Source organism: Drosophila subpulchrella, chromosome 3L (genome assembly GCF_014743375.2).
Source record: "Drosophila subpulchrella strain 33 F10 #4 breed RU33 chromosome 3L, RU_Dsub_v1.1 Primary Assembly, whole genome shotgun sequence".
Taxonomy (NCBI): domain Eukaryota; kingdom Metazoa; phylum Arthropoda; class Insecta; order Diptera; family Drosophilidae; genus Drosophila; species Drosophila subpulchrella.
The window spans coordinates 20,259,368-20,312,371 of NC_050612.1; the positions used below are offsets into that span (position 1 = coordinate 20,259,368).

The window sequence follows — 53,004 nt, forward strand, 5'->3', positions numbered from 1 at the left end:
AAAACGTAGTAACTCATTCCTGTGGCTTTTCCTGCCTGTGACAACTTGTACATTTGAGATTTTCCATAACTTTATGTGCCACCACGCCTCCGTTTTGCTGTTTTTTCATTGGTTTTCCGGGTACTTTTCCCATGTTTGAATTAGCAAGTGGCAAGTGTCCTTGTGACCGTAAACACCAACGCATCGAATAAAATGCAAATCGAAATCGCCACGACTTATTGCTGCCTGTTATTGTAAATTATTTTGGCTTCGCCTGTCGGATATGGATATTGTCAGGGGGCGGCAATTCTGTTTTATACGCTTTATATCGCTTTTTGTTTACAGCTGGGAATTTGGTCCTTTTTTTTTGTAGTTACAAGAGAGGTTGAAAATTCGGTGGGGGTTGGGTCAGTGTGGAAAATGCTGAATAAACCAGTGAAATGATAATATTGCAAAGTGAAAAGTTGTTCACCCTATCTCATCGCCAGAGAACAGAAACACCACGCTGCCCTCCTGGGATTTATTGACTTTCATTGCCAATTCCTGTTTGAAATCGGGGCAAAACATTGGCTGACACATTTCGAATCGTCGATTTTTTTTTGCTCGGAGGAAAATGTTTAGTATTCAGCTGACGGTTTGTTTGTAAACAAGAATGCACTTCTTCCCCTTTCGTGGCAAAATGACAACTTGTTTAAAGCAAACATTATATAAATGGACTGATAAATCCACAACGCCATCTCGTTTATATACATACTGCATCTTTAATATTTTATATATTATATTTTTGTAATTAAAAAAAAAAGGACTAATGAAAAAAATGTATCATTTATAGAAAAATGCGTTTCTAAGCTCCAAAAATGTTTGGCATATTATCATATTAAACGTACAGAATAAAGTTTTGCGGTCTTAGCTTCTGTTTTGGGCCAAGTTGATTGGCATACACATATGTGGGGCCAAATAAATTGTGGCCAAGCTGTCAGCACAATGCACACTCGTTTAGAGCCACCAAACGAAACAGCTAAATAAATATGAGTCGCAAAATTCGAACAGAATGGCACGGCAAATCAATGCACTCTCAAATAAAACTGATTTGAATAAATATACAAATAAATTTGATTGAAGGCTACGGCTTAAAAATTTTACCTAAAATATTTTTACCTCAAATATCACTGATTAAGTTTGTGTATATGTACTTGATAATCATAACCATGATTAAATTACTTAAAAAATCAATTATTTTGGTTTTCTTTATATTTCTTTTTTTTGGCTATCCCTTTTTTTAGTTCGCTGACTTTCTATGCTTTTACATACGTTTTCGCTTCGCTGGCCAAAAATACTTATTTTTTACATTCCGGTTTTTGTTTCATTATTTATGGCTGCAGATATTCGCGAAATATGCGGCGAAAAATTGTTTTATTTAATTGAAAAACATGCCAGGCGATGGAAGTTGTATTCGTGTTTCGTAGAGACCAATAAGTAGAATAAATATTTTATGGGAATTCGGTTAGCTTTTAATTGGCTGCCATGAAGTGTTTATTGCTGAATTATTGAATTAGAAATAGTTTTAGTTATGATACAAGATAAAATTCTTAGTCTGCACTAATTTCAGCTCAAAAACTAAATTTCCCTCGTCTTGAAAGTCGACAAATCTAATCTTTATATTAATATTTCACAGTAATGCATTGCTTTCTCAGCAGCTGCATCTTTCCATGCAAAATCATCATTTTATCCATGATTTGCATTTGACCTAGCATGCTCACTAATTATGCAGTTTTCTGCCGTTTCCACCCACTTCCTGCAGCTGCAAAAACTTTTCGCCTTTATTAGGTTTCTAGAGCAGCACCCAAAAATAAGATGAACAAGAAAGGAAGTTAGCTTCGGCAAACCGAAGCTTATATACCCTTGCAGCTATAATTATTAAATTTAAAAACACAAAAAATGATATTCCCAATAGTATAAGATAATATGTCAAAAAACACCGAAGCTATAATTTGTTTCATATTATTTTCCTACCAATTTTCCGATCGTTCCTATGGCAGCTATATGATATAGTCGTCCGATTTTGATAAAATTAAATTCGAAATTCAGAACTAATTAAAAAATGTTATTTCCAAGCGTAGGAGGTTATATGTTAAAAAACACCGAAGCTATAATTTGTTTCATATTATTTTCCTACCAATTTTGCGATCGTTCCTATGGCATCTATATGACATAGTCGTCCGATTTTGATAAAATTTAATTCGAAATTCAGAACTAATTAAAAAATGTTATTTCCAAGCGTTGGAGGTTATATGTTGAAAAACACCGAAGCTATAATTTTTTTCATATTATTTTTCCACAAATTTTCCGATCGTTCCTATGGCAGCTATATGATATAGTCGTCCGATTTCGATAAAATTTAATTCAAAATTCAAAATTATTTAAAAATTGTTATTTCCAAGCTTAGGAGTTTATATGCTAAAAAACACCAAAGATATAATTTTTTTTCATTTTTTTGTCCGATTATTCCTATGGGAGCTATAAGATATAGTTGTCCGATCCGGCTGGTTCCGACTTATATACTACCTGCAAAAGATATAAGACTTTTGGGAAAGTTTCAGCCCGATAGCTTTAAAACTGAGAGACTAGTTTGCGTAGAAACGGACGGACAGACGGACAGACGGACAGACGGACAGACGGACAGACGGACAGACGGACAGACGGACATGGCTAGATCGACTCGTCTAGTCATGCTGATCAAGAATATATATACTTTATGGGGTCGGAAACGTCTCCTTCACTGCGTTGCAAACTTCTGACTGAAATCAATATACCCTCTGCAAGGGTATAAAAACGTTTGCACATTGTGATATATATTTTTTGGAGGCATTTCTCTCCAAAGCGGAAACACTAACGAGGAAAGTCTGGCACCACATTTTTGCCAAAAACGACTTGATATCTACCAGCTGTGTTCATATAAATGTAATGTTAGATTTCAGAGAATTTATAAAAACGTACTTCGTAATTCCACCGTATAAGTTAATAATGAATTATTTTAGTAAGTATTTTGTATTAGTAAGTACAATTATTTATTTACTATTTTAAAGGCTGCTGAGTATGTATATTTTTCGGCGAACCTTTGTGCCTACATCGCATTTAGGCGTCCTAATTGTCGGAGGCATATAGAGGCGTACCCTTCGCCAGCATTATAAATTCAATTTGGCCAAAATCAACAGCAGTACAAGGCGCAGAAGGACAAAAAGAAAGGACTGCCTGTGGGGCGACAGACAACGTCTTAAAGGATTAAACAAGTAAAAGCAAAAGTGATTGTCATGCGCCTGGAACATGGCAGGCGACACTTTCTACTTTCTCCCTCCATTTGGGCACTTTCTTTTGCCCCATTTGCATAAAGGGAACCGGCCATAAATTCAACACACAGACGCGTCTGAGCCGCCACTAAAATCTACGGGTGTTTGCCTGACAAATGGCCAGCTATTTGGGGCTAGGTAAACGGCTACAATCCTAGCCCACAGATTGGCAGCTGTTTTTGGGTTTAGTTTAACCAGAAGAGACTTTATTTGAGCCACTCTTAATTCAAGCAACGCTAATTTGGGATTTAAGATACTTGAAATGGGAATAGCCAATGTTACGATTCCTTGCATTCAATATAATTTGTTATATAGTGATGAAACGAATCTAATTATGTTTGCAATTTTATGCACTTTCCAAAAATAAGTTAACTAAAATTTGGTAACTTTCTTATAAACAGTACTTTTTCAATAAATACTCGAAAGGATTTAGGGGAACATCAGTCTGAAGCAACGCTATTTTATTCAAAAGTTCACTTTTCTGCAGATCCTTGCAAGGAAAAATTACATCATAAATTTAATTTTGTTTAATCTCCAAACTACTTACTCATTTTGAGATGAAACAATGATATAAATGTAAACGTAAAACGCATAAATAATGAACTTAGGCATCCAAATTAACTTAGGTCAGAGATTATCACATGCTTTCCATGTCTAATATTTTTGCATTGTCTAGGACTAAGAACATAAATTACTTGAGCCATGATTTATTAGTCAAAACTATTTATTTATAGGATTACACATATGCAATGTGCGCTTAGCGACATAAATAAGGATATCCCTTTGAGCCTTGATAATATAAGCCAACCAGCCGCAACTCTTTTAGCCGCTATTCATAAATTATAGTTTGTCTAACCTACGAACTACTCGCACCTTTAACTCAAGCGATGATTTATAACTTACTAGTACTTGGCAGTATTACGCATACGCCACGTGGGCTACAGTGCATAAATTACCCAAAGCCATTACCATTACTACCAGTGCTCCTGAGACCCGTGTCCTTCTACTACTTTTTTGTATCCTTCGCGGCTACAAAGCGCCATCTGTTGTCACAATTTGGCCTGACCTTAACCTCGCCTTAAGAAAAAAATGAAAAGGAAAACCGAAAAGGATACTTCGAAATGAAAGGCAAAAGGAAATGCCATCAAAACATAAACAAAAATGGGGAACAACAGCTGATGGGCTGCAAGGAACAGCTGTTTTCGGTGGGCGCATGCGCAGTAGAAAAGGACCTAAGAGAGGCACTTCCGGTTTAAGAGAGTCCCTTTGCAGAATTCGATTGTGTTTGGCTGGGCATTTTGACTTTGCCGAGTGTCTTTGCGAGTGGATTCCGAAGACAAAGTCCACAGGAAGCAGTTGGCAACGCAGCAGTAACTGCCAGTTAACCGACCCGAAACTGAGGTTTCTGGCGCGCCATTCGCGCACAGTCTTCATCGCCTCTCGGTGGCGTTCGCACCGTCGTCGCTTCGGTCCCTCCACATAAAGAATATATCCCCAGCCGAACCGAACCATCCCAAACTGAACTGAACTGAACCGTTCTGTGTGCACTCGTGTCAGTTGCGTTTTGCGTTCCGTGCGCTGCGGCTGCGTTACTAGCTGATTTCCAGTGATTTATCTGGCTTACAGCAGTTCAAATTATTTTCAAATAAATTAAAAAGTATTAAATATATTAAAAAGTATTCAATCAATTACGGTGTCTTTGAAAACATAAACAAATATATTTTAAAAGAAATAAAGAAGAATCTGTTAAATAAAAGCGATTTGAATTATTTCTCAAATTATTATAAAATAATACAGTTGTGGTCAATAAATTTTTAAAAATACCTTTCAATCATTTTCTTAAAAGACGTTTTTCCTATATTAATGAAAAGTATATTAAAAATACTTTTAAGATGATACCATCAACAAATATGATTTATTTAATATAATAGATAAATTGTTAGGTAAAACAAAACATTTTTTCGAAAGTCAACTTAAAAAATTTAGGTTATCCAAGTCTTACCTTATTTAAGATATGAGAAGCATCTTTAAAAATGCTTTAAAAATAAACCACAGTAATATGTGAGATATTTACAAATAAACAAAGCCATTAATTACAAAAAATCCATCAAAATGTAAATGAAACCAGAATCGTGAAGCCCAACACTGACGAGATTTAACCTATAATAATGCATTAAGTAAAAGCAAATATTTGCGTAACATCTGTTGAATAATTTGCATAAATCAACGTTGGAACAACACTTTGGGCTCTAGTTCTGCAGTAAGTGTCAACCCGTTGAATTATTTGTGTGACAATAAATTACCCAACCTACGTGTGCAGCGCTATAAATATCGCAATCTACTGGGAGCTCTCGAGTGCTCTTTATTTGTAAATAATTAAATCAGATATTGGGATTGGGATTGCTTGTTCGCAGGAACAATACCTGGTCGAGTGAGGCACTCATAAATTTTTGGGAAAACTTAAAGCTACTCCTGGGAGATTTCTACTCGACTCAAGAGCTCTTCGGCATGAGAGTAATTGAACGCTTATCATACAATTGCAGTAAAGTCGAAGCGCAATTTTCAGATATTTTCAGGGAATTTATCCGACTTAATGCCAGTCTAGTCAATTGGGCAACGAGATTAGTTCCTTCTGCTTTCTCCCTCAATTTTTCAGTCGAAAAATTAATGGAGTGCTGAAGCATTTTTCTTCTCAACACTTGCTCTTTAAAGGGAAGTTCAGATTTTCGACAAAGGCCGCCAAGGGTTGAAGTCCTTCAGCCTACACAGCACTCATAGGGAACCTTCAAGGATTTCCTTTGGCCATCCCTTTGGCAGTCCATTGTCCCCTTCGTAGGTTGGTAGTCCAAGACCAAGTGAGTTCTCTATCAACGAAAGATAAAGAAGGACAGCAGGGCTACACAAAAAGTGACTTTGTCCTGGTCCTGAAACAATGCAAACAATCACAAAATGGCACTCGGCAAATACAAGAGCTGAACGCTTGCACGTGACATCGGAGAACATAAAGGAAAATTTGAAAACGAAGGCAAAAAAGTGGCAATAATAGAAAAACAAAGCCTTGGGCCAACAAAAGTCAATAGGCAAGAAATATGTTTGCTTATTTTTAAGTGCAAGAGCTGCTGTTATTTCAGATCTGAAATAATATCTATCATTGTTTTCCAATACCAATTAAAATGGCGTCCTCATTACTTAAATATTTCCATTCTACCCAGCAAATATTTAAAGAGAAAACTTTTAGATCTGTTATCTGGTTTCCTAACACCAATATAAAAATATCTTAGATTAAAGTATATCAACAAAAATATTCTCGTCACTCATACAAAAATATATATGTCTTGCCATGCATAACAAAAAATCCTGCTTTCCCTTCCTATTGTATTTTTTCTGTGAATCTGTGAACAATTTCGAATGCCAAAAAACAAGCTTTTCCGCAAAGTACACACACAATACGAATTTTCTGCAATAGATTTGCTATGCTAAAAATGGCAAGAGTGTGTATCTTTTTTATAAAAAGCACAGAGATTTTCATAGCCGCCATAACCCACAGAAAAACTAATCAAAAACGAAAAACAAAGTCATCTGTCAATTTGGTGAAACAACAAATAAATAAAATTTAATTAAAGGTTCTCCATGACTCTTAATATGCTAGACTTTGCGGATGACTTTGACGGGAAATTCCAGAAAAGTTTCGGCATGGGTTTACTTTAACTTCCTGCCACCCTAATAGGATAATATTTTAATCAAAAATCAGTTAAAACTTTGCCAACTTGGGGGAAACTGCCTCGTCTAACTTGATAAGTCAGTTTGCTTCTTTTTTTCGACCGTGATTTCCTCTATAAATTATAAATTATATCCAGTTCACCAGTGCTGTTTCACCCCAGAAAAACGGAAAATTGTCTGATTTGCATAACGCGGCGTATGCGTAATAATGATCCAAATCAAGTCTGACGATTTGCCTTATTGACTGTATATTACTTTATTTGCGCAGTCATATTTTGTAGAGATTTTCCTCGGCTTTTCCTATTGAATTTCATTTATTTTCGTGTGTGTAGGTGTTGTTGTTTTCGCCTTTGTTTTATGCACGCACAAATATTTCCTTTTCGGCTTTCATTTTTTTTTGCGTGTTTGAGTTCGTAATTTGAGTTGATTTGTGATAAGGGGGCTGCTGATTTCGATTGTTTTCCCATCCCCCATACATATATATGTATATTTTTTTCGCTTGGGGGTTTTTCTCCTTTTTTCCTAAAGTTGACCTGCCTTGACATCATTGTGGGCGCCTAGTTGTAGGCAATGCCTATTTTTTATGCTCGTTCGCTGTGATTGAACGGGGTGGGGGCGGTATTCCCGTTATGGGTGGTTATGGGTTGTGCCTGGCATCAGATTTGTAGGAAAATGATATGCCAAAAATACCAAAACAAATCCCCCTCACGTAATGCCAATTACATTAAAATTACTTTCAGTCCTGCCAACGGGCCAAAAACGTTTAAGATGGCTGAAGCAATTGAAACATTAAATTCAGTTCATGTTCCCGTTAAATATTTTATGGAAGTCAAATATATTCAGATTTCTTAAAGCTATATTAAATTTGGGATTTACCAGGGAAGAACTTGGACAACATTAAATAAGTGATTTAATGACTAAGAAAGTGTAACGTTTTAAAAAATAATATTTCCAAACTCTATGCAGTTAAAATCAAATATTTATGTTAAGCATTTTACTCTCCATAATATAAATATACAATGAAAATCACTTCAAGAACTTTATTTTAAGTTTCTGAATGACATACAAATAGAAGTACCAAGTCCCGAAAAAGTAACATATTCAGTTGTGAAGTGTCTTACTAACAAAATTGCACCATGGCAACAGTGAAAAGCATTAAGAAAACTTCAATTGCAAGGGGTACTTTTCCACCCACCCGATTGCCTCGAGCTACGTTTATTTTACATCCATAAAAAGAAACACAGTCATAGAAAAGTTGACTCCTGTTTCGGACTTTTCAACCGACAATTTATTAACAACGCCAGAAAAGAGTGGAAAGTTTTTGGCCAGACAACAAAAATTGCGACAAAAATGTTGGTGGCGAACACTTGAGGCGCTTTGCAACATCACCAACTCGACGGAACACAAACAGAAAGCGAAATATTCGCGATTAAAGTTGGCATCATAAATTCAAAAAAGCCAACAGTAAGCCAACAAAAAATAACCAAAGGACGACTCTTGCATAATTTATGAGTGCTCAAGTAAAGCGAAGCTGCAAAAATCATGGCAAAATGCAAACAAATTCGCGCAGAAAGCAAAAAAATGCCTAAAAGATGAGAAAACTGTGATTACGATTTGCAACATTTTGCTAAAGCTTCGCTTTTCGCTGGTACAAGCTGCCCCTAATTGTTAAACGTGACAGGCTTGAATAAGTTATTCGAGATTGGTACTTTCACAGAATAAATAAATAATAATAATAATAATTTAATGGTTTTAAAAGTTTTAAAAACATACAACAAAATTGAATAGGATTTTGAAATCATTTATTATGGGGTCTAAAAGAATGCAGTTTAAATTAAAGCACATATATTGTTGCATACTTTTAGACACCCTTGTTATTTTGTTTCCTACACAGCTATAAAATACGTCTTAGTAAAGTTATGTATAGTAAATCTAGATATCCACTTCAAGTTAAAAACTAAACCACAGTCGGATATCCTTGTAAACTAATGTATACCTATCTTAATGAATATAAAAGAAATCAAATAATCCCTGGCAATGCTCAGCAGGGAAAATTAAGAAAAAGGACACCTTAATGAAGCGGCGTCATCAGGATCCGCAACATTTGGCAACAGCAAATGGCCATTAAAGGACGGGAATGTGTCCAATGAATTTCACAGTATGCCGAAATCATTTCGACCTGGTTCTCATCACAGTTTCATGAGAGTCCGGCCAGAAGGTCCCGTCCGAGGCGCCCTAAGTGCTGCCATTAGTTGCCGTTGCTGCTGATTATAGGATATTCCCCGACATCCAGGACGACATCAAGAGGCGCCGTAATAGTCGCCTTTATGACAGAATAACCGCTGCCTGGCAGTTGGCCAAAGCGCCAAAGGGCCAAAGGGTTTCCTCTCCCTGATTTCCACGAATCCGCAGCCGGAGGCACAAATAACAGCTTTTGGATAGCAATAGCATAAATGTCACCACCGCCGTAGTGACCCAACACGTAGAACGGGGCTACGGAATCCATTTAAATTACGTTTCACTGTTTAGGGGCATTCTAACTACCTTCTTGCCAGGCACAGGCACGTAATAGACAGCATTCTGGAACTGCAAACGCCTCTCTCATTTATTTATTGCCAAGCAATTGCAGCAATCAAATCGAAAGCAATACGACTATGCTATGCAGAGAACGAAAAATCAGAAAATGAAATTCTTTGGCTTAGAATGTTGCGTGATAGAAGTAAAAGAGCTGTGAGGCGTACTTAGTAAAAAATGTAAGCATTTGTTAAGATTATAGTGAAATTTATGAGAGATTTTCTTGCAAGTTTTAAAGTAATATGGAGTTCACCGAATTTACAAGGGATTTTTTAATCTACGCATATAAAGCTATCCATTCGAAAGTCTCTCATAAAGATGTCTAAAAGTATGCCGTGAAAAAATAACCTCATATATTGTTGCCTACTTTTGCACACCCTTATAAAAGCTTTTTGAATACTAGGGTTTTCTGTGGTGCTTTTAAAAATATGGATACAATAATTGTTTTTTATTAAGAAATACTTCTATAAAGAATATATCAACTGACTTGTTGGTACTATTACTTAAAATATTTACTCTGGATAAATGCTTTAAAAGATAAATCGTTTTTCAATCACTCAAAATTGTGTTATTTCTGCATAGTGGTTTCCCCAGTATACGGTGCAAAGTATTCCGGACAAAGGGGCTGGCTGGCTTCATCGACTTGTGTGCGTGTGCCATTTGGCTTCTGGCTTCGTGTCAGCCAAGTCAAGCAAACAAATCATGGTTACAGCCCCGATCTGGGGCCTCTGAAGTGGCGGCGGTCTTACAATAGCGCGAAAACGCATCGCCAACTGCCAGACACTTTGGCATAATTGGGTCATAAACTAGTCCAAGGATCCCGATCCGATCCATCGATGACGGCTGATGACCTTTTCGAGTGCGTGCTTCATTCCGATAAAGTGCAATCGGTTCGGTTGCCGGCGCATAATTAAGGAAATGTGCACGATACTCGCATGTCAAAGGAATCCCAAGCATGCTTATCGCAAAGGATAAATTAGTAAATAGGCAATTCAGTATGGGCTTAGTTCAGTCCTCTAGGGGAACTCAAAGTATAAGAGAGCTACGGCAGAGGGATATAATAAGGTATCAAATAATTTAAAAAAATCATAAGAAATTAATTGCAGAATTTGTTTAATACATTTATGTACCTTAAATCAATAAAAACACACAATAAGTAATATAAAGAGTAGCGGAAAGAAATCAAATTTAATTCAAATAACTTCCGAACTTAAGCTAACCCCAATTTATATTTATAGAACTCATAGTACTCATACTTACCCCTAATCAAGAATCGCTTTGACCTCGTCTTCATTACACTTTCCCAATTACAATAATATGCTTTAATGATTGTTTTACCATTTTCCGCAAAACAAACTTGGACTTGGCTCAAAGTTAATTGGCCTCTCCACTCCATTCGAACTATTTTTCCTTGGCAATACACGTTTTAATGGGCTATCGTTCGCTATAATTAGCAAACGAAATGAATCAATTTATGCGAGCCCTCACTTTTATGTAGCTACAATTTGGCTTTGGTAAATATTTACTTGTTTTTGTTTTGCCAAGAATTATGAAAGTCTGTCACGTTTATCGGCAGTAGTAAAATTGAGATTAGTATAAATACGAAGTAATGCAATATTTACTTTGTCGATTGAATGATAGGGCATTCATACATATAAAGGGTGTCAAATAATAAGGAACCCAAGTAAATTACACAATTTAGGCCCCCCGGCTGAATGACATTTTCCTTGACAAATTTCCATAAACTACACTTAAACTTACAAGCAAATTTCTCAGCTTTGTCAACAAATCTCCTAAGTGCGAAAACATGTTTGTCTTTAAGCCTTTCGAACTTGCAGTCCCTGGCAATTTGTACAAGTTAATGGACACCCTGTGCCACTCACATCACTCACATAATTCAATTAGCCCTCCTCGTCCTTAATTACAACTACAAAAGCTGGGGGCAAAGGGCAAGGAATCCTGCCCAGCGTGTGGCCACCGTCACGCCCATTTCGAGTTCATTGTAATTTTCTGTGGTAAAATGCGTAAAATAATTAAAACAACATAAATAATGTTATTATCAACAAACGCAGGGAAGATAGATGTTGAGGGGGTTTGGGGAAAAAGTTCCCAGAAAGAGCGGGAAATTCGACCACCCATTGTCCTTGCCTTCGAGCTAAGTAGATTTCAAATTATTCCATTAGTGTTGATGACATTTGGCGCAAGTCCAGCGAGTCCTGCGAGTCCTGCTGATGATATGTGAAGAGAAGTGCTAATGCCTTCGTCCGTCTGTCTGGCGAAATTAGAAGGGCAACTTAATTAAGCAAAAGTCCGGTTCCCAAGTTCCATGTTCCTCCTTCCATCCCTCGGAATCCTTGGAATCCTTGATTCCCTGAACACCCGGGAAATATCATTCAATTTGTCACCCACTTTATCGCCCGGCGACGACATTCGATCCGATTTCCAGCTGAGTCAGACAAATAATCGCCCCGAAACTAGATTTCATCGGGGGCTCAACTAAAAATTAAATGCAAATTGCATGCACGAACGCACCAGACTATGTGATTTATGCGTCTATATAATGGCAACGAAAACAGCTCTGCAAATGGATACCCATCAATCAGAAACAAGGACTTAGGCTTAGGTGCCGTAAGATGCGATGAGATGGGGCCAATTTTCACGTGGAATGGGAGATTAATGACACAGGATTCTGCCACTGACAGTGTCATCATGGCGGGTATTTATGTAGCATAGTCCATGGCTTAATAAAACAGCATTTGTAACACAAATCTCTTTTATTTTTGCGGCCAGACCAATGGGGCCAGGGTAATATTTTGCCTTCACTCTCTCTTTTTGACTTTCCCTCCTTTTATGGTTACATTTTGTCATAATTTGCTTTTTCGCCTGACAGCACAGATAAAAAGCTTTCCCAGCAATTGATTAAAGCTGCCAAAAAAGACAGCCGTAATGTTTTAAAGTGGGTGGATAAATAAAGGTCGCTGCCATGGATAATAAATTAACTATGGCCGACACGTAGGCACATAAACTTCGAACTGCTTTTCACGTTTCCACGCCCTCTTCGAGAGGGTCCCAAATTTTGTCAAGTGGTCAGCAGAAAACCCCCAATCCCTCCGGAGGGTTCATGCAAAATTAACATTCTAAAATCTACACTGAGATAAACCAATACTCTGGATAAATGTCGTAAGATCTCAAAGTAGCTTAATATGAAAAGTGTGAATTATAAATATAATAGCACAATGACTTCAAAACCATTTGCTTTAAATCTTTCGAAGGTGTGTAAAAGTATGCAAGAATATTTTTTATTACCTTTTTTCATTGCATACTTTTAGACACCTTTGTTGGATTTATATTTGTAATTTTAAATTTTCAATGCATTTTCACAAAACCCTGCATATTTTGATTGTTTATTTATTTCTTGAACCCTCTATCCTATTATTTTCCAGATATGCAAAATTCTTAAGTCAAGAATTTCGTATCTGGAAATATTTTTCCCTGTACCGAAAAAAAAGTAGGCGCCCACTCACGCACTTGACCTTGCTGGCATTCATTCAGCGAATGACGAGGACCAAGGAGCAGGAGCCGGTGGCTCAGCTATTTACAGCTGACTTGGCAGTATTTCTTTTTATTCCTGTGCAGCCGCAGGCAGCTGCAGGCTTTTAATTTTTTTTACAGCTGCTATTTAAAAAAAATGCGAGGGGAAAATATGATGCGAAAAAAAGGGCAACCAATCCAAAGTCCTCGTCTGGCTGCGCCATTATTCATATTTTGACAGCCAGCCCTTGGACGGGGCCCACGCGGCGTATGCGTTTTATTTGCTTTCATGATGGACTTTCTGCATATTTTACGTAGGCCAAATATTTTTCCGGTGCCTACTTTCGGACCCTTTCCGCAGAAAAGCCTCTGAAAACGAGCAGCTAATGCGCGTGAAAATACTTGGCAGCCGGTCTCTGAGTTGTTAGCTTGATCTTTTTGTTTGGTGTAAAGAGTGAAACGTGGACTGTGGGTTTGTTGATTCAGGCCAGAAGGGAAACTCAAATAACACAAATTGGGGACTCTGCAATTCAGTCATATTTCATCGGTTACGGATAGCCAAGAAGGCAAGGGAAGAAGTTGTGCCAAAGAAACATTCCTCAGTATTGACACCCTTTCATTTCCTGGATAAAATAAGATGTTTAATGAACTGCTTTAATGTCTTAAGTTTTAAGCGAAATCTCCTTGGTAAAATTCTTTTGTTACTCCAAAGATAAGCTTTATCTTAATCTAAAGAATAAAATTTTTTAACCATCACACCATTAAACTTAAAAATGTCAGACGCCTACAATTAAAACTTTTGAACACTCGTTCTTTTATTAAATTTGTCAAAAAGTTGAAACTTTCTCTTACGTTTTATAAAATCTGTCAAGATTGAGCCAAGGCAAATATAAACCTTGAGTCGGCTTTTAAATACTTTATTTCGTACTCAACTTTGTTGGCTTACCTTTTCAAACGTCATTTCCCAAGCCATGAAAACGTTGAGTGATTCCAATTGAAACGTCGGAAACTCATAGAAAAGAATTTTCTTTAGATTTATTTTTTGACCCTTGGCCTGAACTCTCTGTCTACTCGCAACCACTCAAATGTCAAGCCAGCCCCCAGGCAGCTGACACACAAGGGTTGCCCCAAAAGAAGCGGTTCAATCTTAAAGTTTAACCGAAAAAGTGTAGTTGAGACAAACAACCGCAAACATCTGCGTGGGTGGAAACATTTGCATACCGAAAATGATGACATGTGTTTGTGCCTGGAATTGATAAGGCCTGCGGCCGAAAGAGACCCACAACTTTTGTTGTCCTGCCACAGGACTTGCTGTTGCATAATTTAGGGTCCCATCATCGGCAGGAACAATGGTGCGAAAGCGAACTCAACTAACATTGATTTAAGCAGAACTGTCATAAATTTGAATATAAATAAGTAAAATGGTGTCGGGCCCCATAAATAAATATGACAAACACCTCGGAAGTCTCAGGTGTGTTTAAGTCCGTTGAAATGCATTTGTAGGCCACAAAATGTTTATTAAATGAGTCGTTTAGGGTTAATTTAGTATAATTTATGTGAGATGTAGGTCCAAAAATCAGGGGCATAAATAAGGTTTTTGGGTTACAGATACCTTTTTACTTAACCAACCATTCACTGATAACCTGATTTCATTTACATATTTGGTGGGGTCAGTTATATTAAATGAATTAATCTTAATACCTTTACTAATTTCTCTTTAAGTCTAACCTTCAAGTTAAGTGATTCTCGGGCTTTTTCCTCCTTTTATTACCTTTGGTCACGAAACATTTTTAGCCATTGCTGCATTCACATTTAATGTGGCCAGATCTGACTATGAGTTATGATTGTAGATAGGATGAGGCCCTTGGCCAATGCCACTTTAAGTGTGGCCTTCATCTTGTATTGGCCTCGGACTTGGCCCTAATTTTATTTGCTTTGGTCATGGCAATTACATTGCTGGACATATTCCATTTCGTGTTGTCTATTTTTGTGTGTTGGCCAAATGAAATTAACACAGCATCAACTGAGACCGAGAAAATCGAGGGAGAACGAGCGCTAGTCGGGGAAAACACACATGAAAATGAGATGCCATTAAGGGGGCGGGAAAAGGGGGCGGGAAAAGTGGGCGGGGCACGGGTGTGGGCGCAGCAGGAGATGAAATATCAATGGCAGAACAGCGGGAGATGCTGGTAGAAGCCCGTTTTCCATGCCTGCTACTTATGCGTGCAGCCCACACGCACACAGTCCCCTGGGGTACACACACAGATATAGGGCAGAAAATGTCTACACTTGCAAAAATAAGCAGTCAGCATTATGAATTAGAAATTTAAAAAAATTAGGGTAGCTAACGAATCGCAACATTTTGAAATGAATTTTAAAAGTGTCTAAAAGTATGCAACATTTTATTTTGAACGCTGTATTCCGATGGGTTCATTACAGAAGACGATATGCTTTTATGACAGAATTGGTTTATAACATCGTCCCCTTAATAGGGCATAGGGAATAGCTCTGTTCAGCCCCTGCCGGCACACGTACAGCGTACATCCGTACCAAGCACATCGATAAGCTGCCTTAAATCCTTATATCTTAATATTGTTGCAACTTATGGATTTAATTTTGTCTTTCCAAGGATTACATTGAAATCTTTTTTGTTTAATATTATTTTGATATCACTTAATTTATCAGAGTGATTTTTAACTGCATTGCAAGGTACTTTAAAGACTTTCTCTCAGTGCTACCATATACATATACAGACCATATATATGCGGACTCCTTCCTTCGGTCGGCTGTCAGAGTTTCGCGCTGCTCATTCATATCCATTGTGGGGGAGAAAATGCAATCAAATTACTTTGATGTTTCCATTAATGTCGTTTACTTTAACGCTGAGCAACAGCAGTATAGCGGCAGTAGACCACAACTTAGCTGGAATGATAATGTCGGAATCATCTGTTTTGCAGTTTGCTCCTTGGAATGCCTCATTTGATGTCTCTGTTTGCTCGCCACCGCTCCCAGAATCCCAGTTTCCCAGCTTTTCAGTTGTTGTTGCAAATCAGAGCACAATGTCCTGCCTGGCATTTTTATTGAGCCCGATGAACGTCTCAAAGGACCCGACGGCCCCAAGGCTCTCGACAAGCAATTCATTTGAGTTATTATCTCGGTATCAATGGCTGCTTCTCAGCAGGTTCCATTTAGCAAGAGGTTGGGGGCGTCCTTTAAGTACATTTTTAATGCTCAGTATGTGTGCTCAGATCCCTTGAATTTGCTTGGAAAAATCCCTGCTGCAGCGCTGTGCAAAGTGTCATTTCCGTTTCGGCTTTATGACATTTCCCGACGCCATTATCTTCAAACCAGGCAAACCATTTTTATTTTACAATCTCCATTGTTTGCCGACGAAGGGAAAACGCATTTCCTGTTTCCAAAAGCTTTGTCACAAAATGCAAACCATTTTGGTCAGAGGAAGTGCAAGATGTTGGCTAAATGTTGCTAAAAATTTCGCCCAGCAGAGTGATTTTTTTTAAATAACCAAATCTCGAGTAAGTGAAAGCAAACAACAGAAGCTAGGTAGGATTTTTTTTCAATTATTCTGACAACTCGCCATTTGCCTAAACAAATTTACACTGCTCGAGATCAAATTTTTAATTACTCTTTGCCGTTCGCTATTTACATAATTTCATTTCACGTTCACACCTTCACCCTGACCTTGTCTCGGGTTTTCAACGGGTGGTTGGAGGTGCTGGGTGGGTGGATCCCAGTGCACGGACATACCGACCTTGTCAAGGTTCCGTTGCGCCCCGATGCCTCGCTTTAATGATAGACGACGACCTCTCCAGAACTCGGGCTCTTCAGGCTACCCAGTCAAGCAGTGCCATTCAACAAAATGGCTAAGCAAATTGGGCGGGCGGGCCGAAAGGGGGCGCGGCCAGAGGCCAACCAGCCATGCACTTGACAAGCTGGCCAATTGTTATTGTCCAGGCAGCAGCTGCTTATTATGGTACAGAGAAGGTCAAATTAATGGTGCTTTGAAAAATACCTCACAGATACCTCACTCTTAAGCCGATTTTGCTAATTATCCGTTTATGTGAAGCCACTTAAAACATAAAGATCTTTAAATATTTGATCATCTCTACAATATTTTGTGTGAACGTCCTTAAAGATTTTCTTATAATATATTTTCAGTTTAGACAAACATGTGATGAGAAGTTATTAAATATTAGATTACTTACAACCAAAATGGAGTTTCGCAGATTTAATAATTATTATTTATTACAACAAAATAACGTAGGAAACAGTAAGTGTGGTAAAGGTTCCCTTTAGTTTTTAAAAAAGTTTTTAAATGTTTTAAGAAGGGCTTACAGACAAAACAATTTGATTAGGTTATTTCATGAGATTTTAAATTTAATGTTTTCTGTTTTTTAACAATATCTTGTCTTCGTAAATACTAATAACGTGAATATAATATTAGTACTGCTATTATTAGCCCCGCAACTGTATATCACATTATCAGCGAATAGAATCGAGCTCATGGCAGGTAATTCTTACTGCGTGGAACACGTGGTTCATGCTTGATTTGTGCTTATTGAAATGGGTGTTTACCTTGCTAATAACCTGGCTGACAGGACTCTGAAATAGATAGGCCATTACCAAACCCAATAGGTGTCCAAATTGCTGGCAATCAAAGTCCACACTCTTAGTTCCATCTCGGCTTTTAGCCACTCAATTAAGGGGAGCATTGTTTCAAGTTACTAAAGTGAAACTACTTGCACTACCTACACACCCCGAAACTATTTGCACATGTGCAAAAGTTTCTGGCAACAAATTGCTGATCTGCCAGCCAACACGTTTCAATTTGGCCCAAAAATATGCATCAAATTCTGTGTTATCTCTTTGAGGTTCGTATGCTCAAAATGTTCACCAGCAGACTGAAAGCAAAACCGAAAATGCAGTCGAAAATTAGAGGGTGAGTGCGATATGAACTCATGTGTAATTGCATTGATAAGCTTACTTTTGTTTTGCGGTTAGTTTGCTGGGCCAAAACAATGGAATCAATTACACGTACTTGGCTTAAAAACCGAACTCAGTTAAATCCCAGGTAAGCTGCTTAGCTACTCTAGTCGGTTTATCATTTAAGATACCTAATATGATGAGTATTGTATATTTATAAAGCTGCAGCAACAGCAACATGATCCACCTGCTCGGGTTTAAGTCGCATTTATAGAACAATTGATTCACCGTAGACAGAATTCAATTTCGTCTGCGAATTTCCCTGCTTTGCATACTTAAAACTCTTTGAGACCGAAATTAGCCCGGAGCTTACCCACTCCCCAAATCAGTATCTCCCATTTTGCCGAATACACCCATCGCGCTGTTGTTTCTGGAGAATTACTCACTCAGACATGGGGCTACATGACGTATGCTTGATACACAATAAATTCCAGTCAACAGGCGACAGAGCTGAAAGAAAAGCGAAAACACAGTCGAATTTTTGTGTGTGTGGCAGCAGTTCCAGGGAATTTTGCTTTTCGCAAAGGCGGAGGCATTGGCGGAGACGAGCAATTTGGCAAACGAACAATGACAACTGGATGACATTTGAATTATGCCTGCGCAGCGTGTGTGTATTACAAGGTCGCGGTTTCTGCGGCCACCTGTGCGTATGGGCAACGTGCCGAAATTATGGCAACGAGAGCTTCGCATGTCGTCTAATTACATCGACAAAAACTGATTCATTTTACCGAGCAACTTTCTCGAGAACAAGTGGTAAAAGTAAAATGAGAAGAAGGGAGGAGAGATAGAAAGCAAAGAGATACAAAACTTTGACAGGATATTTGTAGGGAAGTCAGACTGACTGACATCCTGACACAAATATTTACAGATTGTAACTGTATTTATGTTGGTGCCATGGAGAACGCCCACCATTCCACTCCTTGGGCTAGACATTCTGTTTTTTCAGCCGGCTGTCATGACTGGCAACTTGTGTCCATGTGAGCCCCCAAGTGGCATCACCATCAAGTCATCGTCGTGACAAACGGCTCTGCAGCCCTCCAGCGGTTGACTTGCAGAGTTCGCCGGGGAATCCCCCATCCACAGACCCCGTGTGCCCCCAAAACATCCGGCAAAAGTGCAAATTGAAAGAGTCTCAAGCGGGGAGGCGGGCTCTTATAATGCTTAGCCCTGCAGTTGGAAAAAATGTAACCCACGTTGGAGATAAGATATCTGGGAAACTAATTAAAATCATAAACAATACAACAGAATACAATTTATTTTGTAAAAGAACATAAGAAAACATAAGAAACATAAGAAAAAGTTGTATTTTACTTACTAAAAATATTTTGTTGCCTACTTTTAGACAGCTTAAAAAGTGAGTAAATAAGGTTAGGTATAAGAGCGTTTAATATTCTTTAAAACAAGTCTGGAAAATCTTAATATCTCTGTATTTTGCATTGATAGCAGCGGGTATTCCATTTTAAAATATTTAATTGCATACTTTTAGACAACTTTTAATATGATTTCAAAAATCCAATAATTTTTGTTTAACGCTCTGGCATAATATCGTTAATGTGATAGTTTTTGTCCCACTGTTTACTATCCCATGATAAAATATGCCTAGTATTTCCACACTTTCTCACCGTGTGACCTTGGCTATTATCCTTTCCCCGACGCACTCGAGATCCTGTTCATGACACACACGCTGCATACGCTCAAAAGCTGCGAGCACTAATGGCATCCTATAATTTTAATCTTTTTGTTTTCCTCTTGCATCTCTTGAGTTTCCTCGAGAGTTTTCCCTCATTAAATTCCTGGTCAGCAGCTTTAAGGTTTACTTTTCCAAATTGTTGGAGGGTAAGCATTCCTTCCACTTGGCTGGCGAAAGCACTTATCTTAAATTTGATCAACTCGAGAAACAACTCCAGCTGTCCATCTTCACATGGCCAGGGGGCTGGGGGATTGACTTCTGGTTATTTCCCCTCTCGATATTTTGCACTTCCTGTTTTCTTTTTTTTTTTGGCTAACCATTTAGAAAACAATTTAAAATAATGCCACTGCAGAAAAGCAAAGCAAACAAGAGGCGAATAACAAGTTTGCTTACGTGAAGAAAAAGAAAATGCAAATAAAAGAGCGTAAAACAAATAGCAGGCGATGGAAAAGTAAACAGGGTAGCAAAACAAGCAATCAATAATCAATATGGAGTAAATATTATTTTGAAGAGCGGTAAATAGCGAAACTCGATGCTGGCTTGAATTGAAAAGAAGATTCTCCCCAGCTTAAATTTCATTTCGCAGCTGATTGTTGGCCACTTTCCGGATCCCCTGCCACTTTCAGCAGGGATATCTAAGTATGTTCTCTTCTCCGGGTATTTCCCGATATATATCTGCTTTCCGCTGCTGCGACTTCTATGGCAGCACGAATCTGTGCAACATGGGCGTGACATAACTGGTTTATCAGTCGAGGGGCTGCCACCATACCCACAGGACCAAGGACCATCGAACATCCACATACACAACCCTCTTGCCATGCGGAAATCAGTTTTGATTTCAATTTCTCTTTCACTTTCACCTTTTACATTCACCCACACGTTGGCCCTACTTACGCTCTCATTGTTATTGGCCTGTTGCTCGGTGGACCATGTCCAAAACGAAAATGTTATTCAGGCCTGCCATTAGACTGCTTTTCACGAGCGAAACTAATTTCGGAAAATAGTTATTTATTTACACGTGACAAAATAATTTCTTTGGAAATAATTCCTTAGAGATCAAAAATATTATGGAAAACGGTATTCTACGGTTTTGTTTAACCTGTAAAAAGGATTTTAACTTAACAGAATAAATATATATTTTATTAAACCTATAAAATATAGAATCCTTTTGAAAAATATTACCAAGGGAAGATTACTTATGAAATGAGAAATCCCTAGAAGCAAAACTATTTTTAGATCTTGTTCTTTAATTTTGTTTTAAGATAAGAAGTCTCTTTCCATATCATAAATATTACAAGATTCGTAATAGCTTGTAGTATACATTGTTCAACTTTAGGGCCGTGTTTTCTCTCAGGTAAAGAGTCCTTGAGATCCTCGGACCATCCCCTTCGATTTCATTTCTTTCCCGTTCCATTCAATCAGTTAAGCTGTCAGACTTTGTCTGTAGCAATAGCAACTGGCATTGGCATATTATTCTTCGCTATTGTTTGCAAAAATTATAGCATACAACTGCGGGCAACCGGCAGCTGTCATTCATTAATCATTTCATTTGTCACCTCTGCAGGACACACAGAACCACATTCACATCGACATCCACATCCACTCGTGATGAACGGAGCAATCATCCGGATTCCGGCCGTATATAGCCACTATATATTCGCAATTAATACAAAATTATTTCCGCTGGGCAGCAGCAGCAGTTTGTATGGCATAAACCACGGGGATTGCATGGCATATTCTTGCATAACGGCGTTCATCAAGCGGCAATTAATTTATATAATCGAATTATGGCCCGGCACGATTTTAATTAATATTTCTTGGCCATTTGTATTGTGTCACAATAATGGGGAACAACAATTACATCAGTCAAATGGAGCGAATCATCAATCAATTAATACCAGCGCCATTTGATGTGGCCAAAGTATTATTTAAGAAGCGCGTTTAAATAAATTGAGTTTTCGCCACTTGAGCACTTAATTTGGCAAGCTAAATTAACCTTTGGTTTATTTACAAGCAGCCGAAAAAATAGAAGAATATAATAGAAGGAAAATTGAAATTTGGAAATCAAATTACTAAGCTTCCTACATATTAGTTGCTCGTTCTCCGTAAATTTCCTCCGCTTTTCCACCGCTTTTCACCACTTTTCACCGAGTATCTAGCGTCTATGCATATTTAAGCAGTGTGCTGGCTTTGCGGTTTCTGTGCCTCATGGAACGTGTTAATTGCAGCCACGTTCCCCTGCCCCCTGACCCAAAGCTTTTCCAGCGCTTTCCCAATGCTTTTCCGCTGCCAACTGCAGCTGCCTAACAAATGCAATTAAAATCTTTGCGCAAAGAAATTGTTGCAGCAGGCACGCAGAGATACTATATGGTGAAGTAGTTTCAGGGGGTAAAGCAAAGGCGGGGCGACAGATAACATATTGCCCACGTCCGAGAGATATGTGTATGGACAAAGCAAAGTAGAAATAAAAAGAGGGTATCCCTCAAAAAAAGAACAAATGGCATTTATCTCTGGCCACGCTCTGGCCATACAAATCTAATTTAGACCGCACGATGGCTCCAGATATTTTATATTCCCCACTCAGATGCGGTCTGTCTAGAACTAGTCCAGCGGCCCTGATGAGCCTGAGTTGGCTGAATTCATTTAGTTGTGGGCTGGTTCGGGTTGAATGGTATGGGTTTGTAAAGAACCTAAAGGGCTGCGTTCCAAATTTACTCAAAAAAGTATGGGAAGTATACATATACATGCCCTAATGCCCTAGAAATTTTTGAATTTTTAGATCTTTAAATACTAAATAAAATATATTCTTTATTTAAAATGAAAATATACATTGTATCATATTATTATGGTACATATAAGGTATTTATATAATATTTCTATGGTGTTTATGTGTTATTTATATGGTATATATGTTATACAAATACGTGGTATGAATATGGTATTTTGATTTGTGATGGTTATTTTTAAATTCGATCTTTTAGTTATTACTTACATTTAAGGGTAGCAAACTCAACCTCCTTAGTATCCCTGCCTCAAAAGCACTCCTTCCCCCTGCTAATTAAGTTGCATGTCAGCTTTCTCAGCAGACGTTGCACGAAGTGGATGGGATGAAAATCCCACCGATTTGCCGACACTATGCGGAGTGAATGTATATATTTTGCGGGCTACTCGCTAATCGGCTTAGGACAGCCACCCAGGGACCAGTGCAGTGCATCATGCAATATTAAATCATATTAGTTGATGGGGAAACGGGCCGTGTACGCAACAATTTACAACTAGCATTAATTATACGTCATGTTGGACAATAGCAACGCTAACGTCTCCTCCACCTCTCTCAATATTTGCAGGAGCTGCCCGTTGAAAATTAATTATTAATGCATCTGCTGGGAAGGATGTGTACGGCTGTCCTTGGCAGCAAATGCAGCAACAGTGAGTGACGGGCGGCAATCACAAAGGACTTGCAGCAACAGCAGTTGCAACAACATCAACCATGGCCAGTGGCAACAATGAAACTGCGCCGCTCTACTGTGGCAGCGGCATGGATAATTTCCACACAAGGTAAGCGATTTTTCCGACTTTCCCCAATGTCACGGGCAAGGCCAAAGGGGCTTTTCCCCCAGACATGGCGTCAACAAATATCAAGACCAAGGGGGCAAAAACATCGCCATTAGCCTCGGGAACCAGGGAATCGTTCAGAAATCGATTATCGCCCCCATTTTTGGTTGGTAGCTTCAATTTTGATTTGCCATACAATTTTCTCGGGCGATTAAACGAAGCAGCAGAGGCCGACGCAGAGGCAGAGGCAGAAAAAAAACCCAGAAAAACAGATTTGTCAACAGCAAGGTCAACAATTGATGGCTGAAATCAATTTAATTGACCATTTCCAGTAGGCCATCCCAGTGCCCATCTGCTGCACCCATAAAAATGTGAATCCGGGCTGCGGGTATTTATATATTCGTTGCATGCCAAAAGGTCGTAAAACCTCAAGATGATGATTAAAAGCGGCCCTAAAAAATTTATGACGGCCCAGGAAATTCAATTCCTGTCATTTTAGCCGAGTCACCATCGTTCAAGTTTCATAAATGCAAGCGATAATAAATAGTAAAGCCAATTGGCCAATAAATCTATCAATATTGTGTCGTTACCCTGATTAGGCTTCGATTAAGGTGACGTTGCTGATTTTTGTAGAGGAAAACCATTAGGAAATCTAATCCATTTCCTTAGAGTTTCATAAATAAAATAAAGTGGACTTAAGTTCCGTAAATGTCTGAATGATATTAAATCTTGTATAAATATAAAAGGAAATGAAGGTAAATTGGGTTGTAAATGATTTCTTTGAACTGTAAAATTAAACCAGCTCACAATATTCCATCATTAACCAAAAGTTCAATAAATCTACGCGAATATATTATTTAAATAATAAACAGGTACATAACCTTAGTCAAATTTGTCATAAATTTTAGGGGCAACAAATTTTTGTCGCTTTAATTAATATTTATATTCTCAGTAAGCTCAAATTTAGATGACTGATAGGCCATATATATTTCCTAGTTTATTATGCATCCAATCCCCTCTCTCTCTCTCGATTTCATAAATTAAGAATATTACCCAATCGGCACATAAATCATTGATGATCGTTTATTTGCCGTGTGATTAAGCTGCGCTCTGTGTGAACTGCGAATTATTCATTCTACGGTTGCGAGGCAGCCACCAAGGGGTCACCATCTAGACCAGGGCTTTTAGTTTTAATTAGAGCCAGTCTGGGCAGTGTTAATGGCCACAAAGTGGCTGGCCACAGCATCCCAGAATGCCGCGTTCGCTTTAATTAAAGGTGGAAGAAGCTGGAGTTTGAAAGATGACTGTATGGCAATTAGATGTGTAGCCAGAACACTTGGCCATTTACTTTTGTGTCAAAGACGTGCCAAATTGTTGGCGAAGGCGACACTTGACGCTGTCACGCCCCAGACAGACAGAAAACCGCCCTAGAGCCACCCAAAAACCGCCCACTCAGTCGTCTCCAGGCGCCACTCAAGCGGCAATGGAACACCAAAAGACCAGAGAGCCAAAAAAAAAAACATACACACAATTCAAACGCCAATGTGTCACACACTGCCACATCGAAGAAGAACAACCCTTCCCCTGGCGGCAACGTGACGTATACGCAATATATTTGGCAAAGCAAAAAAGGCCCACCAAAAAAAAAAAAAACGCTAAGGAAAAACCGCAACAAAACACGCACAAAACAAGCAATTAACATAAATAATAAAGAACGCACAAAGGCGGTTCTTGGTTGCCAAAGAGAAAAGCCAGTCCCTGAAAAACGAAAATGAAAAACCCTAAAAACCGAAGACCCAAAAAATGTGTAAAATTGCTTTTCGGAAAATATTTAATTTTCCAAATGCGTTGTCGCTTTTTGCGGCCGTGTATTCCCCAAACAAATAAAACAAATAAGCGCACACATCGTCTGACGTTTCATGTTAAAGGCTTCTCATTCTGATGGACAGGATACACAGAAAGTATAAACGTGAAGTGAGGTGTGTCTACGTGCCCCAAAAACAGCGAAATTGAAACGCTTTCCAAATGCTGGCGACACTTTCACACAACCCTCGTCGTCTTTTTGGGCCAACTCCTGGGGAATTTACAACTCCATTCATCAAACTCACAAAAACTTTTGCCTGCAACACATTCTTGGGTCCGCTGTCGCAGAATTTTACCTTGGTCCAAAATCCAGACTCCCGAACCTATGCTGAGTCTAATTTATGGCCTTTGATAATCCATGTTGATGAATGGCGGCAGCGACAACGACGTCGACGACATGAATGAAGTCCTGGAATTGTTTTGGGCCAGGACAGCATAGGCAGAAGGGAGGGACTGGCTCAAAGTTATTGGCCTAGAAATCGAGCATAGTCAGCTGTCGAAATGAACCCCGAAAAGCAAGCAAACTAGACAATAAACACAGTTGTACACCGGAAAAATGCATATCATTACGAAATCCTTGTTAAGCAGTCAATCCATTAATTTATTATGTGTTATTGAACAGAGAAAAATTTTTAGTGATAAATATTAAAAAAAAATATATTTATTAAGAATTACTTATAAAACTTAAAGATATAATACAAATGTATTGCCACACTTATCACGAAGGTTCTGAAATCACCTTTAAATATAAATGTAAATGTCTAAAATTATGCAGTGAATAAAGCATAGTCGTCTTTCTGACTAAATTAATTGTATTTCTGAGTTTTACATATATTGTTGCATACTTTTAGACACTTAAAATTATTTTTAAGCTCTAGTGATTTGTTTTGCAGACCCAATAATTTCTTATTCCCCTTAAAGAGTATCTCCAGTTTCTCCCTCTGTAAGTCATTCAAAATACAATTAATTAAAAAACTTTTCAAGGTCTCATTTTTCATACAGAACCTTTTTATACCTTCAGTTACTTAACATATTGGTTTAACCTTATCATTAATTAAAATCAATGAATTGGTAGCCTCTGTAAGCCGGGTCAGCATAAGCTTGTCAATGAAATCCCTACGAAGGACATAACTACAGAATCGAAAGTTGCATGCCAAGTTGGACATAGTTTTTCTTCTCTAGTTACCAAAAAGTATAGAGACATTTTCCAACTACCCCCTGCAGTTGATTGCATAACCGGTGCAAAAAGATTTTTCAGTTGGTTTGGGGTAGAAATTCCGTTGGCAAACAAATTAATATGAACTGCCAAGCAAGCAAGCATTTTCCGGCAGAAAAGCTCTCATCTGTGTGGAGATTGAAATGAAAATTCGGCTCCGGATTGTATGAGACCACCTGCAGTTTAAGGTAACACGACTAAAAAGTTGTCCCACAAATTTGGCTTAGATTCTTCAATAAAACTGTCATTCGGTTCGCAGTGGGAATCCCCCATTGTTTCGAGTGAATGGGGAATTCCGCACGAAAGCAATAAACAATTTAACTTAAGTCCTGACACCGACAGCCGAAGCACAGGACACACACGTGTCACTCCATTTTGTAGAGAGCTGGGAGTTTATTAAACATTTTTTCCAGCCAGTCAGCCGCAGGGTTTGCATTTGCATCCTGCTGGCGTTAAAGTGTCATGTTTGTGGGCCTCTCCTCGCATTTCCCCCATATACATTTTATGCTAAGTCTAATTTGTTGGCTGCAACTTGCATTGACGCGGGTTTGGAAAAAAAGAAAAGGATAAAAATGCCGAAAGGCAAAGAGCTGCTTCGGTTTTTCCTGTGCCAAATTCCCTAAAACTTTAGCCAGAAATTTGAATCCTTCCCCTGGGTTTCCCCTTTACCACGTTTTGTTTTTTTGTTTTTTTGGCCTCAAAGCGCTCGACGAAAACTAAACAAAAGCTGGTAAAATGTTTATCCCACAAGGGGCGGCGTGGGCGTGGCTGGCTTAAGCCCTAGGACCTAGTGAGTTTATTGCCTCAACTGCTGCAAATGCCTCTGCCTGCCAAGTCAACGGAAATGGCTTTTGGATGGTTTTATTGCCTGCTTGGCCAAGAGAGAGAAAAGTAACAAATTGGTTAAGGCCAACTAGAGCATAATAACCAAAACATAATTTGGCAAATGCCTACCACTCACTCACTCTTTTTCGAGTTGTGTCTTTACTTAAGCTTGAGATACAAGTAGGTTTCCTTTCTTGTAACTTAAACCCTCCAAAAATGTTAGGAAAATTTTTTGAAATCCAACAAGAAATTAAAAGAAATTTATTAACTAAGAAATTAAAAGCCACAATTTGATTTGAATTTCAAATTTCTTATAAAAGTGCTTAAAAGTATGCAATGACAAAAATTCACCGACTTATAGAATCAAGCCCTAATTTGTTGCATACTTTTAAAAAACATAATTTACACTCTTTACTAATGAAAATTTTATTGATTTTCATCTTTATTTTTTAGCTACAAAAACATGCATGGCTATGTTTCGCTGGTGGTCTGTATTCTGGGCACCATTGCGAATACCCTGAATATTATTGTGCTAACGCGACGGGAGATGCGCTCCCCCACGAATGCCATTCTCACGGGTCTGGCCGTGGCCGATCTGGCAGTTATGCTGGAATATATACCATACACCATACACGACTACATCCTAACGGATAGTTTGCCGCGAGAGGAGAAACTCAGCTACAGTTGGGCCTGCTTCATCAAGTTCCATTCGATTTTTGCCCAGGTCCTGCATACCATATCGATATGGCTAACCGTAACCCTGGCCGTTTGGCGTTACATAGCTGTGGGCTATCCCCAGAAGAATCGCGTTTGGTGTGGCATGAGAACCACTATAATAACGATAACCACAGCTTATGTGGTCTGTGTTTTGGTGGTATCCCCTTCACTTTATTTGATCACGGCTATTACGGAATATGTCGATCAGTTGGACATGAATGGTAAGGTGATAAACTCGATACCCATGACCCAGTATGTAATTGATTACCGTATTGAGATAATGAGTGCTAAGGCGGCTGCTTTGAATGCCACGCCTCCTAGTAGTGCACCGGTGAACGAAACTATGTGGATGAATGTGAGTTCCTTGATTACGTCGACAACAACATCGGCACCACCCACTCCATCGCCAGTGGTGCGAAATGTGACGGTCTATCGGCTGTACCACAGTGATTTGGCGCTGCACAATGCCTCACTGCAAAATGCCACATTTCTTATATATAGTGTGGTGATCAAACTGATCCCGTGCATAGCACTTACCATACTTTCGGTTCGGCTGATCATGGCATTATTGGAGGCGAAGCGGCGGAGAAAGAAGCTGACCAGCAAACCCATTGCTCCGGCAGCCAGTAATGGTACCAAATCGATGATCAACGGAAAAGCCGCCGATAGACCGAGGAAAAATAGTAAAACCTTGGAGAAGGAAAAGCAGACGGATCGTACTACTCGGATGCTGCTGGCGGTGCTGCTGCTCTTTCTGATCACCGAATTTCCACAAGGGATCATGGGTCTGCTGAATGCCGTACTCGGAGATGTCTTCTATCTGCAGTGCTACCTAAGACTGAGTGAGTGAAATATACATTTAATATACCTAGTTGTGATAGATAGTATCTAATATACATAAGAAATACTATATTATTGTATAAATTTTATAACTTATTCTAATAACCTTTAATTTTACTAACATTAATCAATCAAAATATTTAAATAATTTTTAAAACATTACAATACTTGGATTATATAATTTAGTGCCTAAAAAATGCAGTAAATAAAGGAATGTCGAGAACCATTGTACATCTGAGCTTAAAATATATTTTTGCATACTTTTTGACACCTACATAAAAGTGATTTTAAAATGCCAGTGCTTTGCGTGGCACCCCGAATATTTTTAGGCCCTTATGAAAAATGTTTTTCAATTACCTTTAATATTAAACAAAATCTCTGCCACTGCTGGGACTAATTCAATGCTTTATTTCAAATTCTGCCCCCTGCCAGGTGACCTCATGGACATTCTGGCCCTGATCAACTCCAGCATCAACTTCATTCTGTACTGCTCGATGAGCAAACAATTCCGGACAACGTTCACGCTGCTATTTCGACCCAAATTCCTGGACAAATGGCTGCCGGTGGCGCAGGACGAGATGGCAGCAGCTCGAGCCGAGCGCTCGGCGGTGGCACCTGTCCTCGAAAAAGGACGACAGCAGAGCCAGGTGGTGACGGCCGCCACGACCACCAATATCACACAGGTGACGAATCTGTAGCACAGGAGGCGGAGTCGTGGTGGCCGCACCCTGCTCAGCCGCCTGCTGAGTGCCCTGAAACGCAGCAGAAGGGATTCCTCCGGCGGAAGAGTAGGAGGAGGAGGTCCTGTGGCCGGAAACGGGGCAGTGGAGCCTGAGGCGGATCCTTTGGCCCTGCAGTTCCAGGCCATTGTTGTGGTCGTGGACAAGGTGAGCGGGGCCACGGATCACCAGCTGTATACCGCAGAACCATCTCGAATTGTGACGTAGTGTTACCCAGATGATATATATTATACGCTTAGTTATCCTTGTAAAAAGTGAACTAGTTGTGTAAGAGCCCCCAGCTAAGCTCGAGTTATTTGCATACTTTGGTGAGAAATCGTAAAAGCCGCATAGTGATAGCAATAAAACGCTAGCTCATCACTCATACGCACCATTGGATTCGGCTTTATTCCCTCTTCACACTCAAGTGGAAACTGTAAAAGTAATGTGCATGAATTCGCAAATAAAACTTACAGCTGGGATCAAAATATTAGTATTACTACCTTAGTTTTGAAAATACGACCTAAAACATGTTTTAAATTTTTTAAAATTTTTATTATTTGCTTACCTTAAATACTATTGTACTTACTCCAAAGAAAACTTATTTTATTTAAGTGGAAAACGTATTATTTATCTGTTTATCAAACATACTTATCATTTCATATTTGGATAAAGTTTACATTTTCATGTTAAGCCCCTAAAAAACTATCTGCACAGCTATTATTTTGAACACAGGTGTACAGCCTGTCTACATAAATCAAATCAAAAATGGTAAGCTCTTGCATCTTTTCCATTTTGATCCCATGCGTTTTCATGCTGATTTCATTCAAAGTATGCAATAAACGTGCTCACTCTAAACTACGAATTTTTGGCATCGATTTAAGGAGTATATATTTGCAAGATGTTGTAAATACATAAAATATAGATACACATTTATGTCCGTATGTTTATTAATGGCAAATTAGACTTAATTGTACGCAAGAATGTCTTAGAAATATTTTTATAGACTTAGTTGAAACGATTTTGATGCAACCATTGGACAAATAAATGGCAGTTGCAGTGAAGTGCGTTAGTTAAATAAAATATTTTGTAAATTCTTTTATACGAATCCGGATTTTGGGCTGTGAATGAAATTATGATTTTCCTTTAATTTATTTGGGAATTCTCTCACGTTTCATGGGTTTTTTCTGAATTTATTGGAAATTATTTAAAGGCAGTCACTGCATCTGACCGAATAATCCAATGAAACAATGCATAAATATTTGCAAACTTTTCCTCTCTTGGGAAAATTGTAATTGAAATCGCTTAAGCCCCTCGACAAATGACAAATGGCCAGCGAACGCATAAATTATGATGATTGAAGTATTTGCAATTGAGCCCCGACAAATATTTTCAATCTCGTTAATAATGAACACATAAATCAACCACACACGACCTAAAAATAAGTACATGTGAATACACAAAAAATAAATGTAATTATGTGTTGCTTTTACAACGATTAAATTAGCTACTAAATTGAAGGAAATTACTCTAAATCCTATATATTTAATTATAAAGTTGCCACTTTGCTTACTGAAAGTAAGCGTAAATAATAGAATAATTGTTGTTTGTTATACCCATTTAAATTGACGGATAAGTGTGATTTAAACTACTCAATTATCGAATTGAGAGCCACAAAAAAGGTTTATTAAAGCGTAATTAAGTTTTTATATAGCTAAAGAAAAAAGGTTTAATTGAAAAGCTCACTGATTGGTATTTAAATTTAAGCAAAAGGCTAAAAAAACATAATAAAATTGAATTAAATCCACAAGACTTGTTTCATTACTGCCCGAACATAATTTTCCAACAATTTATTCAAGTTTTTCAATTATTTTTAATATAGGCCAATAAAATGACCGAATAAACTCCTCTTTGAAACATATTTTAGGGAAGTTTAATTTGCATTAGCCAGAAAATACGGCGAAACCACTGGGAAAAGTTCACACAAATATATAGAAGGAAAAGGGAATCCAAAACAATAAGCATGAGAAATGGGCCACAAAACTTTATGGCCCAAACGAGCGCGGGGAAAATGTGGCAGGAGTTGAGCAAAATATGAGAAATGTTGGCTGCCAACTTTTTCCCTAGTTCCGAGTAGTTGTTGAAAATAGAAGATTACTCCAGATTGCACTGGCGCTGATAAGCCATGGAAATGGTTGTCTAAAAGACAAGTTAGTTGCGGTCAAGACTCGAGACTTCCAACATTTTATTTGGCTTAATGTTGGCGGACAGAGTTTACATCATCGGAAAATTCCCAGTAACTTTTTCTTTAAAACTCAAAGAGAGAGAAAGCAAAGTTGAATGGGTTTACCAAGGATAATCATCTTTGAACGCCCCTCATTATCTGTAAGTATCGCAACCCTGGCTGATTTCCGTCCTTTTGCTTATTGAATTATTAAGCCATTTAAAGGTTGTTCTCCCCTCTTTTAATCTGCTAATTAACTCAATTGACGCCTACCTGGGCTTACCTTTAGCCAATTATATGCCTACTCCTTTAGGTCTTCCCTTTTGGGTCCGCCAATAAGTTTACAATTTTGTAATTAATGCCCCATTCTGACAGCTACAATTGGCTACGCTTTTATAACCGCCACTGTTTATTTGGCCGTGCTCAATTAAATATGAATTCGCAACTTGGCCCTTTGAATACCAGGCCATAAAATGCAGCAGTGCGGGACCAGCTTGCGGCACTCATAAACACATTTTATCGAAGGCAGTTAGCCGAAAAAGAGGAAAAAAAATGGCCAAACTTTGGCCATTATTGGAACGTGCTGCGACTGGGAAAAGAACGGCCTACGATTGCAGGCATAGAACCATGCAACGTACACAGGAAGAAATGAATGGTGATAAGCAAATTCAGTCATATATATTTGATTATTAAATAATTAATATTTTCTTTAGCACATTTATCTTATTAGTTACATTTAAATATAACATTACTTGATTCTGAATGTTAAAATATAATATTAAACCTTTTTTGAAAAACACTTTTAATTTTTGTGTATTATACTATTTTATGTATTTTTTTCCCAGTATACAAAACTCTTTTGGGGAAAAGGCTTTAACGAAAGTCCCAGCTGCCAGCACAATGTCTTTAATTGCCCTAAAATTTTGACATAATTTTCCATATAGACGCATGACATATTAATTTAATAATGGTTGTTTTCATACACGTTAACCTGTTGAGTATACGCACCGTGGGCTTGACAACTTGTGGCGCTGCTGCTGGTGCTTCAAACTTTCCATATGAAACATTGATTGAAAAACTTTGCTCAGAGGGAACTGCTCCGCAAAGGGCTGTGGACCTTGAAGTCTATTCCAGCTAGTTACCCAACGGGCAATATGGACAATGCCATGGCAGCCACTGAAATCCCTGCTTCTTTTTGGGGAAATGGGATATGCAATCTTCAGATTCCACTTGCCATTCTCCACTTAAATGTTGGCCAAAAGGGAGCAGGCCTGCTCCGTCCACTGGACCCAGAAAACAGCGACCCCGACCCTTCAACCCGTACTCATTTGCATAATGGATTTGGCTACAATTAGCTGGCAGCTGGCAGCTCCTCCTGCCGCTGACATGGCTTCAAAACTGCCCAGCGTCGGGTCCCACACCGATCTCATTCGCAGCTAAGTTAGCTTTATAGATATATTAGAAAAATATAAAAAATAATTAAAATGTTGTTAAGCAAAAGATTGGAAACATTTCAGTTCTTTACGCTTCTAATTAAAAAAATTATACATTTTCTAGATAACTTTTTAAACATGTTGTAATTTACATCAATAAATTTAAAAACTACTTCTTTTAATAAGAAAGAAAGTACACACATTTTTTTCCATTTTCAGAGGCACCCTAAAATAATATAGTATTTTTGTAATAGTTTAAGTTCTTCCTCCTAAAGTCACCCCACATAAGTATGCTACGAAAAAAGCACGTCGTCTTAAGGTTTTATTGTTGCCTACTTTTAGACACCAGTAAATATAATACAATTTAAATCACTACTAAGTTCTGTTTTATCAATAATACAATAATACAATTTATCAACAATACAGCCTGAACATAAAAAATTCGCTTATTTGGAGTTCATGTATAATATAGAAAAAATGTTCTGTATACTTTGTTTGAAAAAAGTGTTCTTTGGGAGCATGCAATTTTTTTTTAATTAGAACGTGAAAAGTTTACAACTGTGTCTTTTCATAATTTGTAGTTTCAACGTTCTTAAATGTATTATATGCAATTTCCGGCCATGTGTAACCGATGGTTGGCAGCACTGAGCCACACAGCCATGAACTTGATCATCCGAGCCCAAGGGGCTGACAGCAGCAGTCCTCCTGCAACATTGCATCACTGCAACATCCTGGCAGCCGGATTCAGTTCACTCGAAGTACAAAATGGGAGATGGGAGGTACGAAATGCGAAATGCGAGTGAAACCAAACCAACCAACCAACCAGACTGAACCGCGTCTTCTGTACATGCCTCTCCAAGGCTTTAACCCTTTCGAGGGGCTTCGGCTGGTACTCCGCATTAATACCTGGCATCGTTGCCCCTAATTGCAGGCCCTTTAAAATACTTTTCGCAGCCAGGGGAGCGTACCACTTAACCGACGTTGGGGAATGTGGATTGTGTACTTTCAGGAGTCACTGTTGCCAGTTTCGACGGCTTTTTTACGTTTTTTTTGCGCCCATCCTGCAGCTGCAGCTACTGCGCATCTAATGAGGCTCATTAACGTAATTACGTGATGTTGGCAATAACTGGTAAAAATCCTTCCCTCTTGATTACAACGATGATGAGGGACTCTGTGTGCTCACACACTCCATTGCCTGCCACATGTATGTTTAATCCGTCTGAAGCCGAAAGCAGTTTGTTTATTAATATCTCCCGAGTGAAATTGAAATGCTAAGTTATCCAAACGAGTGGCCACAGATTAGCAACTAATTTATGAACTTTCCTTTGGGAATCATTGATGTACTTAGGAGTACAAGAAGGGAGAAATATTTGCCACTTTTGGCCTCATTAGGTAACATTAAACAATTTAAATATTTTCATTTGGAAAATATAAAAAGAATAAACTGCTAATGGATTCATACAATTCATATTTCTATCAATAATTAATTAATTAAATATTTAAGAAGAGTTTTGAATAATACTTAAAATACAATTTTATAAAATAGCCAAATAAATAAATAATCGAAAATCATTCACAATACTTTCCCAGTTTAAGGGCCCTTCAAACTTTTAGTACCACGCAAATCACTCAACCGAAAGTGATTTGTCAAATGCACTTTGCAGCGAGTGCCAAGCCCAAACTCAAAGGTACTTATCAGACTCACATATGTTTTCGATTTCCAGACTCGTGCTGAGCCGATTTAATGGAGGAATCGGAGCCACAGCAATTAATCTAATGGCAGACGTAGACCTGAGCCTAATGCATGCCTAAATAATTCAGGTGGAAATCAGCTTAATGTTCTAGTCTGCCGGCCATTTCGCAGAAAATTGAAAATAACATACTTAGGGATATTCAATCTTTGTCAAATTATTGCAACGGGACAGCAGCTGTCCTAAAACCCTGTCTGGCCGAAACGCAGCTTACATATAATTGCTTTTTCCGACCAGCCAACAATTTTTCACAGAAAATGTCTTTTTCTCTAGCTGAGGTTTTCTTGTAGCTGTCAATTGTCAGAAACTGTAGTTGGTGGGATTTCCTTTCGGTCAGCGGATTTGTGTCTTGAGATTTAACGCCTCGTTTTAAAATATGTCCTTTGAAGTCATTGCTATTGGGAAATTCTCTTAAGCTAACTTCAAAATTTCTGCCTACTTATAAAATGCAATAAACAAAACCACCTCAGGATGGTAAGAAGAGATACAATAGAGAGGCGAGGCAATATTAGGATAAGAAGGATCATTAAAAACTAGACTACCTCAGAAAGGAAAAAAGTTGGTTAAAATACAATCTGTTAAAAATCAAAATACTTTATTTTATTAATAGCGAAATTACGAAAGTCATAATACAAAAAGTATACAAGGAATATATTGATTACAAAATAGTTTTTATAGGTGGAGAGTTAACAGAAGATAGGGTTTATTCCTCACCCGTAAGACTTATACCGTCTTTCTTATAATCAGTGCCTCTCTTTAAACCAGGATTGAAGTAGAGCTTCTTGTTAAAGCCGAGATTTTCGAAGCAGCCGGTTTGTTTCGCTTCCTCGTTGAATATCATTATGGCCACCTGCTCATGCGTCATCTTCAGGATGTCCTCCAAGTGCGTGTCGTGGGCATGGTTGGCCATAACATCGCAGAACTTCTGGATATACGGGCTGCCATAATCTGTTTTCCTAAGGGTCACGTATTCCGGAGTATTGGCATAGCAGATCATAGTGTCCGCCATTGTTGGCACTTTGGAATTGGAGGAGGAAGTACCCGTCCTTGGAAATGATATGCATTTTAGAATAAATTGATATGATCTAGTCATCGAAAACCCATAATCATATTTATCACCTCTGCAAAACGGAAAGATCAGTGCCTTTGGTTTTCCCACCAAGAACGGGCACTTTTCTGCCCGAAAGTAGTTCTTTATCTCTTGTAAATCAGCCGATGAATTGTCGCTGAAGATCACTTTATCGATACCTTTCTCTCTGGTACCATGTGACATCAAAACTAACACAAAGCACTTGCTGTGAAAAAATAACTTCAACCAGCAGTGTATGGAATTTGCTCTTCGTCAAGCTTTAACAAACAATTTATCCAACGATTTCTAATTCGTTCATAATAATAATCAATAACAAAAAAATACTCAACGCCCAAGCGAGTTGGATTTTTTTTTTTTCAAATAAAAAGAATTCAGTTCAAATTTGTTGTAATAATATATAACTTTTTAAATAATGCCAATATATATTGATTTTATATAAGATTTATATGCGACTTGTTGGACATAAATCTTTCACCTTTTAATTATATCTCCCTCCTCTTTTTCAATTAATTTACCCCAACTAATTCGTATAGAAACTCAAGTGAGCCGCTCAACTTACCTAAATGCCATTTCATTACCTGTGTTTATCCACCGAGAACAAAATGAAACATGAGCGTGGAAAAAATGCCTGGCTGGCCGTTTGAAATTTATGGCGGCCTCTAGGAAACGGCTACCCGAAGTGGCCAAAAAATGTTTGATGTAAATAATTAACAAGCCCTGAGAGAGTTGGGGTGCGAGGGGATTTCTGCCCCATAGAGTTCTCTAGCAAAATGGGCTAATGTTCCCCAGCTTTATGGACCATGGAGCTCCAAGAAGTGGGCAGAAAAAAGAGGCTAGGAATTAACGCTGGTAATTGAGTGAAATTGCCACAAATAAAATGGCCAAGAATTCCCTAGCCTTTTTGTTGGCTTAAACTAACGTCGGAAGTGCGCACACATAAATTAGTCAAAATGTTGCCGGGTTGCCAAAAAAAAATGGATAGAACCCTATGGAAAGCTTGACTTTTTTCTGGCAATGAAAGTTCGTGTTCTAGTAGACTTTGAATAATAAATAAATTATAACAAGCACTTGAAAGTTTATTAATATTTAACTAGTGAAATTCGCCAACAATTAGTTGACACCCTGCGTTAGTCGATGAATAATTGATCAAGTGAATTACGCCTTCAAAATGTTTAATATTTAAAACCTCTTTTGAATGCTACGGAACATCGAAGTGCTGAATTTCTTGGCAACAAAATGGCCGGAATCACTTCAACAGTTTTAATTCTCCATCAATCCCCAGGTTGCCATACCAATAACCAACTTTTGGCACATCAAAGCAATTGCCCTAAACCACATTTAAAATAATTGATGTTCAACTCTTTGAACCGATCACAAATATACTGTCTATTGACTTATTTAGTTTAATTTGGCATGATATTTGATATATAGAAAAACAAGCATGACCTCGTAACCATAGCTAAAAATATTCAAAGCCGTAACGAGGAATTTGTGTGTGTGTCTGGAAAATCGTACGGAAAAAGGGGAAAATGTGAAAATGTCAAAGAAATAAAATGTGATAAAGAGAGTAAAGAACATTTGAAATTTCAAATTTGATATGATTGGATTATTTGCTCTCTTACCAGCTTATTGATTCCTTCTGGACATTTTATAGTTTTTGTCTTCCTATTTTTGAATGCCAAAGCAATTCTCTGACAGTCAAAATAATGCTTTGCAATGCACTTCACCTTCAATGTTTGGCAAAGGAAATCTGTAATTTTGTTTCACCATTTTTCCCGTTTGACATCCATCCACCTTTTCATCTTCCGCGTGGAGCCAATCGACAAAGCTGCAAAATCAGAGCACTCGTGTTGCCGTCACAATTTGCATAAATCGAGCAACAAGCTGCAGCTGGGAAATTCAACAAACAGGCAACAGCTAAAAGCCAGCAACAAAGTCAGCCAGCCAGCGTCATTTTTAACACCTGTCAAGAAGCCGAACAACTCAGTCAGCTAACACACATGATGGTAAATGTTTGCAGAGCAAGAAAAATGTATTACTTACTATACTATTAATAACACAATATTTTTATTTAAATAGAGCTTTTAAATGCCTTAAAAAGTCTTTTAAATAATGCCACATAATAATTGAATAGAGAAGTCATTGCAGACTTTTAAGCACCTCAAAAAATATAAATATTTATAAAATAATAAAGTTTATTAACTTAACCTTTAAATTTACTTTATTATATTATGTATAAATGCCGCAAAGTTAAATATCAGTTTGAAGTTTCAGCATACCACAATATTATAGAGGTCTGATGTAAAACGACTGGATTTTGTATTGCATACTTTCAACACCTTTGAAATTATAAATCCATCACTTTAATATATTATCAATTATATTTTTTTTAACGTTTATAAATATGAAAGTTTTGTTCTTAAGATTAGCACACTGCTACCCAACTTGCAGCTTAATCTAATCGGTTTTTAATATCAATTATAAAGTTGGATTAAAATAACCCTGCTATTTTAATATTTATTTTCTCAGTGCACACTCGTTATAGTTATATAGAGATGGGTTGTTGCCACTTATGTTGGTGGTGTGAAAATTTGTTCAACATTTTGCGACTCAACCATCTGACGGCATCTCAACTTTAAGTGCTCGAACATAGAAAACATATTCAAGCTGAAAAAAAGGAGCAACAACTATGGCGTCTGTTCGCAAAGTTTGCTCTGCAGCAGAATATTCTTCAAACTTTTAGCTTCCTCCCGCCGCCGGCAAGAAAAGGCATCAAATACGAAAATAGCCTTAATTAATCTGCTCGGGTCGCAGACAAAATAAAAGTTAAGAAAACAATGGACCAGTATTCCTTTTTGGCTTCTGCCATTGACTGGCGAGTTGAGGAAAAACTTTCAATTTTCTCTGGCCCTTGGCGAATTTTTAAAATTGATTGTGCAAGGTGCAGCGGGGCGTATGTGTAACAATTAACTGACTTAATTAAAGCGATGCTGTCATGACAACAGCCAGTAATGATGGCAAAAAAAAAAGTGGAAGCTTCAAAGTTTTCACTTAGCTCCTAAGTGCTATTAGAGAGATTTTCCAGCCAAGGACTCTTGGTGGCGTGCGCTGCATATTACGCATACGACTCTTACGACGCGGGCAATTTGCCAAAATATGCATACATATATAAAAAAGAGCACACATAAAGGGAGGTAAGTATAAAGCGACACATTGATTTTCATTTTGGGAGGAAGCCTATTTCTGGTACTCTTTCCGTAAATGTTTTTAAATAATTAAATTATAATTTATATTTGCTTCTTTAGCAACTTAAGGTTAAGGATTTTTGTATGCTTTTAAACATTTAGTATGCCAAGTTAAATATTTGCTTTATTTAATTTGCCTTGCTTCATTTATTCACCTGGTCCCATTTCTTTCAACAAAAAATACAGTGTGACCATGCTATACGTGGAAAAGTAAAAATTAGGTGTTTTTTAGAAAACCAATCAACATTTCGTAGGGCATTGCTAAATTTTTAACAGAGCATTTGTGCCTCTCCTTTCTTTTTAGCCTTTTTTTTCATTTTTCCCGCTTGCCGCAATTTCAGTGATATCCTTGGGATAATAGTAGCCCACAAAATATTCAAAAAAAGTGGCGGTGAAATGAAATCTGTGCTGTAGCCTAGATGAAACACTAGGGCCTGTAGCCCACCCACCATACGATTCACCACAAATTGTCCCCGCTCGTTGACATTTCAATCGCCTTAAGTTGTCATGGATTTCGCTAGCCGCTTTCCCTTTTATCCGCTGGTTTTTAAGCGGCTGCAACGGGGGCTTAAACAATATGCATAGATTTAAAGTGGCCTGCAGAGAGTTGGCGGCTTTTGGCCTTTTACTGCATAAGCCGCGTAGCATGTTGGCATGACCTCGATCATGTCGGACTTGATGGGATATGGGCTCTGGTGACCGATAAGGGATTTTCGCAGAAAACCCCAAATTTGCATAGCAACTTCCGCCATTTTTGTGTTCGTTCATTTGCTGCTCGCCCGATTTTGTCATTAGTTGGTTTCCTGTGTTTGTGCACCTGTTAAGCTCGTTGATTGCCGGGTTATAAATGGGTTTTCCTGTGGAATGTTGTGTTCTTTTCCATGCCACAAAAACACATCATCAAAGTTTTAATAGCTGCCAGCACTCACATACGCACTTCATTTGCTAGCTTTTATCTAGGTTGCTTAATTTGTTTTCATATTTCAGGGAAAATATTTTTGATTTAATTCAAAGGTCAGCATTCCCCACAAAGTTATTTAATTTGCCCAAATTAGGCTAAAGGCCAAAGTAGAGCAGCTTTTGACTTTAATTACACAACTTTGCTAAATTTCTATCAAAGAGAAAAGGTCAATGAGCTTAATTCGGCTAAAAACCAAACCTAACCACTTAAACTTACAACTATAAGGCTAACTTGTACTCTGAAAATTTTCCTGAATTTCGTCGGATAAATTCATTAGCTCTGTATGTCTATTTTCAGAAAGGTCAGTTATCTTATTATTATCTAGCATTAACATAATAAAATACAAACCGCGCTCACATATATCCCAAAATGCTTTAAACAAATCATCGTAGATAATTAATTCCATAATTCCGAATAAATTGTTCGATTCCTATTTTCTTTCACCGCTTTCGGCGAAATTGGACTTTTGGGCGCCATAAATAATGATTGCATTGGACTCGGACTGCAAACAGGTATAAACAAACCACAACAAGCCAGCGAACCTATTAGCATAAACCACTTGCCAGATAATCGCACCTTAAGCTGACTCACAACAAAATGCAATAGCATAAAAAGGACAGAGGGAGCAAATGAAAACAATTCCGAGTCCTTGAACTTGGTCGCCGTGTTGGGAATTTCGTTTACTGCCAATTGCTTGACAGTGATGGAAGGAGTACTTTCTTATTCATAGGTACAAGATACTTGGAAAAAATTGGAAAAAGTGATTGCCATTTAAGTTGAAAGGTTCAGTTAAAAATATTTTTCCAAATGAAATATTTTTTGCCTTCATAAACTCTAAGATCTTTTATAGGATATTGTTATTACCTACAAGGGTGTCTAAAAGTATGCAATAATATATTTTTAATCTACAGTGCGCTGGATTGGTGTTAAATGTCACTTATAATTATTAAAAAAAAATATTTAAAAAAAACATAAAAAAAGGTGTCTAAAAATATGCAATAATATATTTTTATTATACAGTCTGATGGATTTATAGCATGCTTTTACACACTTTTAATGGGATTTCCAAACCATTATGACCATAGACCGTAGATTTTTCACATTGAAAATATATAAAAATGAAATACCAAATATAGGTACTCTTCCACCTTAACTTAGATACTTCCCATCAGTGTCCTTTTTTCTGGCAGATGGTGCACGGTGGATGTGGCAATAAAAGTGGCCCACCGCTTGGTTGTGAGATTTACTGCTGACTAGAGGACACGCAAAGTCAGTGTTTGCATGTCCACTCCACCGATTTGCTGCAGTTTGCTCGAATATCTTCCGCTTTTCCTCTTGCCATTTTCCGCGACTTCCGTGCTGGACCAGCGGAAAAAAAAATAACGAACAACTAGAAGTGCAACTTTGGTCCGAAAGTTGAGACAAGAAAAGGAAAATTAAAAACGGTCCGATTGAAGGGAGGTCCTTCAGGACAAGTCAATGTGTCAGGTGTCATCGGGGTTGTCTTAATTAAACTCGATGCCAGGGCTCACCTTTTGGACAAAAAAACCTGATGCTGCCAATTAGTTGGGCCAAACTAACCCTAAGGAGTCCAGAGAAATTGCAGCGCCCACGCTGCGTATACTTAATATCACTTAACTGTCAGTAAAAGCAGCAAAACTGCAGCAGCTGCAGAGCAATGTGATTATAATTAAAACTTCGAGTACGGGCCAGCTAATTAGTAGAAACTTGGCCGAAAAACATGCATACCATTAATTGCAGCCCAGGAAAAGCAAAAGCAAAGGGAAAGCTGCTAAACTGGAAAACTGAAAAACTTTTCATCCCCAGACGGGACAAAGTATCTCAAAAGTTGGCTGCCGCCAGCGTGTGCCTAAAATCAATTGAGAATTAATTAAGCGGCAGACATAAAACTTTGATGCTGGCGGCATTTTTCAACAATTATGCCAAAAGGTGAATGGAGATGAAGTCCCCCAACTTTTCCTCAGTGTATGTACGCAAGTAGGTATTTCTGTAATTCGATTATTTCGAACGAACACGAATTCAAGTGTCGTCTTACATGGTACTCACAAATTAATTATCTCAATATTGTATTACACTTAATACTGGCCAAATCCCTGTCGAAGTCATTGCCTGAAGCTCCATTGGTTTTGTTCATTTATATCCCACGGCTGGTACGGCTGCTTGTATTTAAAGGACCATTAATTTGCATAAAATTCCCATAAAATGCATTCGATGAATAAGAAACTGTTGAGCAGGGACTCAGTCTGAGGATTACGGGGATAGCGCAAAAGTCCCTCAATTGAATCATCATTAAGCATTTGGTCTATTGCACGAAAATCCTAGAAATTTACATTCACATTCTGCCAAATGGCTAACAACTATGCACAAATTTATTCCCGTCCGTTTGGTCAACTAAATAAATTCTAAAGTCTGTGTCTCTCTTGGTTTTCTGGCAATTTACTTTGTACCAAGTGTGTAAATATCTTTAGCGTTTGCAATTAAATTTCATTTGTACAAAGCTGTTTTTCCTGTGATAATTGGATAAATTGCATGACAAGTCGAGAGCAATGAAGGTGAAAATAAAACAAGAAAGCCAAACAGTGAGTACTATGACTTGGAGATGGCCAAACCTTTACCACAATGATTACGATTTTGTATTAATCAATATAAGTTTTATTAACTTTTTGATGCCATTTTGAATTGAGGAAAGTTACTTTATTAACATAACATTAACATAAAAGTGTCTAAAAGTATGCCACAATATATATAAAGTTTGGAAGTTCTTTTTTCGATGCATACTTTTAGGAACCCTTAGCTTAATTTCTAAACACTATAGATTTCTTTTGCATCCTTCTTAAACTTGAATTTTGTTTAACTGTCCTTTGCAACCAATGATGATGCCATCGATGTTATTGGCCAACTCTATCCGACTTTCCTTTGGCTTTCTGACTTCAAAAATGTTCAACTCCTTTTCCCTTACCATTTTTCCCCGATTTTTCTGCCAACTGATTTATGACGCCTTTGCCTGGCGAATGGCAATAAACTCTTTTACCCCCTACAACCGATAATCCCTGGCCAGTTAATTGTCAACACGAGACCTTTTGCCCCTGACTCTCAATCCGAAGCCCCGCCCTTATCATTATTCACTGGGGGGGGGGGGCACTGGAAGTTGAACGCTCTGATAAGAAATAATAAAAACACACGCTGTTTACCAATTAATTGTAAAATATGCTAATTGGCACTGCCGGCCAACTTCATGTTGATTTTTCGCGTTAAGACACAAGACCCGCAGCGGCTTATCAGTATTTGCACAGGATCTGCTCAAGGAGTTGGCCATTAAAATCTAAATGAAATACTTTGATTCGACTCGGTCAGTGGCCATAAATTTAATGACTTGCCCTTCGGACTGAGATTGCCTTATTTATGGCCCGCAATCTCAATCTGGGTCTGCTTAATTAGATTATTTGCGCCGCCCCAAAAGGTTTTTTGGGCCGAGCTCATCTGGGCCAGTGTTTTATGACACATCTAATGAACACAACACAGCCGCCCCCACAAATCCAATTGATCGATGTTGGCCATCGACCAAAAACCGCAATCATTGCGCTTAAAACGAATCAATTAGAGTCCTCTGACCCGCCATCATTGATTTGGGTGGGTTATAAAGCCATCCAACCATCCAACCAATGAGCCAACCAGCCATCACCACCCACCACAACATGATGATGGGTGACGACGAGACTTATGGCCTGCGGAAATCATTTCTTTGGACAGGGGTTTCGCAAATTCAGCACTTAATTCGTAGTCCCAATTTCTGTTTTATATTTTTTGGGGCTAAACAGACGATTAAATGAGAATATTCACAAGAAACAACCATGTGTATGTACTGTATATATAGAAATGTGAAATAACAAAAATTATAAAGTCAGACACGAGTCATCAAAATAAAATACCCTATACATAATTAATTTCACATTAAAACCATAGATTTATTAAAAGACCTAACTTTATAATTTAAAACCATAGTTTTGTTCCAGCAAATATATTAACAAATTATTACTAGTTACTTAAGAAAATATAAAATCGTTAAGGGAGTCATGTCTTAATAAACTTTCTAAACTTTCTTGTCTGTCACATTTTGGTAATCATTTCATAATGATAGCATTATATTACCACAAGCCAGTAAATTTCCATTTTACCCTAAAAACGTAATATATTTACACACCACCATAAAATGTGACATCATAAGTGGTTGTTAACCAATGTTTATATTTATCCTGCCCCTTTTGCCCATTTTGATGTAGATATTTTTCTAGGCCAAACATTTCATCAGCATTTTTGTTTCACTTGTTTGACATGACAACAGTTTAATGTCATCGATCAATTTAAGTGGGTTTTGGCAGCAAAAGACAGGAAAATTTGCCATTAATTAGCCAAAGTTTGGAAGACATCCCTTTCGACCTCCGGCGAGCCCAAAAAAAATTCTAGAAATAACAAACAAAAAAATGAAGCAAAAACAAATGAGCAAACCGGCTAGACAAGAAACGTGGGTTGTCTCTAATGATGATGATGGGCCTAAAAAACAAACTAAGCCCGGCAAAGGCCAAAAAAACTGTCGCCACTTTATATTTGCCACTGAAAGGACTCGCGAAAAGGGTCACTTAAAACCTCCTAGACTGCAAAATTAAATTTAGAAAACAAATAAACAGAAAGATTTTTCGAAGTTGTATAAAAGTTCAATATTCAGTATTCAATATATTTTTTTGTGCCATTTGCTTGTGTGTAATGAATTAATTATCAATTTGCGTATTATCAACTGTAGAAATCAATAAGCTAATTATGTAAAACCAATTTTTATTGAATCGCATTAATTTCCCCATTTAGCCAAGCAATTTCGCAGAATATTAAATAATTCGGTTCTCATAAAAAAGTTACAAATAATGAAATTCACAGAATAACAAAAATAATTAAAATCCATTTGATAAGCAATAGTGCGAAAAAACTTTCTAACAAACAAATTTGGTTTAATTAATGTTAATCAATGCAAATATTATATTTTTACATTTTTAATAGCAGGACACAAGTGTGGGAAGTAAATAAATACAACAGAGTCACAAACAAAATCAGCAAAAGCCGCCCTTTATGTGAAATTTACTGTAACACGTAGTACGTGGTTAAATATTTGTATCTTTTTTTCGTTTTTTACCGCTGAGTTAATCAGCAACGTGCTTTTAACGAGCCCTTTGTAGTGCTCATCGTATGATGTAAGGCATTAATTTTTATATTTTTAATAAACAAGTGGAGGCAAATCGAATTATGGTTGGCAGGATAAATGGCATCTCTGAAAAAGAGTGCATAATCAACTTCCACTGAATTTTATGTGCCTTGAAATGCAGTTATAAAAATCGAAGTCAGAAATACACTAACCTTATATTCTTTTCAGATTAAATATATAAGTTCTAGATAATATAAGAAGGTAAAACTGTCCTTAATCGGTTGGGGTTTCTGTAAGTATTATTAACCAAAAACATATAATCTAAAAATAATAATTAAATCTCATGAAAGGATAATTGGAAGGGCAAGCATAATAAACACTTTGAAAAATAAGGCTCCTTTAAATTCTGTGTAAAATGTAAGTACAACATCCAAAACGTTACCAAAGTAACATTACCTTTTGTGGGTAGGTTAAACGCCAATTTGATGGCCTTTTCTGGACATGACGGCTCACGATAACCGTTTAATTTCATATTAAAAGGGCCCAAATTGAGGACGTGTCTATATGTAAGTGGTAAATGCAATTACTCCAGAATGCCCGGCGGTTGTTGCAAAATTTAATTACAAACGTAAATGTTGAAATATGTGCGCTTCCAGCTAGCAGCGACATCATTAACTTTTCACAGAACCAGCAGACGGGGCGCTTTTCCTTCAGCTTTCCCGAACTCCACCACCTCCGAATGGAAATTTCACCGCAGGCGTAGATATATATATATACACAAAATGCCATGTGTCCACACGTAGGTGGCCTACGGAAAAGCTCAAGCAGATCAACGGATGAGGAGCGGGAAAATGGAAAGTGTTCACCGGAATCCCCGCCTTTTCCATCCTCAGTCAGTACCGAGTACAACGTATTATTTTTCAATTAAAGGACAGCCAAAGTTTCTTGGTCTATTCTGGTTCTCTTGTCCGTATTTTAAATATCAATTATGCAAATGTACGTACTCATTTTCATAATCCACAATAAAAAAACAAAAAATATTATTACATATATATAAAAGTATATAATGACCGTAACTACATAATAACAATTTGCATTTATGAGCACTTGTTGAAGAGTTCGTCCGGTCTCTTTTTGTTTTTCTATTGTTCTGGCCAGGCTGACGTCAGGATAGCACCGAGTTGGTATAATCTGGATGGCAGAGAAATTGTCACTGGGATTAACATCTTTATAATGCAGGCAGAAAAGTTTTGCCGCCTAACTTTTGCTCACACAGAATCGTTTTACATGCGCTCATAAATCAGTCAGCGAGCTGAAGAGTTGTGCAGATTTTCAGCGAGGGCCATATGTTATGGCCCAGAGTATACCAATTTTCTATTGAATTTTTAACAATTTATTGCAGCGATATATCAATCTAAAGTTTGCCAATTTTCGGTGTTCAAATCTCTGGGGAATATATAGATAGGTTTTCTACATTTTCTGGAATCGAATTTACAGTTAACAGGCCAACGAGCACAGCTTCTTTATCTTGTTTTTCCTCTGAATTGGCAAACTTTTCATTAGCTAATGCCAGCGGTTGGCAATTAGTCGTGGGAGTCGGCACTGAATGATAATCCCCACCAATTTTACCCACTAATTCCAGACAATTTGAGCCGCGTGCCACGCCCCTTGAACTTGCGCGAAATGAGAAAGTGAAATCAAGTAAATTATTGTTTTTGATCCGAGTCTCATGTCGGCGGCACCCACGTCGAAGCTCTGGGCGCCTGCAATTCCCACAATAAATTCAAATAAGCCCACTTACGCCACCGAAACCATAACCATTCGTTCATCCACATCTGCACCTTGGATCCCTGGATCCCTGGATCATTTGGGAACTTGGGAACTTGGGACCTTGGGTCTTTGGGTCCTCGGGTCCTGGCATTCCTTTGGCCCACTGAGCCGTCGACTTCAAAGGCGTTTAACAGCAGCTGCTACTGGTGCTGCATCGGTGGTATTTAGTAATGAGCTCCTGGAAGGGAGCCTAAGCCATTCTTAGAACCCTACCTACCGCAGTTGAGTTCATACTTTGGCCACCTTTGGTGGAGAAGCCGCCTACGGAATCACATAATGGGTGGCACACGGTTATTTCGGTTGGTAAAAGCTGGAATACCCTGAGAAAGCTGAAGGTCATAGCGAGATCTCCATTTAATTAAATGGAACTATACCAAGTTTGACTGTGGTATCTTTAGAAAAATAGCTAACCAAGGAAAACTTAGAAAAATAAATTAGAATATAATAGTGTATATATTGTTAAGAATATTATATAAAAGTAAGGGGATAGATATTTTATTTTATTTTCAAAATCCTAAAAATTATCTTCTAAGTTTATAATCTATATATAATATATAAAGCTATCCATTCGAAACTAAGAATCAACGCCAAGCGAAATCCATTTGGATGAAACTAGCTTATTATCATTTTATAATTATATTCCTTAAAAGTTTAAAATAAGAAATAGAAAAATTTTAAAAATGTTGTAACTTTTAAAAACTACATTTGTATTACATTTTTCAAGCTATTTCCTTGAAACTAAGAATCAACAGAATCCATTTGAACAGTACTGGTACATTTTTAGTTCACAAATATATCACTCAATAGTTTGAATAGCCCATTACAGATTTTAATAAAGTTTAAAACGACTGAAAGTTGGGCAAATAAAATGCCATCTGTTAGGGTATATATGTATATGCGCTTGCCCTACATGCTTATACACATTATATTCGCAATGTGTACTACATGCACAGACATAATGTGGGCGTGACCCGTGCGAAATTCGAACGACAGGGCAACTGTCAAAGTGTCGACCCGACTGTCGACTTGTTTTTTGTGTTTTGGGTTCTGGGTGGTTTTCGGCTCTACATTTCTCGTATTCATTTCGGGTCTGCTTTGCCAGCTGTCGACATTTGCCTGAAACTCTGGGGTGACAACATTTGTGCGATGCTTAGGGTCAGAATATTTGGCAACAGGCGTGACACTCGGCACCCACACCACCTCTTTTTGACTAATTAGGCAACGACATCGGATGGTGCAGGAAAAACATAAACCTTAGACATCAATTTCCAACAACTAGTCTGGTAATTGCATAAACCCATAAAGTGCTGACATAAAACTGAGTTACTGCACAGGGAATAAAATTAAGGACCGAAAAAGCTTAAAGCTTAATTTAGGAAATGAAAATTACTGAAACATCAGTTAATTGAGAAACTCACTTTTAAATATGCCCAAAAGTATGCAACAATATAGATTCATTTCGGAACACATGGAGTCATTCCGGGTAACGCCTAATCTATTTTTTTAAAGCATACTTTTTGACACATTTGACGATCATTGTGATTATTGTTGCACTCACCAATGTTTTATTTTGATTTTGTTACCAAAAACATTATATATTATTACTGAACCACCTTTACAATCATATTCTTGGTGGGTTAAGATGATCAGTTATTTTTCCAGTGCTTCGAAGTACTCACACTGACTCCTTTCAAAAATTCCAGACCCAATTCAGTCATATAAATTAATGTGCTGTGTTACGGTATGTGAAAATCCTATTTAATTGCCTAGGCAACCAACACCTGCATGGGTCGGTGACCATTTTCATTACGCTGCCTGCCATTTGAAGCGGATCTCAGACAGTCTGTATTGCACTTCATTTCCAATTAACCACGCTGCCATTTAAAGTTGATGTCGCCCCACTTGTAGGAATTAAAAAACTGAAAATAAAGAATAAGCGAAATGGGGAAATTGTTGCAGATAGCTGGGGGAATCTGGTATCTGGGTTGGGGAGTGGATAATTTCACACATCTGTGGCACGTGCAGTGGCCAGACTGAAAGAGCTGATTTAGATTTATGTGGATGGCGACAAATTGTGGGGAAAAAACTGAAGTGGATTATAAGAGCCGCCGGCGAGGATGAGGGGAAAAATTGGAAGATTACCCAGCTTGAATGGAAGACATTTTTAAACTGAAATTGCTACGAATATTAAAGATTTTAATTCGCCCACCTCCTGAGAATATTCTGCATATTTACAGAACTTTTTCTCGCTTGACTAAATCCCCTGAAAGACACCCATTGTTTGGCCAGCAAAGTTGCTCTCTAAATAGCAACAGCAGGAATAACAACAATTTATTCTAGATTTGTCATGCATCAAATATTGTTTTGTCCATTTCCATATAGAAATCCCATGTCTCTGCTTTATGTCGGATTTTCCATTCTCCTTCGCCATTTTGTGGCGTTATTAAAAAGTTTGCAATGCATCGTTTTCTGCTTTTCACCGCACACTCTCCACATATCATGGCTACATTTTTGATGGTCAGCAGGGAAAATGGCTTTCACCTACTTTGGTCTACTTACACTGAACTCGAGTCGTTTTTCTTCTCTTTTTTTTCAAAATTTCCAACTTTATCTGCAGTACCCACATGCTGTCTGGATGGGAATGTAGCATAAAAAAGGTTTGAGTTCTCTGATTAAGTTAGCCAGACTACATATCATAAGCAAGTTGAGCGGTCAACAGATGTTGCCACAACTTTTGCCTTGGTCAAAGCAGAGAAGAGCATAAAACTGAAATGGGAAAAAAACCAGACAAATCTCTACTTCTTTGACTCGGCTTTGATCTATTGAATTAAAGCCATTTAAAATGGTAATTCAATTAGGGTAATTTCCTGTGGTCTACAGCAATGGAACTAGCCACAAGTTATTGGATTTTTAATGGAAAATGTATACCCGAATGAAAAACAAGTGTTTGATAACCAGAACACTGAATAATAAAATTAAAAAAAATTGTTTTCTCTTAGTTCTTGTTATATTATGAAGCAAATGTGTTATATTACGTTCAGTGATAAAAAAAATAGTAACTGAAACATTTTTTGCGTATCCCTTCATCAATTTTATATAAAGTATTATGAATACACTTATTATTAACTCCTTTATATATTTATTCCCTTTCTTAACATTCTCGTTATTAATGAATATTTTTTATGGAGATGTTCTGTAGGTTTATATATTTTTTGGATAGTAAACTCGTAACCTTTAGTATTTATTGACTTAAAACTAAAACTGAAGTTTGACTTATCCTTCAAGTGATATATTTCCTTTGATTACCGAATTCGATTCCAGATATTAACTTTAAAGAGAAAATGAATCCATTGAAATACTCTCGCAACAGGTTCAGAAGATCAGTACCGAGAACCAAAGCGGGTTACATCCTTTTGATCATCACAGTGTCCATTCTGGTGGCGCTCTGGAGTGGGTTCACGTTTGTCCTGCTGACGTACAAAACGGCTGAGGTCACCAATTCTATGGTGACCGTAATGCCGAATCAGACGGTTTTCAGGAGTGTCCAGATACAGCACGAATCCGTTGATATATGCCTGAGAGGAGCCATAAGCCCATATCTCACGAAGCATTTCGTCAAGTGGACCAACCTTTCATCCGTTGGAGTTCGTCTGGAGTGGCGTGATCTGGAACGGAATCAAAGCTATATGCGCACAAAACAGTGGATAGTGTATATGTCGAAGGATCGCAGGAAGATCCACCAGGTTCACAAGGTCTTTCGGCTTTCCCATGCGGGTTGGTATAATCAAGATAATCAAGATAGGATGATTGAGCCAAATGAAAGTTCATTATATGAATGGTCTTATGCCAAGTCGGTTATTTCCGTGGAGAGCATGAGTGAGACACCAGTGGGTCTGCACATGGTGGTCAATACTTCCCCATTGGAGACCAAATTCAGCATATTGTATGCCGCCATCCTGATTATCGCACTGTATGTAATGCTAATCTGGGATTTGGGGGACAGGACCTTGTGCACTCTGCTGGTAACTTGTTCTGCTTTGGCCACACTAACAGTGGTGTCCAACAAACCCAGCTTGAAACATATCATCTCTATGGTGGATTTTGAGACACTGATGCTTCTTCTGGGCAATATGATCATGATGTCCCTGATGTCGGAGACGGGATTCTTTAATTACCTGGCCGTGGTGGCCTATCGGATATCCAAGGGTCATGCCTGGCTGTTGATTGCCCTTTTGATCATGGTGGTTTCCCTGAGCTCCACCTTTATGGACAACTCCACGGTGGTGCTCCTCTTCAGTCCCTCTGTCGTAAGATTATGCGAAGCCATGGCGGTGAGAACCACTCTGGTTCTGATCATTGTGGCCTTATATGCAAATATCGGTGGATCCATAACCCCAGTGGGTGGACCACCCAATTTAATCATATCCACCAATGCGGTGGTGGAGGCCACTGGTTTTACCTTCGTTCGATTCTCCTTACGCATGCTCCCGCCTGCCTTGATTTGCATGGTGGTGACCTTTGGCCTGATCTACTTGACCATGGGCAAGAAGATCTTTGTCCTGGACCAGCTTCAGTTGGACATGGCCCAGAAGAGGCGGGATGAGATGAGACCCTCCTTCGATATCCAGCTAAGGGTTGACGAGCTGCGGAGGAATCAGACCAGGAGAAGGTGGATCCATCCGGCTGCCAATTACTTTGAGACCCTGGCCAGCTTGGAGGCGAATAATAGGATACGCAAGAAGATGCTACTGGTGCAATCCCTGCTGGCCCTGGGCTTTGCCGCCTCGTGCTTCATCCTGAAATCGGTGCCCTCGGCCATCCCTGGCGGCTCCCTCGGCTGGATATCCATTCTGGCCGCCTTCCTGCTGCTCATCCTGGCCGACAAGAAGGATCTGGGTGAGACTCTGGACCGAGTGCAGTGGCGCGTTCTGCTCTTTCTGGCCTCACTCTTCGTTCTCACCGAGGTGCTGCAAGAACTGGGCCTCATCCACTGGGTGGGCGCGCAAACGATAAAGGTGCTAAGGAGAGTGGATGAATCCCACCATACCATGGTGGGCATGCTCCTAATCCTCTGGCTGTCGGCCCTGCTCTCCGCCGTCATCGACAATGCCGCGGTGGCCACCATAATGGTGAAGCTCTGCATCGATATGACCTACGAACATCATGTGGATGTGAAGCTGCTAACGATGCTGTGGGCCACCAGTTTGGGCACCAGCTACGGGGCCAACGGAACCCTCTTGGGATCCTGCTCCAACGAGTTCGCCTCGTCGGTTGCCAGAGAATCCGGCTACGAGATCAGCTTCCGGCAGTTCTTCGTGGTGGGGTTCCCCATCATGCTCGTCACCATTGTCATCTCCTCGATTTACCTGGTGACTGCCCACTACGTTTTTGACTGGCAGTAGAAGTAAGAACATTAGTAGCTTTTTATAATTTCATACATTTTATAAACAACAAATAAAGAGATCTTTAAGAACTTATAGACATTCTAATTTTTTAACAGATGCTGTTAAACTGATTTTATTGTTTTTTCTGTAGCATTTAAATATCATAAATATCATTTGATTAGCATTCCTATAAGTATTCATTCTTCAAACATAATTAAATCTTTTTTAAATTCAAATAACAACCACTTTGAAGGACCACAAATCACTTTTATTAAAACCAAATATTAAAATTTTAGC

At 38.2% G+C, this 53,004-nt stretch overlaps 2 protein-coding genes across 2 annotated transcripts; both read left to right on the top strand.

Moving 5' to 3' along the window:
* Nucleotides 1-5,276: 5,276 nt before the first annotated feature.
* LOC119554831 (sex peptide receptor) lies at nt 5,277-31,377 on the top strand. The gene is made up of 4 exons (XM_037865905.1): nt 5,277-5,586; nt 23,190-23,400; nt 27,755-28,860; nt 29,291-31,377. The coding sequence occupies exons 2-4, from the start codon at nt 23,333-23,335 to the stop codon at nt 29,554-29,556; spliced, it is 1,440 nt and encodes a 479-aa protein (XP_037721833.1). The 5' UTR covers nt 5,277-5,586; nt 23,190-23,332; the 3' UTR covers nt 29,557-31,377.
* A 19,274-nt stretch (nt 31,378-50,651) lies between these two features.
* LOC119555557 (P protein) lies at nt 50,652-52,725 on the top strand. Its single transcript, XM_037867002.1, has one exon. The coding sequence runs from the start codon at nt 50,665-50,667 to the stop codon at nt 52,723-52,725; it is 2,061 nt and encodes a 686-aa protein (XP_037722930.1). The 5' UTR covers nt 50,652-50,664.
* The last annotated feature ends 279 nt before the right edge of the window (nt 52,726-53,004 follow it).

Bases quoted from the DNA above. Each gene is read 5' to 3' on its own strand.
- LOC119554831 (XM_037865905.1), top strand. From the start codon at position 23,333: ATGGCCAGTGGCAACAATGAAACTGCGCCGCTCTACTGTGGCAGCGGC. The intron at 23,401-27,754 runs GTAAGCGATTTT...TTTATTTTTTAG, and splicing joins ATGGATAATTTCCACACAAG to CTACAAAAACATGCATGGCT. The intron at 28,861-29,290 runs GTGAGTGAAATA...GCCCCCTGCCAG, and splicing joins GCAGTGCTACCTAAGACTGA to GTGACCTCATGGACATTCTG.
- LOC119555557 (XM_037867002.1), top strand. From the start codon at position 50,665: ATGAATCCATTGAAATACTCTCGCAACAGGTTCAGAAGATCAGTACCG.